This window comes from Manis javanica, chromosome 6 (genome assembly GCF_040802235.1).
Source record: "Manis javanica isolate MJ-LG chromosome 6, MJ_LKY, whole genome shotgun sequence".
NCBI classification, from domain to species: domain Eukaryota; kingdom Metazoa; phylum Chordata; class Mammalia; order Pholidota; family Manidae; genus Manis; species Manis javanica.
Window position 1 is genome coordinate 11,291,261 of NC_133161.1, and position 70,719 is coordinate 11,361,979.

Here is a 70,719-nt window from a genome sequence, read left to right on the forward strand (position 1 = left end):
TTCTCTTCTTACCTCTAGGTCTACCGTCTTTCTTTTTTTTTCAAGCTTTTTTTCCTTCCTTTACTATAAAGTATATGTTCAGCAATTCCTGATTTTGGACCTTTGTTCTTTCCCTTCACTGTTACTTTGGAAAACTCCTCCATTCCAAACATTTCAACTATTATCTCTGTGCAAATAACTCTCGTATCAGAGTCACTAATCCTTATGTCTCAATAAAAATCCATTCTTTCTCCTGTGCTTTTTCCCATTGAATTGGACCACTGTAACCTCAAGATCAGAGCACTAAATTACATGTATTATCCCCCTCTCTTCCAAACCACTCCTAATAATTTTACCAATTTTTGTGGCTAACAAGAGGGAGAAAAATATTATTTTCCTAGTTGCAGGCTTCCCCCTACACAGAGACTTATGTAGTCTACTGCATCCTTTAATGAGTCACTTTTGATGAAGGGAGGCATGAGAAAGGATCAAGCTTATAAAAGAGGTAATCATGGAATTGTTTTCCAAGTGGGGTTGATCCACTATTACCCTTTTGTTTGGCTGGATATACTCTTCAAGAGCTGAATTGTCCGGAACAATAATGAGATGGGAGTGGCCATGGAAAGAAAGAGGAGGAAAAAGGTAGCTGGCATCTGGAATGGAAATTTGGCAAAAAAACAAGCCTGTTGAAGGAGGTTTTGAAGTTTATCACTTGGTATATACAGTGACAGGTTGACCATATTTGTCTCACAGCATCAAATGTTGTCCTCCTAGCTTCCCACCTACATTCTTACCTTGTTCCACTGTACAAAACATATCTTTATTCTCTGACTGCTTTTAAGATCTCTCTAACAAGAGTTTTGAGCGATTTGATTGTTGTACTCTTTAGGGTGTGTGTGTGTTTCTGGGGGTTGTGAAGCTTCTTGGATCTGAAGTTTTATCACATGTGGTGACTTCTCAGTTACGATTCCTTGTAATTTAATTTTCTTCTCATCTCTCTTCTCTTCTTTTAGGACTCCAATTATGAGTATATTAGGCCACTTGAAGTTGTCCTATGACTACTTATTGATGGTCTGTTTACATTTCAAAAATTCTTTTCCTCTCTTTAGTTCATTTTGGTTTGTTTTTAACCCTATACTATCAAGTTCATTAATATTTTCTTCTGCATTGTCTAACCTGCCATTAATCTCATCTATTGTATTTTTTCATCTCAGGCATTGTAGTTTTCCTCCCTAGACATTTGATTTGGGGTATTTAAAATATATCTTTTATGTCTAAACTTAACATGCACCATCCATTGTCTTCCAATTCTAGTACCTGTGTGTTCTGGGTTAGTTTTGATTGACTCCTTTTTCTCCTCATTATGAATTATGTTGTTCTGCTTCTTTGCATGCTTGGTAATCTTTTACTTGCATGTCACACATTGGGTTTTACTTTTGTGTTGGATTTTTTGATGTTCTTATGAATATTCTAGGGTTCTGTTTCAGAGCACAGTTATGTTACTTAGAAGCAATCTGATTCTTTTGGGTATGGCTTTACATATTTTTTAGGTGGGACCAGAGCAGCATTATCTAAGGATAATCAATTCCTGAGTCAAACCACTTTTGTGTTTTCTACCCAGTGGCCCATGAACTTTAAAGTTTTCTAGTCTGGCTGTGAGAATGTGCATCATTCCTGGCCCTATTTGAAATCCAGTTGCTGTTTTCTTTAATCCTTCTGGGTGATCGTTTTCCCTGTCTGAGGTAGTTTCCCCACATCCGTGCTCTGAATGGCACTCCACTAAATACTTACGATATTGCTGTCTTGTTAAATGGATCTTGTTAAGGTGTTCTTCCTACACATGTGCTTGGAGCTCATTGGGACTCTTGGATCTGGGCCTTCCTAGTTTTCATCAAATTTGGAAATGTTTTGCTATTAGTCATTCATTCATTTTCTGTCCCATTTTAGGAACTCTTAGTATTAGGTTGCTTGATGCCCTACAATTCACTGATATTCTGTTTTTTTTCCTAGTCTTTTTCTTCTTTTTTTTTCATAAATATTGTCCTGCTTTCTAGTTGTTTTTTTTTATGATGGAGGCAGAGATTGGAGTTATGCAGCTGCAAACCAAGGAATGTCAAAGATCGCCCACAAATCAGCAGAAATTAGCAATAGTCAGGAAAGAATTCCCCTCTGGGTTTCAGAGGGATTATGGCCCTATTGTCACCTTGATTTTGGACTTCAAGACTCCAAAACTGTGAGGCCATGAATTTCTATTGTAAGCCCATCCAGTTAGTGGTACCTTGTCACAGCAGCTCGAGGAAGCTGACACGGAGGACTAGTTGGGCACTACTGCGGTCAGGAGCAGAAGCCCCCAGATGCTTTGGCATTTACTATCTCAGTGACTTTTCCTCCTCTTACCTTTCTCAGCAGATAATAATTGGAAGGCAAGTATCACAACTTATTTATTTTTGTGTTTTCCATAGCACCTATTTAACCTTGAATTTAACATGCATGTAAATTGGATATGAAATTCATGGCTTTAAATATGGGTGGGTAAAATAATTTTATTTTCTATAATTAAAATCATTTTATGTCTATATCCTCATTCCTCTGGGATACGTGCAGTTAATTCAGGGGTTTCGTAGATGGCTCATGCATTTCCCCTTATCTCTTTCTTCCTGGTGGCACCTAAGTTCTGGGGAGTTTGTAAGTGTCCAGGCATTGTGTGGGATCATACTTGGACTTTGGGCATTACTTACCTTTCCTTCAGAACCTCATTGGTAGTGGTTTTCAGAATTTGTGCCCACTGATACCTGCTGCCTCCTTGGTGTGTCTGTCTGTCCTTCAGTTCCAGCTGGTCCATGCGGGATGCTCTGTGTCTTCCATATCTCAGCCAGGAGGCCTCTTCAGGCTTGATGGAGTCTCTCCGTTTATCTCTTTGGCACGAATGAGAAAATGACTATTCCCGATCTATCCTGAGTTCCTTGGGGATTCTTGGAGTTAACCTTGGATCCCTCTGTCAAGAAACGTGTCAGACCCATGCATTAGTTTTCCATTGCCGCTGTAATAAATACCTGCAAACTTAGTGGCATGAAACAGCATGCATTTACTATCTTATAGTGCTGTAATATAGCTCAGAAGATTGACACAGGTTACACTGAGCTAAAATCAAGGTAGTCCTTTCTGGAGGTTTGAGGAGAGAATCCACGTCCTTGCCTTTTGCAGCTTCTAGAGGCCATCTGCATTCCTGGTTCATGGCCCCTTTCTCTTCAAAGCCAGAAACAGCATCTCTCTGACTGCTGCCACTGCCACATCTTTCTCTGACTCTCTTCTGTATTCTTCTTCCATGTTTAAGGACTCTTATGATTACACTGGGCACCCCTGGATAAGCCAAGATAATGTTCCTATTTTGAACTAAGTTAATTAGAAACTTTAGGTCTGTCTTCAACCTTCATTCCCCTCTGCTGTGTAACCCAACAGTCATAGGTTCTGGGGATTAGGATATCGGCATCTCTGGGGAGCATTATTCTGTTTACTACAGCCATTTCTACTTACTGGTCTCTGGTATGACAATGAGGGACCCAGGACCTTGTTCTCCCCACCCAGGATATTAGCCCAATTCTCCTCTGGCCTCAGAACTTCTGAGCTTCTGATCCTGCCCTCTCCACCAGTCTCTCAGCTCCTCTCATGGTTGGGATGTAGCCAGACAGAGGCCAGGACTCAGAGAAGGCAGAGATCAGGGGAATTCAGGAACATCCCCTTGGCTGACTCTCCTTCCTTTCCATCAGCCCAGGTAATTTTTAACTCTTGTTTAGAGGAACAAATAGACCCTGCAAGTATCTTCCAAATCTATTACTGAGTGATAGATTTCAGTTTTAAAACGAAAAAGAGAAGAGCCGAATGTATTTAGCTTTAACCTGTCAGTAGTGATTCATTAAGAATCTAGCATGGAGAGAGAGAAACCCAACCTGGTAGCAAGAGGACTTGAGGGGGCTTTCCAGAGAGGTGAGCCCCTACTTAAGAAAGTGAGCAGGAGAAGAGCAGGGACATGGCAGGGCATAGCTCGGGCCAGCCTTCAGTTCAGCTTGCCTGGCTGACGCCTCTGCATCTGGGCCAGAGATACGGCCAAGCTCCTCCCTCTTGGAGACCTGCGGCCAGAGAAGAGGGATCATATCCTCATTCACATTTGAATATATGAATGGCTTGAATGAATTAAATGAATAAGCAATATCACAGATGGGGATGGAGAATGAGGAGATTTTTTTTCTAAGGCAGGGGCCATATGGAAGGAGCTCCTAGCTACTGAGTGTGACAATGATCAGAGAGTCAGGAGCCAGCTGGCTACTCTTATCTGACTGATATGTCTCTTCACCCTCCAATCTGCTGAGCCTTCTCTAGGGAGGAAGATTGCATTGCTCTCTGTGCTCGGTGATGACGCTGAGCCCATGCAGCCAATGAGTTACATCAGCTCTTAGGGGCTAGGCAGGACTCACACAGCCTTTGCTGGTGTGAAAGCTTGCCAACCTGCTGAAAGCATGGCACAGTCCCATCAAGGGCAAGAACAATGCCCTCCTCCTGGTATCTGCTGCCGCCTTCTGCACCCTCCCTCCACCTACATCTCCACTCAGGACTAACTCAATAAAAATTCCAGGAGCAGAGACAAAGGACAGAAAGGGAAAGAAAAGGAGAAAAGAGGCTGTGTGTATGCATGTGGGCACATACCCACCTTGGGACCATCCTCTCCAATCCTGACATGCACGAATATTGTATTGAGAGCTATTAACAGATTTATAAAAACTGAGATTGAACAACTGTAGTTGACTATTGCTATTTTTCATCATATGTTCTAACTATTCACAGAATGCCTGCTATGCCTACCATTTGATGTATCATTATTTAAGTAAATGTTATAAGAGGAATTCATTACATTTGGATAGGATAAAAAAACAAAAAACAAAATACCCTGTCCCACAAACATAGCACATTCAAATGCAAACAAAATGTGCTGCAGCTGAAATCCTATTAGAAGCAAGAACCCCAACATTAATTTTGAAGTGTTACTGTAGCATCGCCAACAATAACACATATATTACACCACTAGACCCTGATGAAATGGAGATGTGTCACAAATGCCTGATTCGCTGTGGCTCATTCTCCCTGTTGGCCCCTTCGACTGCTTCCTCCCCCAGGTACTCACCTTGAACCATTCCACCAGATCCCACCCCCTGTAACTGTTTTGAAGGTGCGTCTTTCCGAGGGCAGAACATGGCACAGGGAGAGGGAAGACGAGGATCCTAGGGACGTGCTGGCTCTCCTCCAGGCATTTTGGGGTCCTGTGTCTCATCTCAACAGAATGAGGGTATACCAGCTGCCAGGCAGATCCTCACCCATAGCTGTTATGAATCAATGGCTTGGCACTGCTTCCTGAGAGTCTGCCATCCCCTCAGCCCCCACCCTCTGCCCAGCCCTCTGTAAATCTTCCTCCGTGGCAGGCACAGACCTTCCCTGGAGTCCAGACAGGAGCCATCACTGTAAGAGTGCCTGCAGTGCACCAGGCAGAGTGCACCCCCTCACCCGTTTGTGGGTATTTTGTTCCTTCCTTTAATTTTATAGATGAGAAAATTGAGGACCAGGGTTTTCCAGGGGTTCCTAAACCAGCAAGAAGTAGAGGTGTGATTTGAACCCAGATCTATTCGATTCCAAAGCCCCATGAGGTCGCCTCTCTCTCATGTTGTATTTAGAGCACAAGTGAGATCTAATGAGGCCCTTAGAGGCGCGTGGAACACAGTGTCCGACTTTGATCAGCCCAGCAGGTCTCAGATCCCTGCGGCCAGCCCGAGGGGGGCACAGACCCCTTGGCTGCAGAGCAGGCTCCCTCCCTCAGAGCTGAACTTTTTTTTTTCCGCTTTGAATCTCCTGAAGTCCTAAATCTCTTGAGCCCTGATCTGCTTTTATCTCCTTTCCAGCTGCCCAGGTGACAGGTCCTAGCGCTGCTTTCCAGCTTCAGAGAGACTGAAGTTCCTCATCATCCTGCCCCATCAGTCTCTCTGGTGGTGACAGAGCCTCTCGATGGTCTCCTGGGGGAGCCAGAGAATCACTCCTGTTTACAGGTAAATAATGAGTTATTAAAAATATTTCCATACTGGGACCTCAGGGGGATTTCAATAAAGATAACTGGTGCAGGGAAAAGCCGGTTCCCAGGGAGGAAGGAGATGATTCACTACACACTTGAAAAAAAGACCAGCCTCATTTCCTCCCGAGCTAAAGGGGAAACTATTGCTCTAATGTGTGGCAGCAGATCTGCAAGAGGGTGGGGCCCAGCCGCCTCCTGGCGGGCATGAGGAGGTGTCTGCCACACCGGCAGAACTCAAGGGTGGCTGCAACTATGCCTGGCTGTCTCCTTGCCCTTCTCCTCGGCACTTTTTTAGGTGGGGGCTCCCCTCTCTGGCAAGCCCCCTGCAGTTATCTTCCCAGCCCTCTGAACCCAGAGCCTCAGTTTATGGTTTGACTCTCCTTAGTACATTGCTTTAATTTTCTGCAAGGAATATGGGACTTTATCTGGGTGGTGTGCTGAGGCTTGGTTACCTCTATGTCCTGGGAAGGAGTTTGCATTCACCCTTGCCCCTTTCCCAGATGCTGAGCATCTTTGGTCCTCCCAGTCTGCTGCCTGTAGGGGATCCCATATGCCTGAGAGCCACTGAAGGGCTTGAGTCACCCCCTCTTGGGATGGAAGGCAAGCTTGGCTGCGGTTCTTCACTCTAAATGGCCTTTTACTCTTCCCACAGGTGTCAGAGCTCAGACCATCCATCAGTGGCCACGCTCCAGGGTGCAGCCTGTGGGCAGCCCACTCTCCCTGGAGTGCACGGTGAGGGGGGCATCGAACCCCTACCTATACTGGTACCGGCAGGCCGGAGGAGGGGCCCTGCAGCTGCTCTTCTACTCTGTAGGCGCTGGCCAGGTAGACTCTGAAGCACCCCAGCACTTGGAAGCCTCCAGGCCCCAGGACGGCACATTCGTCCTGAATTCTACGAAGCTCCTCCTCAGTGACTCTGGCTTCTACCTCTGCGCCTGGAGTCCCACACTGAGCTGGGTGGGGCCGACATCTGTGCAAAAACCCCGCCCTCTCCTGAGTCCTCATTCAGGGACTGGGTGGAGGGGTTTGGCCCCTGGATTTCTGACTATCAGCCAATGTGAGAGCAACCAAATGAAGCCAGGTTCTCCAAAAGAACTTTCCTGAGTTCTCAGGGAGGGCAAACAGATTTATGCGTGCCAAACCTGAGACTCACGTACACACAGTCAGGTTCCCAACGTACGATGTCTGGTCCTTAGCCATCACACACTCCAGCCCTTGCAGTGAGCTAGACTGGGCCTAAAACCATTCTCCCAAATTCCTGTCAGTCCACATTGGGCAATGCGTTTGTGTGTAGGTGAGTGAGCAAGGAAGGAAGCACCTGTAGCAGGTGTGCACAAATTTGAGGATGCCACTCAGGTGACTTAACGGGCTCATTTTCATCACCTGGAGAGTCTCCTGTTTTGGATCTTGCTGCAGAGACTACACATCTCGCAGAGGCCTGCGTGAGGCTTTGGGGCAGAGCAGGGGCAAGATACTAAGTAGACTGTTTCTGTGAGGGCCGGAAGTATGGTTCTGTTTGTATCAGAAACATGCACTTAGGGGTTGTGATTATTGATTAGGGTTTTTTATTCCCGTTTTACTGTCTCTCTTCCCTTCCTTTGCAGCTGAAGAGGGAGAAGAGAAGCAGATGGTGATCAAAGAGCTACAAGAGATAGAATAAAGAAGAGGGCATGCTTGTATAATGGAAAAACCCTAAAAAAGACAAATTCTCTGGATGGGAATGAAAGAGAGGAAAGGCTTACGGGGATGGCTGGGAAGATATGCCATGGTTACCTTGGCAACCAGGCTTCCTCAGCCCTCAGTGGCTCAACCCTCCCTCCCGTCCTTGTTCTTAAAAGGGTTTTCTTTTCTAATGTCCCTTCTGCTCCGCGAGGGGGCACACAAAGTCTTAAAATACCCTGCTCCTGGCTTCACTTCATCTAGGACAATCCAGACATGCCTTTATTTTCAGTATCATTTAGTTGGCAGAGGAAAATCTGACACAGAGACACGGAGTGATCAAGTCAGTCTTCTGGAATGACCAAGGCTTCCTAGTGTACATTAAGGATTAACTTCTGTGTCATGTGCTGAGTTCTCCGAGCCATCACAGGGATTAAAAAGAGTAATGGTGCTGGGCTTCATCACAGCATGGTTTGATCAAAGCTCTTGGTTTGCTTTTTCTTCCGCATGCATGAATGTTTAATTCACTGAGGCAGTACAGATGCATTTACAGTGCAAGCTGGGATCACATTCATAGTAAACAACATCTCAAGCTAATGTATGTTAGCTGGTTATTGAACATCAGTGGCAGTAGATCTCTTGCCGTCAGATTATTTTTACCGACTAGACTCTTGTATTTTGAAAAGGTTTAGGTTAACATAAAAATTGAGCAGATAATAAAGTTCTCATATATGCCCCTTTCCTCCTTGACTTTCCCGTTATTAATATCTTACACAGGTGTGGTACCTTTGTTGATGAACCAGTATTGATATACTCTCATAGTCCATGGTTAACATGAAAATTTACTCTCTGTTTTGTACATTTCCATGTTTTTTTTTTACAAATATATCATGTCTTCTATTTACCATTATGGTGCCACACTGAATAGTTTCCTGGCCCTGAGTCCCCTGTGCTATTTCTCTCCTCTTTTCCCTGGAAACCCTAGTAACCACTGATCTTTTTACTGTCTCTGTATTTTTAAGGTACTTGGTTTTTGAGTCCAAATTTACTCTTTGTTATGACTTGGGCCAATCATCTCTCTAGGCCTCATTTTCCCCATCTGTCAAATTTCCCTGATTGGATTAAGTATATTAAATGATGTGGTGTTTACATTACAAGGCCTTATGACAGGGCTAATTTTCAGCTGATTCTATTTCCTTCTTTAAGCTTATAAGATATTGGGATCACAATTACCCAAAACAAAGACTTGTTTCTTTTCAAATTAAAATTTAAACTATGTAGTTCATTAACAATGTTAAATATATTTGGATGGCAAACCCATGAAACTTACATTGTGCTCATTTGATACTGATCATTGTTTTTTTCGGTTGGGGTTTTATGCAGCCTCAGAATCATTCTGAACACAGATGTGCCAAGTAGTTGCTATTAATCAGGTGGAGTTGGTAGGAGAGTCAGAATAGATTTCCCATTCCTGTGAAAGTTCGAAAGTTCAGTAAAGTTATGGAAAACCTCATGTAGGAGGCAGAATTTTAGCAAGGATGAGCTTTATGGGAGGCTCGTGTTTAGATAAGCAGAATGACATTCTCAGCAGGAGAGTCAGTGTGAGCAGAAATGTGGCTCTCAGTGAATTTTGTAAGTTCCAGAAAAGCAGTGAGGGAACAGCCCTGGTCATTGTACCCGTCAACAGAGAGACGGGAGGGGATTCGCAGTTCAGGAGAGGTTAGGTAAGGGGAGGCTTCAAAGCCGTGGAAATTCATCAGAGCCAGTTCACATCATCCATGTCCTCTGCCTTACTTATAAATTAGAGTCGGTTAAGCTTATGAATTAGAGTCTAGTTCCTAACTGCTCCATAGCTCAGGCTTCTGAGCCTGGGAGACAAAGGAAACTAGCTCAGGATGGCAGATGCTGTTCAGATATGCTCCCTTGCCAGAAATTCATCAGTCTCACTTGCTCCTTGGGCCCCAGATGAGTCCATCAGTTTTCTACGAGAGCCTTCAGAAACCTGTTCTGGGCTCTGACCTTGTAGGTGTATCACGATCTACTCTCATTCTGTCATTCCCAGGCCACTGGCATGTGGAGGATCCCAAGCCACATGCCGTGGGTCGGAGGAATTCCCCTCAGGTGGTGCTGGGTCTCTGCCACTCTGGGATTTGTAGGGAGGGAGCCTGGGGCCTCAAGGCTTTGGGCTGAGCCCCCCACAGCCCCTGGGCTTGGCCTGTTAAGTGTTAAGTATCATGTTATTTCCCATTCCCTCCTTCGGAGTATTCTTCTTCCCTGATGTCCAGTTCTGTCTGCATTATGTTCGTCCTCCCCCACTTGGCTAGAGGGGGTAGAAAACAGCCGTCACACAGACCTCGGGGGGCATAGCGATAGGGATGACACTTAGAGACTCCAGTCCGTCGGGAACACACACCAGCCCAGATACCCTGGGAGGCCTGTTTTCAGTCTGTTGCCTGTGTGGGGCTTCCTTTCTTGTGACTCATTGGCCCCTCTTTAGATGAGTGGAAGGAAGTGGGAAGGCATGTGGGGAAGGGAGTTGTTCAGAGGCAGGTGGGAGAGGGGGTAGCCTGAGTGATGTGGGGCCAGAAGGCACCCCGATTAGGTCAGAGCAGTTACGGCAGCTGTTCTGCATTCTCCCCTCTCTCCGAGGTGCCTGCTGCAGCCTCTTATCTGCAGGGTCACCTCCAGCAGGTGGAGAAGTGATGCTGGGGGTGGGGTGGTCTGCATGGGGAGCTGAGGCACCTAGGTCCCCCTCCAGAGAGCCTCTCGCTCCCTTTGTGGTTCTGTTTCCACGGCCCGGGTGCTTGTGGGGGGCCCAGGTGGAAAGGGGACAGGAGGGTGTGGCAGGATGTGGTGAGCCGGTGAGCAGAAGGTGGGGGGGAGGGGCTTTCACGGGAGCCCAGATGCAGGACCTGGTAAATGTCAAGCCACATCCTGTTGTGAGGCCCTGTGGTGGCACTTGGGCGATGAGATGGCTGTGCTGATGTTACCCAGAGATAAACGAGATAAACAGCCCAGCACCCGCACAGGCCTCAGACACCCCAGCCCCAGCCCTTCCACACTTGGCTCCTGAAAGACCCCGACCCGCATCTCTTTACTGCCCGGCATTGCTTCAGGGCCTCTGTCCTGTAAACACCGTGCGACCCTCAGTCCCGACCCTGGAGGAGGCCAGGGAGCCAGGCTCAGGGCTTCCATGGCCCTTGTTGGCTGCAGGGCGCTGGGCTCAGCACAGTGCCACTGCCAGCACAGACAGCCTCTGAGGCTGTGTCATGGATGTGACCAGCTTGAGTCTGGAAAGAGCTTAGATTCCCTGCATCATCTTCCTCAGGGTGGTTTGGGGCCTACAGACTTAGAATCACTGAATATGAACAGCATTTTGAAGATTCTTTAGAGCTCACTACCCAGTATCCTCACTTCACAAAGAGGGCTACAGACACCCAAGAAGAAAATGAGGGGTCCAGTGCCATGCAGCTGTGGACAGAGGAGGACCCTACATTGTAGCAGCTTCTGAATCTCAGACACAGCTTAGGGGAACATGGGCTCTGTACTGAGATGTGCTCTTGCTATGAGTTTTACAAACATCACTTGAGTAAGAATAAGGCGCAGTGATCATTATCTGAGGTGGCATGAGTTTGAAGGCATAAATATGGTGAAACTCAGAATTCTAGAAACTGGACAGGTTGCAGAGATGAGCTGAAGAAATAAGATAGAATTAAACAAGCACTCCTTTCCCTTGCTTCCCTCCCCAACCCACCAAAAAAGAGAAAAGCAGCAATCTGAACACAAGAAGGGGATTACGTGGTTTCCAGCAGGACTGTGAGAAAAACCCAGGATTTTAGTCAGAAGAGAGCTCAGTGGGTCAGTGGGGGTGATGGGGGTGCAGGATGTTGAAAAGTTGCCCTACTAGAACCATGAAGGATTTTGAGACTAAGGAAGTAATTTTCCCCCTTCACTGTATGTAGGTCACAATCCACCTGGTGCTGTGTCCTATTCTGAACACCACACTCTTAGAAAAGTGGGAGGGTAAAAACAACAGCAAGTGTTTTCAGAAGAGAGTGGTAGGGCTGTGGCGGGTAGGACATGCTCAAAACTGTGTCATATGAGAAAAAAAATGGGGAAAACAGGAAACTATTGGCCTGAGAAAAACTCTAGGCTAATAACAGTTAATACACTTGCAGCTATTTATTGATGCCATGATAACAGCTTTGCAACTCGTGTGAATTAATAAGATGAAACCACTTATGAAGTTAGGTTGGTGACTGAGCCCATTTTATAAGAGAGAAAGCTGAGTCTCAATAGTGGTCACATAGCTAAGAAGTGGCAGATCTAAGGTTGAACCTAGGGCTCTTTAAAAGTCCATATTCTTAGTTAGCATAATGTCATCTATCTACTTCATGATTTTTCCAGTCTGCACTCTCCAGTTTTAAAGGTTCTGTCTCTTCTTTCTCTCATAGATCTGTGGACTCTCAGCTAGGAGGTGAACATGCCAGCTGTCTTATATAAACCTCTCATGGAACTTATTCTCTGTGTTTTAGCAGCTTCTGGATCTCAAAGGGTAAGGGAACATATCATTATGACCAATGAGGGGTGGTACAGTGAGATTTATGGATACTTAAACTGCACAAAATTCTTCATTGGGCTGTCCAGTGGTGAAAGGGCCCAGCCAGACAGATTGGGAGGCCAGGCCCAACTGTAGGGGACTCAGCACTCTGCATTGTATGTTTCTTTACCATCCAGAGTGTCAATGAGTCCAAGATCCAGTCAAGGTCAAGATCAAGCCCCACTTTGGGAATGAGGTTTCAGAAGACTGAGTTGTATTTCTGGAGTGGCCTAGAACTTGGGCAGGAGAGGTCATGGCCAGGGTCAGCATCAAGTCACTATTTTAAAAACCACTTCCTTACATCAGCAAGTCTGGTTCGGATGCAATAGTGGGGTTGGGTCCATGGGAATCCCTGCAGGCAGTCTTCCTGTCAAGTCCATCCCTTAGACTCACAGAGGGCAGCTGAGATGAGTGAGAGCAGGCTGATGAAATGTCTGTGGAAATAGTCACAGCTGGGGGCTAGTTTCCAGGTCCTTTTGCTAACCTACAGATCCATTTACTCATCTCTGGGACCCAATCTTCCCAGGAACCCTTTTAGTAGTCCAAGCACAACAGAGTTAAAGGCACTGGTGGAGAAGGGCATGCACGGTGACCGCAGAGGTATGGGGGGCAGAGAACATGTCCTCTGAGGGAGGGCGATGGCTCAGGGCTCAGCCAGGCATTGTCATGGTGAATCCCAGGGAGAGGCAGAGAGGTATGGTGTGTTAAAGAGCCCAGGAACCTCAAATCCACAAACACAGCTCTAGGGAAGAGAGTCTTCAGGATAGGATGGGGGGATATACAACCTAGCCTGAGATACGGAATGCTTAGTACCGAGGCCCAGATGAGGGGATGACATCTCACATTTACAGGGTGTCAAGGCCCAGAAATCACCTTTCTGGGAACTAAGGGACTCTGCCACAAATAATGGGAATGAACTGTATAGGATTGTTGCCCAGCTTGCTGGCCTTCTGTACTGAATCTTCTTATATGGGCATAGGGCCATTTCCACTGACGTGGTAAAAGTGAAATTAATACTGAAAGTTTTTGAAGATGTCAGTGGGTGAGCAGAAGACACATTCACCCAGAGGTCTGTTACAATACTAAGAACCGACCTGGGGATGTTGACCATTCTTGATCTCCATCAGCATCTCCTAACACCTCTCAATGAAAATGTCTGGCTATGAGCATGTTTCTGTTGTACACAAATAGCTTCCAGAGAGATCTGGGGCACCAATCTGCCATCCCTAAGCAGACTGACCTCATGAAGCTTCTCCTGTGTGGGACATTTGGGCCTGTGTGTCACACAGGCTGTTCGGGGCTGAGACCAGTCAGGCTGCCCCTCCCTGGATCACTATGGAAGAAGAAAAAGAGGGAAATGACTGAGGGCAGGAAATGGAGATATCAGTATCTATCAGGAACCATTGCTCTTTCCCCAGCCTCTCTTGTTCTATCACCTTTTTGTTTTTCTTCTCTCTCTCACTCATGCGCCGTGCAGCAGGCAGGGTTGCAGGGCCTTATGGGTACTGGTGCTGATGGAGAATTCTTCCTGGCAAGTGACAGCGGCCTGAGCTGTACTTCCCCCCAGGAATCCCAGTCCTCCACCAGGACATCCCCATTATCGCCTGACAGTTGGAGGCTTCCTTTTCCTCCTGATTTCTGAATGAATCTCTGATGGCTGAAGGGTTGAGGTCCCTCTCCTGGAGCGCCATTCATAGGGAGTCAGCTGTGCCCCATTGGATGGTGAGAGCTTGGGCACCCTGAGCATGCCTCCTGAGATGCTGGGCTCTAAGTCTCTTCAATCAAGATGCATGCTTTGCCCCTGCTCCGGCCTCACCTGTGGAGTTCACAGCTTGACTACATTCTGCCCCCGGATTTCCTCAATGGTATGAGGCTGAGATGAGGCTTGAGATGGGAGTGAGTAGCCAGACCCAGGCCAGTGAAGAATTGCCTTAGGGATCCCCTACCCAAAATAACCCTGAATCCAGAGCCCCTTGAACTGAGTGCCTTATGGCCTGGTTTGCAGGGTGACCCCAGATCACTCCTCTGGCCCCTCCTCCCTGCCCCCTCAATACTATCCCCATTTGTACAATAAACCGTGTGCTTGCCCAGCATCTAACCCATCTTTGCTCAGTTTCACCTGAGGAAGAATGGGTGGGACGCCTGGGACTGGTCCAGAGGATCTGCTTAAACTCAGTGGCAGAGGCAGAGGCCAAAGAGATTAACTACCCAGAGCCTCTTCTAAGAGGGACAACGAAATGGCTGCGTAGACCTGGGAGGAGGGGGCCTTCCCCAGGTCACGTGGGGTGGCGGGCAGGGACCAGATGCTGCGGATGACTTCCTCCATCTCTACCGTGTCCCCTGAGCTAGTGGGGGAAGGGCCCTGACCTGTCTGCCCTCCACAGGACTGCCCTTTGTCCATCACCGTGGAACACCCTCGCCCTGCATCCTCCACCCTCCCATCCCCGGTGCTGACAGAAACGCCTTCCATGTCCCCCCACCTGCAGGTGCCCCTGCTGTCAGGGTCCCCAGGGTGACAACCCCAAGCCCACAGACCCCACTTCCCTCCCCTGAGGGGCTATCCTCTTCCCACCTCCCTTTGATCTTTGCTGTGCTCCTCCTCAGCCCCTGCTCACAGTTTACATGCACGACCTGCCTCCGTGCCTGTCCCTGTGGCTCCACAACCCGTCCTCTCTGAGGCATCGCCTCATCTGCCAGCGGCCCACCTTGTGGAGTCACCACACACACATTCACAGAGCGGGAGGCCCTGCTTCTGTGGGTGCTGGTCTAAGGCCTGAACCCTGTCTCCTTGGTTTTGGGACTTTTGTATCCATTATAAAAACGAGTAATAACAAATAAGAAACTATACTGCAGTTGAAAAATCTAGAGATAATTATCACTGCTGGGAAGCTGCAGGCAGGTGATAAGTTTCCCAGGCCGCCCCTACCCTGTGTGGTATCCTTTTCTGGCCTGGGTGAGCTGGGTCCAGAGAACCCCTCATCTCCAGTTCCTGGAGACTCAGGGAGTGAGCATTATGAGAATGTCCCCCCAAAATTTATGTCCGCCCAGAACGTCAGAATGTAACCTCATTTGTCAGTAAGATCTCTGCAGATGTAAATGTCAAGGATCTCAGGATGAAAACCTTCTGAGTTTGGGATGTGTCCTAAATCAATGACTCACGTCGTGATAAGAAAAAGGAGAGGGAAATTTAGACATGGAGACACCAGAGGAAGGTCACGTGAAGTAGGTATAAGGCTGAAGGGACGCTTCTACAGGCAGAGGAGTGCCAGGGGCACCAGACGTAGGATGAAGCAAGACAGACTGTGCCCGGGGCCTTTGAGGGATTGTGACCCTGCCCACATCTTTATTTTAGGACTTCTGGTCTTTGAAATTGTGAGAGAATAAATTTCTATTGTTTTAAACCTGTCAGATTTGTGGTTCTTTATCACAGCAGTGCCAGGAAACAATTACACTCAGGAACCAGGGCTGTTGGGTCTGTGCTGTGGGTCCTGTGCTGGGGTTTGGGGGCAGCTGCTCCAGTGATGCCCCGTGATGATCACACCCTCCCAGTCACCACTCGGAAAAGCTTCCTGAGTTTTCATCCTCAGATGAACGTGCCACAGTTCCACAGCTTACCAGTCATTTGATATAAGAACTGTGGCTTCTTCACCAATACAGTGGAGGAGCCACATCTGCTTCTGGGGTCACTGAGGAGTTAACTGGAACCATGGTGTACCAGTGCCCAGCCCCAGGTCTGGAGCTAAGCAGGCCCTCAATATGGGACTCCATCTCCACTGTCCATCAGCTCTCAGACTTCGCCCTCACCTCTGACCTCTGCCTCAGCTACCTTACCCACAGCCTCTCTCACTCTCTGGGCCTTCCTTCCTCCAATGGCATCGCTCCCCACTTGGCAACATTTGCTGTGTAGCATGTTTACCTGGGAGAACTGTCTCTGCTCTGGTGCCTGTGGGGTGGCCTGCTCTCCTCCCCTCAAGTGAAAGAGCCTGTTAGAAGGGCTACTTGGGTGTAGACCGCAGCCCCACTGGGCCCTGCTGCCCTCTCCATTCCACTCCCAGGGCCCAACCCCATGTGCCCCGCCTCTGTGAAATCTCCAGGCTTCCCATGCCTATAGTTTCTACTCTGTGGCTTTAGGACCTAGACCAGCAGAGTAGAACTAATCTCATGCCAAAATCCCTAAATGAGATAAGATGGAGGTGTTCAGAACAGACACAGATAAAACCTAAATGCCCAATAAATGAAACTTGACTCTGGAGTTCAGAATGAGAGGCCTTCCAGCCCACAGGCCTGCCCTGGGCTCTGCCCCTGCGGTGGTGGGCGAAGGGCTCTCCCGTGCTCATCCTCATGCAGGTGTTCTAGGGCCCAGAGGTGGGGCCTGCGTATGGACCCAGGGGGTGTCCTCCGCCGGGATGAACAGGGGGAAGCAGCTGTGGTCAGAAAGGAGGTTGGTCACTCTGTGTGCCTGAGGGCTGGGCCTTTCCTTAAACCTTGGAAGGGCAGAACTCCACAGATACTGAGACACAACTAGGCCCACCACGACATGTTTATTGATTTAGTCTATTTCAGATTCAGGGTCGATGAGCTCAAGGGAAGCAGAGAGAAGGGACATACACCCATGTAGGAAGGAGAATGGAGAGGGAGAGAGAATAATTTGTTACGAACACAGAGTGGAAGCATGTGAAGAAAAATCCAGGGTGAGGCTTAGGAATGACTCAGGATGCATTTTTGGAGCTGGTCTCAGGAATCCTTTCTCTTGACCTGAGAAGAGAGGAGGACATTGTCAGCATCCCAGGGGCCGGGACCAGCAGGAGGGAGTCACAGGGGCCAGACCCTGAGGCCTGACTTGGGGTTAGGGCGGGTGGATTCTCCTTGTCCTCCGGTGCTGCGCCCTGTGCTTTCTCCCCAGTTTGGCAGGCAGGGTATAATGTCCTTGAGGTGGGCGGTTCTCAGGGCTTGGAGATCCCTTCTGATCCTGTGAGGCTCTACCCTCTCTCCCCAACCTGCCTGTCCCGTCCCGCCCTGCTCCTCACCATGGCCATCAGCACCAGGGCGCTGACCAGCACAGCGTACAGGGTGGCCTTGCCCAGCAGGATCTCGTAGAGGAGGGTGGCAGACAGGACGCCCTGCTGATAGGACGCTGTTGGCGGGAAGGGAGAGCAGGTAGGCTCCTGTGGAGCAGGTATCTCTGGTCCCCACCACCACCACCTCCCAGCGTCCATGGGCTCTTCATTTGCTGGTTCCAGAAAAAAGGCCATGGGAGACGGAGAGGGAAAGGAGGGGCCACTCACCTGAGCTGAAGCCACAGTCTGCTGGAGAGAGGGGGAGAAAACTGGGTGAGTCTCCATCTTCCACAGCGGATTAAAAGCTAAGCAGCCTCGTGTTAGCTCAGACTCCCAGGCTCAGACCAGCCCCCCACCAGAGTCCCAGCACCGTCTTTCTCCTGTTGTGCCAAAGAAGCCACGTCATCCTTGGACTCCGTGGTACTTGGTGGCATTGAAGGGGAGGGGGGCGTGGCACCCAGACGCTGAGCCGGCCAGGCCGGTGGGAAGGGGGTCCTAGCTGCTGGCTCTGTTGGGCCGCAGGTCGGGGAGGAGTGCCCGAGGGGCCCCGCTCACCGTCAGGGTGGCTGCAGTGTCCCCACGCTGTCCCCAGTTTCCGTGTCTGTGCCGGGGGTCTCCTGCCCGGACCCCCTTTCTCTGCCCCCACGGCTCCTTGCGCAGGCCTCCCGGCCCCGCTCACCTGCTTTGCCCCAGGCACCGGCGCTGATGTTCTGGGTGACGGGTTTGACCCGGCCCTCCGGCCATGGGTCCTCCTCCGTGAGCCCGTAGAACTGGACTTGGCAGCGGAAGTGGTTGCGGGGGCTGCGCCAGAAGGCGGCGGAGACCCGCAGCCGGCTGCTCAGGCAGTAGCTGGAGTCGCTCTGGTCGGGCTGCTCCCTGTAGGGCTGAGGGTCCGTGCTGACCCCACTCTCCACCTCCTTCCCGTTCACCCACCAGCTCAGCTCCACGTGGTCGGGGTAGAAGCCTGTGGCCAGGCACACGAGGGTGGCCTTGTGGGTGCGGGAGATCTCTGCTTCGGAGGGTTCAAACACGGTGACCTTGGGGGGGGTCACCTTGCTCAGGTCATCTGGAAAGGAAGAGGGGTGGGGACCAGGGTGGGCTGAGAACCATTGGGGTTCATAGGGGCTGTGAGTGCATGTGTGTCTAGGGGAGGGAATTCCATAAACAGAATTATGTGGTAGAAGGTCCTGCTGTTTGGGGCTCACCATCCCGTATTCCAGGGCTTGTTCTCCTTGGGCCTTACTTGTCCTTTGTAGTCTCCCTACGAACAGGCACTGTCTACTGTCTCTCCAGCCCCCTAAGGTGCACTATTAATGGCACTGCCTAACATTCTGAGCAACATCCCTTCATTGACATTATTTAGTTTCTTCTCCATTAATAAAAGCTTACCTGTCTACTTCTTACTATACTATGGGGTAGTTACTTAAATGGACCACTGGATTGGAATCCAAATGACAGAACCTAAATCTTAGAACTGACTTTGTGCATTGGTGTGACTTTTAGACAGCCTCTTAATTTCTCTGCATCCCCTTGTGAAGGGGAATCACAGCACTGGCTTTCCAGAATGGCTACAGAGACTCAGCGATGTAAGGGTTCAGAAAGCTCCTGTCCTCGGCCGGGTTATTTCTATCTGAACCTAAGGGGCTGAGGAGTAGAAGGGAACTGGGATCCAGCGTGTCATGTTGGGTGCGGGGTTATTCCTCAGACGGCCATGCTGAGGTGCCCTATTTTTGCGTGCTCATGAGGATGTGAGGTCGGTGGCTTGCGAGGTCATTCTAGCCATTCCTCTCCCTCCAGGTGCCCCTGAATTTCATCAGCTCAGACAGATAGCAATCGCCCCTCATTTCAGTTCAACCTTCTTTGCTCCTTTGCTTCCAAATGTTACACTTTCACCTACCAGCCAACTTCCTAATAAGCATCTGAGATCATTGCAGCATCTTCTTGCTACCAGCTGTCTCCACCCGAGTTTTGTCCTGAGCCTCTGCAGAGTCCCAGGGCCTCCGGTGAAGGTCCTCCCATTCGTGTCCCCGCAGCCTTCTCCCTCAGCTGCCTCGTTTCCTTTGGGCTCATCCTCCATTCAGTTTATCCTGCTCTTTGCTTCCCATTGAGTTTGTTAGTTTGTTTCTGAGCAATTGTGTGAAAATGAAGAAATCTCTTTCTTATGAGAATCTGGTTTAGCCTGGAAGACGGAGAAAATGTTCTTCTGACACTTCACATTTCTGTGGCCGAGACCTAACTCCCAAGTCCAGCTTCATGGGTGTGTCACTGTGCACAGGACCCTCTGCTAAGCAGGGCCCACTCTTGGTTTAATGGTGCCATCACCATTTGGAAATTCTAAATAATTTTTTAACAAGAACCTTGCATTTTCCTTTCGAAAATGAAATGCCTCCTACCATTCAGCTCCCCTCTCTGCAGCTCCAACCTGGCTAATCACTGCTCTGTCCTGGCTGGCCAGGACTGCAACAGGACAGTCATAAGGTCTGCAAGAGTTCCTCGGTGCCATACTGCCCGCAATGCAGCTGGATGCCGGGCGGGACAGACAGAACCAGAACCTTCACTATCTGTCTGAGCTGAGAAAGGCATTGTGCTTAGCTCTGTGGGGAGGGCAGGCCAGTTACCCCTCCATGTAGGCGTGGTGGGCTTCCTATGCCAAGTAAGTGTGTGTATTAGTGAGATTCTGTTTGCATATGCTCTGCTTGAGGGTTGGACTGCCCTCAGGCAGAACTGTGAAGTTTATCCTATGTTTTTCTTATTCCCCATCCATCTCTCATAGTACCCAGCTGTCCACTCCATTATCCACATGCCAAATCCTGTCCCTCCTTTGGCACTGGCCTCAGCCTCTTCCCTCCCTCCCCAGTGACCATCTAGGGGAAGGGTGGGGAAGGGAAGCACAAAATTACAACAGTCCACCATTTGCTGGACACTCTACCTGTAACTTCTCTATAATCCTCATAGCAATATTACGTGGTAGGTTTTGTCGATAACATACGGCAGAAGGAACCAAGGTTCACACAGATTAATTTACCCAAAGCCGGGAGTTGGGACCTGGGTTTATTTGGTCTTTCTCCACCCTGGCTGATCACAGGAATGTAGCATTTCCTCTGGGCATATTTTAGCCTAAGGTCCATTGGCTCCTGCTTAATGACAGTCTAACTACAAACGGTGCTTGTTGTTGTCAAATAACCCAGGTTAGTGTAGCAGTACTGTAAGTTTCTTCCCCTCTATGGCCTCAAGGTTCTCATCACCAGGTGGCATATCCATACCTAAGAGCCTAGGATCCCCTGGGAATGTTCCTCCCCTCCCCAGCAAAATATCTGCATTGTACTACGTTTTTGTGAACTTCCTGCACCATCTGGGCAGGTTAAGTGCGAACACTTCGAGTAAGGAGGGAGACTTCAAGCTGGGGGAGGGGGCAGATGTGGGGGCTGGTGCACCCCAGCGCTGAGGTTCCAGTCCAAGCTCATGGGCAGGAGTGGGTGCTGCACGCACACCCCTGGCCCTCAGGCTGTGAGGCTTAGCAAGGACAGGCAGGGTTTAAAATCTTAAAATCTTACATTTTAAATCCAGGGTTCTAAACATTAAATCAATAACCCGCGGTGTGATTTGATCTTGTTACGTACAGACTCATGCTCATCGCCTGTCTTTCGGGCTTCTGCTTCTCCTCCTGCTCTGTTCACTGCGCCCTCCACCTGCAGCTCCCAGGAGCCCACTCAGCTGGGTGCCTGCCATCCCGGGCTCCTTCCCGCTGTGTCCTGCCCTTGTAGCTACCGCCTCCCCCAGTACAGTAGTTACACCCCCTCCTGCCCTTCCCCCAGCCCAGGCTTTCCCTTCTGCATTTTTCTCCAATCTGGCAGCTCTCAGAGTCCTACAAATAAATCATCTCCTCGGTCGCTCACTTTGTCCCTAATACCTCAGGAAAAATAAAGCAGTGGGGGAGCCCCGGAGCCGCCTCGCCCTCTGCCCTGCTCCACAGAAGTGAGCGCCCATCCCTCGCCTCACTTGCAGAGCTGCCCCCGCTGACGGAGAACGCGCCGCGCGCCCCAGCTGCCGCCACGCACCTCCGGGGACCGAGGGCCGGGCCGGGAGAGAGACGGGCAGACCTCACCTGTGACCGTGAGCCTGGTGCCGGGGCCGAAATGCTGCTCATAGGAGCACGGCGGCCCAGCCCCGCGCCCAAACCCCCGGCACCCCAGCTGCCTCCTCCCTGCGTCCCGGCCGGGCTCCAGCGCCCGGGAGCGGGGCCGGGGCCGGCATGACACCGAGCCCACCCGCTGCCCTTACGCACGACGGTCAGCCGGCTGCCTGGCCCGGAGGTCAGGGCGGCGGCTGTCAAGGAAGGCCACGGAGCTCCCCGCCGGCACCCGCCGCGCCCGCTCACCGAGCACCAGGAGGCGCGTACCGGGCCCGGGCCACGGCCCCCAAGGCGCGCGCAAAAACCCGCGTCCGTCCCCGCTTCCCCTGGCCCGCGCTCACCTAGCACCGACAGCCGGGTGCCCGGGCCGAAGTACTGAGTATTTTGGCACAGCGCCTGGTCGCAACACAAAAACTGACCTGGCCACTCGCTGGCGTCCGAAGAGCCCCACTCCCGCCCCGGCGCCCCGGGGCACCCCTCTTACCCAGCACAGTCAGCCGGGTGCCTCGGCCGAAACTGAGTGTCTGTGCTCACATCCTTGAGCCCCAGGACAAAAACCCGGCGTTGCCGTCGCCTGCTGCCCTGGCCCGGCCCTGGGCGCCCCCAGCCCCGAGCGCTCCATCGCTCACCAGCCCCTGGAACCAGGAGTCCCGGCCAGCGCCCGCCGGCCCCGCGCCCAGCCCCAAACGGAGGGGGGCGCAGCCCACCTCTCCCCTTCCCAACCCCAAGGAGCGCTCCAGGCCCTCCCGCTGTCCTCCTTACCCAGGACGGTCAGCTTTGAACCATCCCCAAAGTACAGCTGCGCGGTGTTTGCACAGTCCTGGGGCCCCAGGCGCAAACTCCACCTTTCGTGGCTGGGGCCCCAGGAGGGTCCAGCACCCACTCCTAGAGGGTTCAGGGGGGCTTGCTGGCCGGGCAGCCGACCCTTCCTCCCTTCTTACCTAGCACTGTGAGCCGGGTCCCTGACCCGAAGTGCTGTTCACTGTAGGAGCACAGTGGTAAGGGGATTGCAGCGAATTCCTCCCCCTTCCCCACCCTCCTGGCACAGGCTGAGGGTGTACCCTTCTCCTTCCTGGGCTTCTCTCTCCCCACCTCCAGAACTAGCTGGGCACAGCAATCTGGACACTGCATGAGGTCACTCCAGTTTGCAGAGGAGAACCACCTTGGCTTGGGGACAGCGCAGTGGATGTGAAATCTGAAGGGGAGGTTGTGCTGGCTGGGCTTGGGGTGGGAAGTGGTCCAGGCTAGACCCTGCTTCTTACTACTTACATGACCTGTAACCTCTCTGGCCTTAGTTTCTTCACCTGAAAAATGGGGTAATACCTTTCCCACTGGGTTGTTGTAAGTCCTTAATAAAGACCCCACATGTAAGTGCTTTGTCCAAGGGCAAGTTTTATGAAAAGTTCTGCATGATAATCCCACTCTCCACGACGACTTGGCCCTTCATGCTCCTGGAAGCTGAGTCTGGAGCAGCGAGATGCAGAAGTAGACGTGGCGTCCAGGCCCCTGCCAGACCACAGCAGGGACCAGCTCCAGAGACCTCCCCCGGCTGCTGTCCCATCTGGGAGCTGTGTTCCCTGGGCTTGGCAGGGACATTTTCTAAGGCAGGGCTTTTTGTAAAGGCACCTCCTCTACCTGAATCATTGTGGACCCCCCCCCAGCTCCCACAATGTTACACAGGGATACAAAAACGTTTCCTTCCCTCTGGTCCCTTCCCCCAACCAGTGGGCAAGGGCAGGAAGCGCAGGTGGCAGAGCCTGGTCTGATTGCGTGGGGCTGGGAAAAGACAAACTCTGAGCACATGTAAACTGGGGAGGGGTTTGGGGAAGGTCCTGGTGCTGCGGGGTGGGGTGCAGGGAGGAGCAGAGAGTCCCCTCCCTGGAACATAAACCACTCTGAGGAGTTCTTCTGTGTCATGAGGTCTCCCTTCTGGGACTCACTGCGCCCACCTGCATAGCCAGGCATTTATAGGGAGGAAGGGTGGGAGGAGCCAGAGGTGTGATTATAGAGCAGGTGATGGCAGCGCATGGTACCAGGACAGACTGCTCAGAAACTTCTGTTATTCCCCACTGCGTCCTGAACAAAGTCCAAGCTACTATGTGCCAGACCCCATGCTGGTTGCAAGGATACAAGTCCATCCTCAGAGTGGGGCCAGGGGGGCACCAACTTACCTTTTCAGCCTTATGTTTTCTTACTCTCACCTCTGACCCTGCACCCATCTAAATGGAAGTACCCAGAAGTACCTGACCCTGTCCTTTGGGCTCCTGTTCATGCCTCTGATTTCAAAGCATCCCTTTGTATTTCAACTGTTTCTATTCATGAATTATCCCCCTCATGAATAAGCAAGCTTTTTGAGGGCTATGACTTGGATATCTGTATTTTCTGGAAGGTTAATAGCAAAACATTGCAATGGTGTGTGCTTAATGAGTGAGTGAGTGCACACATGCATGTATGTAAATACATATACACACATGTATGTGTCTATCCGTGTTGTATATATGTGTGCATACACATGAATGCCTCCCTGTGTTGCAATAGAGAGATAAGGCTGTGGTCTGCAGTCTTCTAAGTGGAAGTGTAGATGGCTGTCTCAAGTAGGCCTTATGGTGATACCTGCTCCTGAGCTGGCTCACTTGGGGTTCATTTATTCATTCATTTATTCAGAGCTGATTTATTGTGTACCAACACTGAACCAAGGTGCTATGCCAAATACAGGATACTCTAATAAAACCCCTCCTTGTCAATATGTTGACAGCCAAAGGGGGGTGTCAGACAAGTGAAGAGGTAGCTTCCATCAAGTTGTGGTAAGTGTCATGAAGGAGGTGTGCACAGGGCACTATGATTGCAAAATACAGAGTGCAATTAAGCCAACCTCAAGGGAGGAAGGGGCAAGGAAGCTTCTGAGCAGGCTCCTTCAGGGGAAGATATTGGAGCTGAATCTTTTAGGGTAAGCAGGAGTCAGAGTACTATGCCTTTCCAGGTAGAGGGGCACAAAATGGCCTGAAGGCGAGTGGCTCAGGGGAACCTGGGAGTGCAGTATGTGTGGGATAAGGAGGTAGAGGACAGTTGCCAGGACATGTATACCACCCTAAGGACTCTGGACCACATCCCCATGGTGCCAGTGAGACAAGAAAGAGCCCTTGAAGGATTTCTAGAAATAGCAGTAAGGCTGCTGCTTTGTTTTAGAGACCTTTATCTTCTATCCTTCCAGGAGTGATCAGGGGACATTTTCACACCCATTTAATACACTAGAGAGAAATCTGTAAGCGCATTTGTAACTTAAACTGGAAGAAACATCTGCCACTGAGAATCAGTTTCCAAGTCAGTGCATTCTTTCTCAGCTGGGAAACCTACTTGGTGACAAATAAGGACCAGTAGTATACTCAGTGAGATAGCCAAAAGGAATGTGGGTGATTTATATGAGACCAAGCTTTGTCAGCTATGGAGACATGATCACTGGGTGGGAGGACATACCTGTATAGGTCAGCTCTTTCTCTGAGCACCTTTGTCCAGGTGGGACGGAATATTCCTATCGGTAGCACTGTTTTTCTAGGCTGTTCCAGATTAAGCCTCTTCACTCTCATTACTACATTTGACATTTACTGAAGTTCCCCGTGACAATAAGGAGCAGTGCCAGCGACAGGCTGGGCCCCTTGCCCTTCGTTCCTGAAGAGATCACACTTTCCTTGAATACCTTTTGTTTTATTCTGACTGGAGTCACGTGGGAGGCCAGAGATGGGCAGAAGAGACATCTACACACTCACGAGGCAGAGTCAAGCCAGAACAGGCCATTTTTATTTGTTCAGTCAATGTGGTCATGCTAGGGTACCCCCCGGGCTAGGGAGATTTGGGACATGAGCATCCAGGCGTGCATGCACGTAGCAGGTGGATGTTGAGATAGGAGGTGAGAACAGCTCTTCTGAAGCACCGGCTAGAATCCATACCGGGAAAACAACTGTCTAGAAGCTCCTGGCTTCACCTCTGAGCTGGCATTACGAATCCTTTCTCTTGACCTGGAAAAGAGAAGGTCTGGGGGTTACCAGGAGCCAGGGGTGGTAGGGATCAACAGAAAGGAGGATGGTCCTCTGCCAGGACAAATAGTAGGGCTCCCCAGATAGCTCATTGGGTTTTAAGAGACCCTGTTTGCTCCTTGGCTTCTCCCCCATGGCTCTTCCACTGCAGGCCCGGAGTGACAAGGTGTTTGCCGGGACAGGTGGGTAAACCTCCCTCTTCCTCTATTGCCCACCTCTGGTCCTGGAAGGGTCCCTATACTCCTGCTTTCAGTTGCTGTGTTTCTGGGGTCACCTCCAACCTGCCTGTCCCGTCCCGCCCTGCTCCTCACCATGGCCATCAGCACCAGGGCGCTGACCAGCACAGCGTACAGGGTGGCCTTGCCCAGCAGGATCTCGTAGAGGAGGGTGGCAGACAGGACGCCCTGCTGATAGGACGCTGTTGGCGGGAAGGGAGAGCAGGTAGGCTCCTGTGGAGCAGGTATCTCTGGTCCCCCCACCACCACCTCCCAGCATCCATGGGCTCTTCATTTGCTGGTTCCAGAGCAAAGGCCATGGGAGACGGAGAGGGAAAGGAGGGGCCACTCACCTGAGCTGAAGCCACAGTCTGCTGGAGAGAGGGGGAGAAAACTGGGTGAGTCTCCATCTTCCACAGCGGATTAAAAGCTAAGCAGCCTCGTGTTAGCTCAGACTCCCAGGCTCAGACCAGCCCCCCACCAGAGTCCCAGCACCGTCTTTCTCCTGTTGTGCCAAAGAAGCCACGTCATCCTTGGACTCCGTGGTACTTGGTGTCATTGAAGGGGAGGGGGGCGTGGCACCCAGACGCTGAGCCGGCCAGGCCGGTGGGAAGGGGGCCCTAGCTGCTGGCTCTGTTGGGCCGCAGGTCGGGGAGGGGTGCCCGAGGGGCCCCGCTCACCGTCAGGGTGGCTGCAGTGTCCCCATGCTGTCCCCAGTTTCCGTGTCTGTGCCGGGGGTCTCCTGCCCGGACCCCCTTTCTCTGCCCCCACGGCTCCTTGCGCAGGCCTCCCGGCCCCGCTCACCTGCTTTGCCCCAGGCACCGGCGCTGATGTTCTGGGTGACGGGTTTGACCCGGCCCTCCGGCCACGGGTCCTCCTCCGTGAGCCCGTAGAACTGGACTTGGCAGCGGAAGTGGTTGCGGGGGCTGCGCCAGAAGGCGGCGGAGACCCGCAGCCGGCTGCTCAGGCAGTAGCTGGAGTCGCTCTGGTCGGGCTGCTCCCTGTAGGGCTGAGGGTCCGTGCTGACCCCACTCTCCACCTCCTTCCCGTTCACCCACCAGCTCAGCTCCACGTGGTCGGGGTAGAAGCCTGTGGCCAGGCACACGAGGGTGGCCTTGTGGGTGCGGGAGATCTCTGCTTCGGAGGGTTCAAACACGGTGACCTTGGGGGGGGTCACCTTGCTCAGGTCGTCTGGAAGGGAAGAGGGGTGGGGAGACCAGGGTGGGCTGAGAGCTGTCCGGGTTAGTAGGGGCTGTGAGAGTGTGTGTGTGTGTGTGTGTGTGTGTGTGTGTGTGTGTGAAAGGGCATGAGCTGGGAAGGAGGCTGTCATAAAGCAAAACTGTGTGGGAGTTTCTGTGTGTTTGGAAATCACCGTCCCATTCTCTGTTCATTCTCGCTCAGCTCTTAAGCTTCTCTCAGTGACCCCTGGATACCCACCGCCGACCACCTCCATGTCACACTACCATAGCATTATGTCCTGAATTTCTTTGCAAAATCTCATACTTAGGGCCTTGTTTGATTATCTCTCCAAAATGTTTTTTCTTCCTCTTTCAAAGCCCTTTTTGGTGCACAACTTTCTAATGTTTTAGACCTAACAGCAATGACAGCAGAGTTGAACGAACCTGGATTTTTAGGCAGAAGATCCTCTTTAAGCATCATGATCCTGGGAACTGAACTGACTCTTTCTAATTATCCTTTTCCTTTTAGTGCAAGGTATATGTGTTTGTCTATTTGGACATATAAGAAGTAGCCTTTCTTGCCTAGAAGAGACACTTTCCTATTGTACCTGGCTATCTGCTTTACCCTTTCACTTAAAAAAGAAAAAAAATGTGTGATCTGCTTCAAGGAGACAAGCAGCCTCTGGCCGTCCTGGAGCCCACTGGGTATGTGGCAGCTTGCCCAGGATGGCTGTAACCCCTAAAGAGACACCGCCCATGAGTTGAACCCTTTCTTCTTTCCAGTGTCTGCCAGCTTTGGAATCCTACTTCACAGCCAAGCTTTGCCTTTTTAAAAGCAGTCCAAGTTTGGTTGCTGTGTGTGAACAAATGCCGAAGCCTGGGACCATTGCGTCAGAAGATTTATGCTGTAAGGCCCTGGGCCCTTTTGCATGCCCGACAGCCAGGAGGGAGTTTCTAGAGTCATTGGAAGGCATGACCTCATGTGAAGACCTGGAAGGACAGAAGAAACCACGTCCATCTTTCTAGCTCCCTCCTTTGTTTTTCCCAGAATGAACTGTGCCCTCGTGTTTTGACCATGGGAATGAGTTTTTGGAGCAGAAATATGGCAAACCCAGATGCTTCCACTTTATCCAAATATGGGAAATGTTTCTGATGGGAAAATGAAACACAGGTTTGGAAAGAGGCAAGCTCCGTGGCACGGTGATGATAAACAATAGAAATGAAAAGGTCATAGTAAGGTGACTCCTTTACACAAGATTTCCATGTAAGTTAGTCCCTTGCAGTAGAAGGACCCCAAGAGGTTGGCATTTTTATTTCTGCTGTGTATGTCTCAGAGAGCCTGAGACAGTTTAAGCTCACTTCCCAAACTGCATGAACCCCATCCCCACCCCTCAAATCCAGGCATTGTGAATCCCAGTGATTCACACTTTCCAGTCCCCATTATGCTCTGTGTCATGTGCCCCTTCTGCAGGGCCCAGCCTGCTCCAGCCAGCCAGTCCGGTAGGACCTATGTGTCTATTCCTCTGGCCTTGCCTTCATCTCCAGCCCAGCCCCACCCCCTCCATGCCCTGCTCCTCCAGCCTGTCTGCCTCCCCCCAAGTATGGTAATGGTGTTCCAGTGTCTCAGAGGCCCCCTTACCCTTGTACCCAGCACAGATTCAGAAGTTTGAGAAAATGGGGCCCCCTGCCTATTTTCTTTATATCTTGTCTGTTGCTAAGTGGGGTAAGTTTCCAGTTGTAATGGCTTATTCGGAGCTCTGTCCCCTGACCCCCACCAAGACAGTGTCCCCCAGAAGCCCCCTGAAGCTCCCCCGGGCCTCAGGCACACTCCTCAAACCTCCCCAGCCTCCACCCTGGTTCCCACCAACTCCTGAGCCCTCAACCATGTCAGGAGGACACATGGGACCTTTGGAGACCAGTTGAGACAGGGAAGGAGGACGTGAAGGCGAGGACAGGGTTCTGAGCAGCAGGTAGGTGTTGGAAAGGATTTTAACAGAGAAGACAAGACTGTTCACCAAGAGCCCACAGTGCAGAGCTGCAGTTAGAATTGGAAGAAAAATGGAGATCAGGATCAGATAAGAAAGGGGAATTAGAACAATACACCCCTAAAAACGCTGCAACGAGAGGAGTTCTGGGGAACAGTGAAATGACAAGAATGCACAAAGCCTGTAGACTGAGCACAGCCCTCTGCGAGGAGCAGCCGCAATGCCAGCAGAGGCGGCTGCAGAGGCTCTGGGTAGGGAGGAGAGGGCATTGGGCTCCAGGGGCCCAGTTGGTTCCGAATCCTGTCCTTGCATCCCACTCCCTTCTCAGAAACTGATCGTGTGGTCCAACAGACACCCCCTGGGCAGGGGGAGGCCACAGTACCTGTCACGGTGAGCCTGGTGCCAGCTCCGAAGTGGAGGGGCGAATTATAGGAGCACAGCTGCAGACAGCTGTGGGGAAACCGCCCCGACCCCCCGCTGGAGGGCGAGACGAATCATCCTGGCAGCGGTGCGTGCCTGCATGCGTGGCTCTAGGCCAAAGGGATTCCAATAGGAGAAAGGCCTACACGGACTATGGGGAAAGGGAGGAAAGTGGGTGAGGCTTAAGAGGGGCAGATCCATGCTCATAAGAAGGAAGGATGATCTGGAAAAGAATGAGGGGGCAGATCATTGACTGAAGACTAGACTCATCCAAGCCCCACTGGGAAGGGACGGTCAAGGCTCCAGAGAAGCCTCCTGGGACCAGGGCTGGAAAGAGACAGACTCCAGTCCAAGGGACACAGGCCCTTCCACCCCAGCCCTGTGCCTTACCTAAGACAGAGAGTCGGGTCCTGTGTCCAAAATGCTGAACCTGGTTGCTCCACAGCACAGCATGAGTGTGGCAAACCCCAGAACCACTGTGGGGGGCGGGGTGCTTTCCTTCCAGAAGCTGGTTTCCACCCAGAGCTTCTAGGTGCTCTGGCACCTACCCCACTCACCACACTCTCTGGGCCTTCTGCCTGCTGCATCCTAGGCCCCTGCCCTCCAGAGCCACAGCCTTACAATACACCATCCCCAGGGAAGCCTCTCACTTACCCAAGACAGAGAGCTTGGTTCCACTGCCAAAGAAGAGTTTTTCATTAGTTACACAGCACTAGAGGCTGGTAGGAAAACTGGCCTGCCGCCAACCATTCCTTCCTCCCCAAGCCTGCCTGCCAGCTTTCCTCTCCCTTTCCTCTGCAGAAATTTAGCTTCAGAATATGGCACTGGGGACAACTGCGCAACTGGAAATGCTGTGGCCAGAGGGCCATTTGGCCCTGTGTGATGTCCCCTTTGTGCCCATCTCCTTCTGTGCAATGGAAGAAAATGGCAGGATCATGACAGCTGTAAGGCCAGGCATTCTCCCATCTACCATGGCCATGCTGGGGTACCCTTCAAGGAGTCAGGAGGTGGATAAGGTGACCCCCTCTTAGGTAAGCATTGGCACAGACAATTATCATGAGACGTGTGAAATTATCAGAGATGGAGGCTGTGCCCTCCTGTCTGCACCAAGAATTCAAATCTCTCCAGTAAACACACACTTTAAGCCAAGCATCCAAAGTGGGGCTGCATCTGGACCCCTGCGCTTCCTTGTTGGTCCCAGCCCTCCAGTCCGGAGCCGCTTACCTATAACAGTGAGCCGGCTTCCCTCCCCAAAACAGAGGATGTCTTCAAAGCACAGCCTCCTGGAATATACTTCAGAACCTCCCCTGTGCGCTGAGCGCAGCTGGGATCCAGGCAGAGGTTGGGGGCTTCTACCCTTTCCTCCCAGAGCCACCAGCCCCACTGCACACACTCTCCATGCCCCCCAGAGCTTTCCCAGGGCCCTGGACAGCTGGAAGAAGGGAGACACAGGGTGGCCTCCTACGAAACCCAGAGCAAGGAGAGATACAAAGCTCCTACCGAGAGTCTCTGTCAGTGAGGGAAGCCAGGCCGATGTTCTGGCTCATGAACCACCTTCCGGCTTTCTCCCGCACACCTTTCCCAGGTCCCATCCCAGAGGGCAGCAGCCTCGTCTGCCCCTTCTCTGCTGTAACATCTGAGCTTGGCTCTGAGCTGCCAGAGGCCCTCCAGGTGGTTGGGTAGCTTTGCCCTTACAGGGACCCCCCCCTACAAACTCCTTCTCAGACATGGAGCTGAAGTCTCTTCAGCCAGGACCCCGGGGCCTGGGTCCTCTCTTCCTTCCCATGTTTCCCAGATAGAGAACCCCTCTTCGTACCCACCCTGGAGACCCCGGCCTCACCTACAACAGTCAGCTTGGTCCCTGGGCCGAAGTTATAGTCATAACACATCAGAATATAGCTACTCTAAAACGGGCACTTCAGACCCGGTTTCCTCTGTGAGAAGCCTGGGAGGACCTGCAGCTTGTCTTACCTACAACCGTGAGCCTGGTGCCTTCTCCAAAGAAGACTTCAGTGTTCACACAGTGATGTGGGGAAGGAGGAAAACAAAGGTGAGGCGTGAAGAGGGGAGAGGGCCCTGGTGGCATCTGGAGGCCTCAGGGTAAAGAACCCTCTCCTGTGCGTCAGACATATTGCACAGAACAGTATTTTTGACTTCTGACTCTTGGGCCCACAGAGCATGGCTGGAGTCCATCTAGAGGGCCCTGTGCCCCTTTCTCCAATCTTTCTGAGGGTCCACCTAAAGGATATAGGCTTGGACAAGTGGGCAGGCTCCCAGAACCCATGACTGCATCCCCAGAGAATGGGGGCACCTCTGGCATCTCCCTTTATAGAGCAGGTTGCCCCCAGGCTCCTTCCCACCGGCCTTGTGCCGGTTCTGTGGGGGCTGGGATGAAGGGGTCTCCCTGCATCCTTTACCTGGAAGGCCACTGAGGCATTCTTCCACAACTGGCCTCCCTGCCTGGAGGCTTCGGTTCTGGCCCACCTGTCCTTATCCATGGCCTTTGCTTGACAGGTGGGCTGGGGTGAGGCGGAGGCATTCTGGCCCAACTGCCTGTGGGCTTGTGACCCCGGGGAGAAGTAGAGGGACCCTGGGCGCTGGGATGGGCAGCAAGGTTTTTGTAAAGGTTTCCCATAGAGTTGAATCACCGTGGCCCCTGTCCCCACAATGTTACAGCTTTGTACAAAAACGGCCCCTCCCATGGGCCTGCCCCTCAGAGCCTGGAAGGAACCACCATAGCAGCTGCTCCCTTGTGGGCATTGGCGGGCAGGCATTGCAGTGACGTCACTCCCATAGTACAAGGCAGGGGCGGGGTTTGGACCAGGCCAGGGGCTCCCACCTCACCCCCAGGCCCTGTCTTCAGGAGTTCAGAGCTCCTCAGTGCTGTGTGTCTTTGTGAGGCTGGCTGCTGCAGGGGCTGGTTTTCCCCACAGCTGCCCCTTTGCCAGCTGTCGTCACAGCGGGGTACCACCCTCCCAAGAAGCCGCAGCCCCCTTTCTGCCCTGGGCCTGCCCCTGGGGCTGTGTCACTCAGAGGTCACATTACCCAGACTCTGTCCCTTTGACCCAACTTTGACCTCCTAAGATAGTCTGGAGTCTGAAAAATGGCCAGAGGCAGGGCTTTCCTGTGTACAGACAGAATGGCAGCTGAGAGTCCCGTGCATTCCCACCTGGGAGTGCCTGAGGGGGGCTCACCTGTGTGTCAGTTCCCCGTGAGGACTTCAGCCACCAGAGTTAGGGAAAGGATGTGGAGAACTGGATCCCTGGAGTCTAGGGAACACTCAGGTACAAGTGCATGGCCACGTGATCACCGTCCCAGCCCTCCTTTCTTTTCCCTGAAGGGTAGACACATTTTAAGTTGCTGCTAGATCTTTTATTTTCCTGCACGATGTGTCCTTGAAACTTAGCCTCCAGCAGAGGGACCTAAATCTCACTTCACTGGATGGCTCTTCCTTTATTACCTTTCAAACTATGACTCAAAATCTAGAGGAGAAAAAAGACAAACTTGACTATATATTGATGACCCACTTATACAGAAAAAATATACACAGAATTAAAAGGTAACCAACTATATAAGAGTATCTTTTGCAATTCTCATCATAGGGGTTAATCTCCCCAATATATGATGAGCTCCTAGAAATCAATAAGAAAATAATTCAGCAGCCCAATAAAAAGGGCAAAGAACAAGAAATTCAAATTGTGCTAACCATAAGAAAAAAAATCTTGCAGTGATAAATGCAAACTAAACCTGTATTGAAGTGTCACTTTCCATCAGTTTGATAGACAAACTTAAATTATATAAGATCATTCTATTGGTTAGTGTGTGGTGAAATATGCACTTACACACAGATTAATGGTAGGAGTGCAAAATGGTATTAACCTTATGGGGAGCAATTTGGAAACATCTATAAAAATTATAGACACATTTACTTCTTCACCCATAAATCCCACATACAGCAATGTATCCTGTGATTATTCTTGCATACAAATAAAAAATGTTTGAAGACATTTACATTATTTGGGATAGCAAAAAGATTGGGAGAATCTCAAGTGCCCACTGGTAAGGGACTGGATAAATAAACTGTGACACATTCAGAAAATAGAGTACTATTCAGTGCTAAGAAAAAAATGAAAATATCTCATATTGTTATGGAAACTTCTTTAAGATACATTAAAATTGGGAAAAATATGCTAGCATAGTAGGCTAGCATGTACTACCTGATGTCTATAAGACGTTGGACAAATTTCTAAGCCTCTTTAAATTCTAGTCTCCTTATCTGTAAAATTGGAATAATAATAATAATAATAAAGTGGGAAAATAAAAATTATAATTTTGTTTGCTGAGTCTGCATAAATTAACATTTTAAAGATACAAAAGGGGGATAAAGGTGATTACTTATTAAGAATGAGTCAAGTAGACAGAGAGTGAAAATAAAAGTAACCACTCAATGTCAACTTCATTGTATTGTTTCAATTTTTGAGCTATATAGCTTTATTATCTACTTAAAACAAATTTATATTAATAAAATTTAAAAGAAAACTAAAACAACAAAATAATACTTTAAGTAATATTTTGAAATCTGCTATTTAAAAAACACTACTTGTTTAATTTACAAAGTCATTATTTTTTCCAAAGAAGATCAGTTTATGTTAAGAAGCTGTTTCATGGTCCTAGGGTTGCTTAATGAGTCTCTGATCACCTAGGGAGTTTGTGTAAAAGGCATATTTCTGAGTAGTCCCCATGATCTTCTGAGTTAAAAATCTCTAGGATTGAGTTTATTAATTTGTATTTAGATAAACCATCAAGCACAAAGTTACCCTGGGTATATCCATTTTGGTGGCAGGGACTGCTTCTCATCCCCTGGCAAGGAAAAGGTCAGGTGTCAGTCGTGGAGAATGTCAGAGTGCTATCTGGTGGTGCCCCAAGTTGGGTGCAACAGCATGGCTCTTAGAATTTAGGCGAAAAAGAAAAAGGGGGAGATTGTTTAACTCAGGAACAGGGACAGATCTCACAGCACTACCATATACCTGAATAAAAGATCATGGATTGCTTTTCTCAGTCGGAACGTGGCGAGGACTCTTCTTTACTCCCTTTCCACGCTCATCAGTGCAGTGATGTACTTTGATCTACTTCCGTATGTGTTTCTGTCTTACCCCTTTTGCCTATCTGTAATCTATCCTCTAAGTAAATTTCCTTTTGACTGTCTTGCTGAGGGCCTTTATTCTGTCTGGTCATACAGAGAATAGTACCACTCTGTCCTGGCACCACAGCTTTTAATCCCGATGGATTTGTCCCAGCTTTGCCACTGTCACACTGTCGGTATGCCCAGTTTTGTTTGGTAAACGGAGTTTAGAGGCAGGTATTGGGCGGGGTCATTCACCTACTTTGGCAGCAGGGGGCAGCCTTTCCTTATTTAATTAAAAAAAAAATTTTTTTTTTAGACCTAAGTAGCTGTAGTCTCCACGTGGCCACTTGAGGGGGTTAGAAGGACGTGGCTAGTGTACCCGGGGACAGGAGGGAACCCGGGTTACCTATGTGCCTTCCTCTAGGGGTGTGTTGTGATATGGGAGGAGATATGCAAATAACATCTTACATATGTGTAATTCTTGAAACCTTTCAGGCACATTAACAGACTCATTTCAACCCAAAATCTGTCCTAATTCTCCCAGATGAAGCTGAAATCTGAAGAGCTGGCATGGATCTCCCCGAGTCATGCATGACTGGAACCAGTGCCCAGGCCTCCTTCTCTCTTGGGTTCTGGGCTCTGGTAGCTTCCTTGGCACCTGAATCTGCTGAGGGAAGCCCACCTCTTGGAGCCTGGCTGCCACCCAGGCCCTTTGCTTATGTCTGTAAGACCTTGGGCAAGTTACTGAGACTCTTTAAATTCCAGTCTCCTTATCTGTAAAATGGAAATAACACAACATCTACCTTGGAGCTCTTGTGAGAAGTAGGTAAGATAGTGTGTGTAAAGGTTTATCATGGTGCCTGAATACAGTTAGTGAAGATGTTAGCTGAGGTGTTTTCGCAGAGTCCTGGCCTAGGCACCCCTTTCCCGCACTGGTCCTCAACTTTAGCATGCCTCTGGGGACGTGCAGGTTTGCTAGAATGCAAGTTGCTGGACTCCATCTCTGAATCTCTGACTCTGTAGGTCTGGAGTGGGACCCCCAAATTTGCATTCCTCCTAAATCCCCAGGTGCCCTTGTCCCGGGACTGGACCACATTTGGAGAACATTCTTCTGGAAGGCTCTTTCTTCCATACATACATTTCCTTTCACTCCTGGCTCACACTTTATTCATTCAGTCACTGGGGGCTTATTTACTCCAGACATGGCTTAATCACTAGATACACTGGGATGAGTAAAGCAAGATTTCTTCCCTAAGGAGCTCCCATCGACTGCCAAGGCAGATGCCTCCATGCTTACAAAGCAGCAGGAGCAGGAATGTGATGGAGGTAAGGACAGAACAGGAGGACTCCTCTCCCAGACCAGCGGGGGCCCCGGGGCCAGGGCAGGGGTGGGGGCCGGGGGACTGGGAGAAGGAAGAGGCAGGAAAGGATTTCCTGAGGCGAGTGAAGGGGTGGGTGAGGCCGGCATCAAGCCAGACAGACTGGGGGTGTCCAGAGCTAGAGGCCAGAGGCGCACAGCTTGCTGGAGGGGCCACCAGGACTTCTGAGCCGTGGGGCACTTAGGGGAGGAGAGGGGAGGAGAGGAGAGGCGCAGACGGAGCCGCGGTGGGGCCGGAATAGCACGGGGCCTGCATCCCCAAGGGGAGGAGCTCAGGCTCTGTTTTGAAAGCTATGGGAAGTCAGGAGAGGTATTGGTCAGCAACTGATGTGATGCAAGGCACAGCGCTCAAAGGTGGGCAGGAGACCAGAGCCCTCGTGAAGCACAGGAGGCAGAGAAAGGGCTGGAAAGTCCCTGAAGGGCCAGGTCGACAGGCCCGTCAGCATCTCAGACAGTGGTCGCAGCAGGAGAGATGGCGAGGAGGGGCAGAGAGAGCCTGGGCCTTGGGGCCAGGCTGAGGAGGAGCGCACCCCGGGTCCACCACCCTCTGGCTGAGGGGCGTGGTGAACTAACAAGCTTCTCTGAATCTGTTTTCTTGTCTGCGTCACTGGAAGAATATCCAGTCCAGAGAGGAGAAGGAATTAAATGGCCAAGCGTTCACACCGCACGCAGTATGGCAGCACCATCGCGAGGGATAAACAAAGGCAGATTTCCCAGGAGCCTGAGGGCTGGAGACCCAGAGAGCTCTCGTGTCCCTCAGCCGTGTGAGCAGGTGGCTGGGAAAGGGGGCCCCTGGGACCTCCTGTGGCTGGAGGGAGAACGAGCTGGGCTGGAGAGAGCACGTGCGGATGGGGCCTCGGAAGAGGCCAAGGTGGCCCGGGCAGGTGTCTCCCCAGCGTGCGTGCTCCAGGCACAAGGGGAAGGAGGTAGTGGGCTCCCCACGCGGGCACACGTCAGCCCTGCACTTGAGACCTGGAGAGGCGCCAATGAGGAGTCCAGCCCCAGGGTCACCACCTGCTGGCCGAGGAACTCGGTAAACTAACAAGCTTCTCTGAATCTGTTTCCTTGTCTGCACCACTGGAAGGGGCCCCTTTAACGTGGCCTTTCTGCCATGGGTTTTCCTCTAGGAAATAGTCCCCCTCACCCCTGCTTATTATTTTTTGGCTTCCATCTCATCCACGGAACACATTTTGGGAAGTGGGGTGCGCAGTTCATCTCTAAGAGATAGACCATGTCTGAGCTCAGAGCACGGGGGCGGGAGGGAGCAGGAACGGATATTGGCATTTGTGGCAAACCCACTTTATTAGCATAGGAACGTCAGAAGGCTGGGGCTTAGCTATTGGCAGCTATCGTCTCAGTAATCCAGTCCACAAAGTTGCACACCTTGGTGTAAACCCCAGGCTTGTTCTTCTGGGCACAGCCATAGCCCCAGGAGACAATTCCTTGGAGCTGACCATTGCAGACCACAGGGCCGCCAGAGTCACCCTTGGGGGAAGAAGATGGGACAAGTTTATAAAAAGAAGAGATGGGGAACAAAACCATACGTGATCTGGACCTTAAAAGACCCCGCTGGGTCAGCTCTGTGCTCCATCGCTCTGTCCTGGGTGGCCCGTTCTCTGTTGTTATCAAGCAGACAACATGCAAACTAGCCACCCTCACTTCTCACAGGACCACCGCACAGAGTCCGCCTCTAGCAGCCCCATGGCTTGGGTGTTCAAATCCCGCTCCCACTGGCCATGTGGGTCTCGGCATGCAAAGGGTCCAATCACCTGGCAGGAATCCTTGCCTCCCTCGAGGAAGCCAGCACAGACCATGTTGTCGGTGATCTGCCCAGGGTAGGAGGCCTCGCACTGGGCCTGACTCAGGAGCGGGGCGTCCAGGCACTGCAGCAGCTCCGGGTAGTTGGCTTTGAGGAGCAGGAGGAGATCAGGGAAAGAGAAACAGGGGTCAGGCCAGGAAGGGGATGGCAATCCAGTGCTGACCCTGAGGGCAGCTAGGAGAGGACCCCAGCAATGGATCTTGGTCCCAGAATGACCATTGCAAACCCTTCCCTAGAAGTGACAATAACAAGTGCTACATTTGTCCTATCTTCCGATGCTAGGTGCCAGCTCCTTGAGACTGCATCTCTCTGGTCCCCAGCAGAGTGCTGTGTGTAGTGAGGTTTAAGCTTGGGGGCATGCTTGGTTCTGGGAAATGTGGAAGAGTCGAGGGTGAATTCATGAGGGTCCCACTCACTGCCAGAGCTCAGGGTGTTGCCCCAGCCAGAGATGAGGCAGTGGGTGCCGGCGGGTGCGCAGGCGGTGGGTAGAGCTATGGTGGACACCCGGCTGCTGATGACCGCGGGCGAGGAGAGCTTGATGAGCATGATGTCATTGTCCAGGGTCCAGCTACTGAATTTGCTGTGGCGGATGACCTTGGCCGAGTCGATGAACTGCTCACCACCCTCCAGGACATCAATGTTGTGCTCTCCCAATCTCACCTGGATCCGGCTGTTAGGAAGGGAAGCACCGTGAAGGCTTTTCTCCACATCCCCACTTCCCCAGGGCTCTGGAGCTCCCCACTCAGGGGTGGGGGTGTGGGCACCAGAGGGCTGGTAGGTCAGTGCAGATGTGAGACCAAGAAGCTTCCTGCTTCAGATCAGGTGGTAGTGGAGAAGGCGGAGTGAAGGGCTCCGTGGGGAGGGCACTCAGCCTGCCTTCCCACCTGGTGCCTGGGCAGAAACAAGCTACCTGAAGTCCCTGATGTGCTGTTTGCCCACTGTACCTTTGCTAACTATGCGCAGTGACTTCCACCCTATCCCTTCTGGTCTGGTAAGGACCTTCATTCTGTCTGCTCTAACCCAGGGTTTCTCCAGGTGTGCTCCAGGACAGGCAGCCTCAGTATCACCCGGGAACTTGTTAGAACTATCAAGTCTGCATCCCCACCCCAGTCCTGCCATATCAGAAGGAAGTGGACCCCAGCAATCTGTGTTTTAGCAAGCCCCCCAGGGGTTCCGCTGCACACTCCTGTTGATTGAGAGCCCTTTGGTCTAGACAGTAATTCTCAGCTCTGCTGTCGAATTGCCAGAGGTAGAGAGTATTAAAAATTCACCAATATTTGGTATCCTCTCCCTGAAAATTGTGACGTAGTTGCCCTAGGATAGGACCCAGGCATCAGTGTTTTCTGAATATTTCTTCATTGGTTTCAGTGTGTAATCAACTAGCAAAGGTTACTCATCCGAGGCCCTTGCCTGTCTTCCCATTGGGTCTTGCCACCCCAAAATAGCCCCTTCTTGCTTTTCTGATCCAAAGATTGCTGTTTTATCTATTCGTTTTGGGCATGAGAGACCTTCTTTCATGTGCCTTCTTCACACACACACATGAGCAGAGCTCCCGTGACAGCTGCTATCAGTAACTTCTCCCCTCCATCACTGCCCTCCCAACCCCTCACCTTGCCCAGCCTCAGCACCCTCCCCCTGACTGACCCAAGCCCTCTGAGAAGTCCCTGGGAGGTGGGCTTTGCAGTGAGGGGTCCAGCACTTACGACTTGTAACAGTGAGCAGCAGACACCACCCACTCGTCATTGATGAGGGAGCCTCCGCAGAAGTGGTAGCCAGAGTTGAGGGACACCTGGTAGGGGATGGAATTCTCCGAACAGGTGTAGCCCCCGACGATCTTGTCATCGTCATCAGCGGGGAAAGCGACTTGAGCAAAGACAGGGAGAAGCCGGCTCAGCAGGCTGTTGGAGGGTGTAGCCTGAGCCCTGTGGCTGCATCATGCTATTTGGGGTCCTTCATAAGCACAGTGATGGGAGATCAGCCTGGGAGTGCTCCCTCCCGACAAGGGATCACAGGACTTAGTTCTCTCTGTGTGCTTGCAGGGCAGTAGCTGGGAACCCTGCATGGGCTGAGGCCCTAGGAAAATCTGCAAAGCCAGGAAAATCTGGCTAAGTAGCCCCGGCTGTACGCAGGTTCCCTCAAAGCTCAAATCTTCACAGTGAGTCTAGGGAGAGCAGTCCCAGGCCCACTAGGTAGAACAAAGGTAGACACTGCTACTAGCCAATAAAACAGTAATTCTCAACCCAGGCTGCACACCTGGGAATCTTAAAATCATCTGCGAAGTGTACAAATTCAGTGCACAGGCCACACCCCAGGCCAATTAGGTCAGAACTTCTAGGGGCAGGATCCTGGCACGAGCATTCTTTATGGGTATACTCCTATATACCTGAGCTGCATCTGGGGTTAAGAACAGCTAAGGTGGGGTTATCCCAGAGCCGTCGGCACGAAGCCTCAGGACCCCTGGTTCATTTTCTGGACCAGTTCACCTGGTTTCCCTTTCTGGCCTCTCCAAATAAAGCTCTGAAATGGATGGATGATGGGGCAGGGAGCAGAGTCAGGCAGCAGGTGAGAGAGGCGGGGCTTAAAGAGAGCCCAGGAGAGGGAAGGGGAGCTGGAGCATCAGGGTCGGCAGGGGCGGGCAGGCCTGGCTGCAGGGCCGGCGGAGCCTGCGGATGGAACTCACCAGCAGCTCCCACGAAGGTGAGGATCAGCAGTGGATGCATGGTGGCAGAGGTGTAACCGAGTGGGTGGTAGCGAGCCTTTATAGCTGTCTGGGCGAGGGGAGGGCGACGTGAGGGGCGGCCACCGCCCCTCCCCGCGCACGCACAGGGCAGCTTGCCCCTTCCCAGGGTCTTGCATCAGCTCTAGGCTGGCTGTTCCGTGGCTCCATGACCTGCAGGTGATAAGGAAACTACCTTCTGAGGACAGAGAGGAAGACCAGCTGATTCCTGCCAGGCTTCCAGGGCGGGCAGAAGAAGCCAAGCCCCCAGGTGCCACAGCTGGACCTACTTAAATCGAGGAGACAAGGGGAGGAGGAAAAATGACCCGGGCCGCTAGAAGGCCTCTGACCTCGGGGAGACTTACTGAACTTCCCTGCAGGAAGGGCTGATGCCGGGCTGGGCTGTCCCGCAGCCCCCATGACAGGGACGAGGTCTTGTCTAGGTCTGTGTCTGTAAGCATGCGGCCCCTTCTCTTAAGTCTAAAGCTAAACCACTGGTTCTAATTCGAGACTTTGGGGAATCAGGTTCCCAACTTCAGGAGGGGACCAGAAAGGACGGGCAGCGCTTCCTGGGAGCCTGGGCTTTCCTCTGCCTTCTTCCCCCCAGGGCGTTTGCAAGGAGGAGGCGTGGCACCTGGGGGACAGGAGACCAGTACTGTGTGCTGCCTCCTCCTCTCCCCCACCCCCCGGACCCTGCTCTTGCTCATCTCTCACGCCGTCCAGGATCTCCTTAAGCAGCCTCACGGTCGCCCTGGGGATCCGAACCAATGGTGATGCAAACCGGCCCACCTGCTGGGAGCTGCCAGCCTGAGCGAGGGCTCTGTGCTCCAGGTCCGGCATTAACATGGGGTCGGACTGTGGTAAATTTGGGTTCTGATCAGAGAAGCAGCAGTAGGCGAGAGATTAGCATGTGGTGAGAGGGTCGAGTGTTAGGTGATTGATGACAAAGATGGAAGGGGGAAAATTCTGGAATATTCTACCTTAGAGGCAGTGGGACTATAGTGCTGGGCTCAGTGCAGAGTTACTCTTCCTAGAAATGTTCTCAATTTGGGACCTGCCATGGCCACCAAGACACAGCCTTAGGATTTATTGAGGCACACCCGGCGAGAGGGGCATGCACGGAGCTAGAGTCTGTCTAATGGTGTGAGCCAGCCAGAAGAGCCCTCTGAGGAAGCGACTCCTCCTGAGCTCCTCTGAGCTCAGGGGTAGTGAGGGGCAGGGGTGGGCAGGGTTCACGGTTGAATTCTCTGAAGGTAGAAATGAGCAAATATTTTTGGAAGTAGTGAGCAAGTAAGGAAATCTCAGAAGTCTGGTGGTGAGATGGGAATAAATGGAAACTAGCCAAGGTTGGGGGAAAGAGCAAAGCGGGGTCTGTGGGGTTGGGAGGGGGCCCTAGGACGTCTCCGGGTCCAGTGGGAAGCCAGCTCGTCCTCAGCAGGAGGCCGTTGCTCAGAGCTCCCACGTCTGCTTACTGTACCCCCACGGGTCCTCATGGGCTCATACCTACGTGGGAAAGTGGTGTATTTGTACAGTGCCTGACAGCTTTTGAAGAGCTTTCACACACAGTGAAATGCTGCTTTTTGTGTTGAGTTTCCAGTTTGATCTTTCACAAATGTTTTAATTGTGAGAAGTGCAAAACATTTCCATTTATGGAGGAAGAGACTAAGAATCAGAGAAGTTCTGTTCTTGCCCAAGAACGCTGATCTAAAAATGGCATAGCTGACCTCAAGGCTACAGGAGGACGTGGAAAGTGTGGTGAAGTTTGGGAACTGGTGCAGGTGGCACCTAAGAGAGGGCTTACTGGGACCGAGCCAGGAGTTCCCAGGGGACCCACTGGGATTCCTCCTGACCCTTGTTTCCCTGACAGAAATAATGATTGAATGAGTCTTTCACTGGGACCTGACCTCGAGCCTTACCTTGCCATGAGCCTGGATCCCTGTATGTCACATCTAAGGCGTGAATGACATGCTTCTCTGTGCTCCCAGGTAACTGGCCCAGGTTGTGCTTTGATAATAGGGGCTTTTCCCGTAATGTCACCACATAAGCTGTTTAGTTTTGTCCCCTTGTTGTGTGGGGTCCTCATAGGATATCTTGCTTCACGGGGAAGGAGAGATTCTTGCTACAGACCCTGGACAGGGACACCATGGAGAGGTGATTCTTGGTAGCACAAAGAAATGGGGAAAAGGGAGAAAATGTTTGGATAGGTGTTTGTGGCTTTGACTGTCTAAAGGGAACACCCAGGAGCTGGAGAATTTTCTGTGTCTGAAGCCTTAAGACTCGATGAGCCTTCTCCTGATATTTTGTGCTCCTCCTCAGCATAAACGATCACACCCACAACATAATATGAAGTCGCTTTTCTTGAAAGTAGCAGGACTCACCTGACAGGCAGAGAAGATAGTTACAGGGGAGACTGTCACCTCATACTCCAGGCTCAGATGTGTAGGACGGATGCGGGCCCACTTTTGCCCCCATTATATTTGGATAAGTGTAGGCAGCTCCTGGCACTCTGCATCCTGGACTATTCCTCTAAGACATTCTCCTAGTTCACATTGGGTGCTTAGCATGTCAAACCACTGTCATTTAGTTACAATTATGATAACAGTGAATGGTTTCTGTGTGTTTACTGTACCAAACATTGTGTAAGTTTTCCATGGGCGTTTCTTCCCTTGGTTATCATAACCACCGATGGGGCTGCCCATTTTACAGATGACAAATGAGCCTGCTAGAGGTGAAGGGACTCACCCAAGTTTGCCCAGCCTTTAAGCGGTAGAAATGGGCTTTAGGTCCGGTAATTCTGACTCCAGAGCTGCAGGCTCTGCCATAGAGCCATGGGCTTCCCTTCTCACTGGATTCTCAGGGCAGTCTCATGAGGTAGGTGGCAGACACCGTTTCCCCCTTTCTACCAATGAGGAATCTAAAACCCAGAGATGAAGTGACTTCTCCAGGATCGCCTGGCTCATGAATGTGACATGTCACCAGAGGCTTTCCCTATTAAGCAGTTATTTTCCCATAGTCTTGCTACACACTGCAGCATTTCGGACCTCCCAGTGGTCTGAAAAGTAGATTTTGGTCAGTTTCCAAATTACTAGTTTATTTGTTTTATATGTTTTAACACTTTTCTCCCCAGGCCTCCCAGCTCAGGTTTGTCTCCTCCACTTCTGGTAAACTCCTTCTGGAGCCCCAGTGCCCTTCCCCAGTGTCCAGCCACGTTGTCAAATTCCAGGCTGTTGTCCCTCTAATCTCGCAGCTCCTTTCTTCCCCCATGATTTTTCCTAAACTATGTATTTTCCCTATGGCACAATTTCTTTTTATCCAATGAGAACTTTTTGTTGAATACCCAAGCCTGGGAATCACTGAGTCCCAGTAGTGAAGGGGTGCTCTGTGTGTTCTAGAAGAATCCAAAGAGTGAGTCCCAGGGGAAGAGGCACAGCCTGGCCATGGTGAGTGACTGAATGGACTAACTCACCCCTCCTCCCCTCTTCCCTCCTGTTCCCCACTTTGACGCCAAAGAAGATGTTTTTTAAATGCAAGTTTTATGCCCAGAGGGAAGCCATTTGCATATTTTATCTATTTTCCAGGTTTCTATAGAGGGGTGAATGGGGGAGTGTCTAACAGTTGAGGCTTTAGCACTATCTAAGATAGACTGGATCCTGCAATGCGAGGTCTTTCTGTTCACATTTCCAGCACTCCTTGTCCCATGCCAGGCCTACCAGAGCTGCTTAGGACCAGAGTCTACTGAAGAGCAAACAGAAGAGAACCAGGCGGGGGTCCACGGGGAATACGCAGGCAGGCTGTTACTGCTGTAGGAGCCGTGACTTACTCCATGACACTCAGGGCTTGAGGAATGACATGTGTACTCAGTTTTCTAAATCATGTTAGATCCAGATTGGGCACCACAAGCCATGCTCAGTGATAAGTGCAATCAGTTGATTGAGTCCCCTCCACTCATTTGCCTTAAAAAAATTCTAGTCTGTGTTGCCCGTTTGGATGGCAGCCACCTGGTCAGTACACTTCCTGTCCAGACGGGTCTCCAAAAGGCTCCTAAGTGTCAGACCTTGAGTTCTGAGGGCTTGGTCCGCACACGCACCAATGCAGCTCCAAAATGAGGACCATCCAGTACGTGTGACCAGGTTCAGGGCTCCCATCTCTGGAACACAGAGCATCTGTTCCCTCTGCCAGCCTTGGGCTCACCTTGTTGGGCCACCTTTCCATTCAGATATAAAGGTTGAGGTGTCCTTTCCGGCCCTGTTAGAACAACCTTGTTCATTTCCAGGTGGGCTTATATTGTCTGAACTCAAATGCTCTTGTGGGGTTTCCTTCCAGGGAAATCTTTCCTGCATAGCAAATCCTCCTCTTTTCTTCAGAATCGTATTTATTAATTCAGTGTATTAGCTGGGCTCTCATGACCAAATACCACAGATGGGGTGTCTTAAACAACAGAAATTATTTTCTCACAGTTCTGGGAGCTAGATGTCCAAGGTCAAGGTGCAGTCGGCAGGGTGTTTCTCCTGAGGCCTCTCCCCTTGGTGGCAGGTGGTCATCTTCTCACTGTGTCCTCACACGGCCTGCCTTTCCTCTGTGGGCACAACCCTGCTGTCTCTTCTTGTATGTCCTAATCTCTCTATTGATAAGGATGCCAGCCAGATTGGATTAGGGCCCACTTTCATGGCCTCATCTAACTTAATTAGCTCTTTGAAGACCCTATTGAGACAGGGACCATGGGCTTAGACAGAACAGGGTGAGGGCCTCCAAAAAAGGCAAGGAAGGATATTTGCAGTCAGAGCAATGTAACTACATGCAAGGAAAGCCCCTACCAAAACTCTGTGTTAAATATTAAACTCTAGAGTCAGTCTTCAGTGAGATCAGTTAATAGTCCCCAGATAAAGAAGAGTAGCACATGTTTTCATTATGCTAATCGTTTATAACCATGTGTAAGATTCACTTTATCATGCTAAAAGGCCCAGGCCTATGCGGTGTTTTTCCTCCTTCAGACCTGATAGGTGACTTGAAATCTGTACAATTAATAATGGCAAGCAAGTCCTGCCATAAACAACATAGTAAACGGGCAGGAAGGATTCCACCTTAAAGATAAGGTTGCATTTAACACCCAGGAAGTTAAGAAGATTCTTAACTTACTCTTTAGCAAATAATACCTCAGCCCACCTTGGGGGCTGAGCAGGTGGCCTTATTTGATATGCCCCCAGACCAAGATGCTGGTATCTCAGGGAGAAATCATCAGAGCAGGAAGTTGCTTGTGTTAAGTTAATTCTAAATATTCAGGAACCACTTAACACGTCCACATCCCTAAGCCCTTATTCGGTTCCCCAAAATCCTCAACTGCCTATAAAACCCCTATACAATGCACCACTACTGGCTCTCTTGTCCTCTTCTGGCATAAGCCAGGAGCTCTGTCCTTTCACTGTATCTCTAAGTAAAAGCCTCTTCCTGGCTCTCCTACCCTAAGTGTTTGCTAAATTCATTCTTCGACTCTGCAAACAAGAACCTCATCAGCATCACTATGTCTCAATACAGTCACATTCTAAAATACTGGGAGTTAGGACTGCAACATATGAATTTCAGAGGAACATGGTTCAATTCATAACGCTCAGGAAATATTTGCTGAATCTCTGTAACACTGCTGGAGTTTCTCTGAGCTGTAAGGGAACTGCAGTGAAGGTAGAAAGGGTCCTTGCTTTCACGCAGTTCTGTCATTTGTGTGTGTGTTCACACACATGTGAGGAGCTACAGCAATGGGGACAGACAATAAAGAGTATATATTATGTATGTGTGGCATATAGATTTATATCAGACTATGGTGATAAGGTGTTGAAATAGGATAAAGTGATAATAGATGTGAGTGGCTGGGGGCTGGCTGACAAGTGCTGTTTTAGGTTATGTGGTCAGGAAAGACCTCTCTGGGGAGATGGTATTGAGACCCGAATGAGAAGAAGCCAGCCACGGGAAGGTGGGCCTCAGAGGGCTTTCATGATTTCCTGGTGAATCTATAATGAAATGAATTAGCACACACAACTATTGCTTTTTGTCATTTAGCATATGGATATTTACCTTGACTTTGATTTTGATTGTAGAAACAGATATATAAAGGATGGTCATCAATACATTGAAATATTCTTATAAAAGTGAATGAAAGTATATTTTTTGGCATGAGATGACATTTAGGAAATAGGGTTGGGTTAAAATAAGAAATTATAAAATAGGATGTATCCTATGATCTGATTTTAACAATCTCTGTAGTTTATATAATATGCATTTATCTTTAATTACAATAGCTAAAAGAAGATAAAAAACGTTAATAAAAGAAAAAATTTTCCCAGAGAAGGCAATGCCTGAGGAAGGAATTGCTAATGATAAGATTTCACGTGTTACAGTGAGAAACAAATTTAGGCAGGAACTAAATTCTAATGGCATGTTTGTCACTACCAGGCACAGTGTTTTAGGCTTTACATGGGTGATTTCACCTCATTCATATAACAAACTCTCATTCCTGATGTTTTTGCATCATTATTATCCTCAGTTTAAACATGAAGAGAGAGAGAACCTGTGGAGCTCGTTCAAGGTCACACCTAGTGATAAAGCAGAACTAAGCTTTAAACTCCGGCCAGGGTGGTGATGGAGGTGAGGCTCCTACCACTGTGCTAGACCGCTTCTAAGGAGAACATTCTGCTGTCATACAGAAAGGTCCTCCATAGTCTAAGGCATGCCTGTAGGAGAATCTGCCAATGTCCTAGGGAAACGGGAGCCTGAGCAAGGACGATGAGCTAGCTCTGGGCCCCTTAGGTCAAACCAGTATACATGTGGGTCCCCAAGGCCCGGAGAATCAGTGTGCATGGAAACTGGGAAAGACCCACTGGACCTTGTGTAGGGGGAGGAGCAGGATGGGAAGACCTGCTCCACGATGCGAGGATACAGGAAGAGCTACACATTTGGTGAAAGCACAAACTAAAATAATAACCCCACAGGCAGCTAACAAGCAATATTCTTTTACTTGGTGTTGACTTTGGGCAAAGGATTAAAAAACTTTCCTCTGAGTATCTATGGCACTGAGTAGTCAGCCTTTTGGGGTTTGGGGTAGGCTGGTACTGGCCTAGAAGATACATGCTGGCCAAGTAGATACATGCTGAGAATTAAAAAAAACAAACTGACTGGCCAAGAAGATATATACTGAGAATTAAAAAAAAAAAAAAAGACATCAGGTCATTTTTTTATGCTTGACAGAGGCAAAATTAAATATTTCTTTGAAAACCCACCTTTAGTCCAGGATTTAAGGAATTCCCAAACATGAATACCAATTTTATTAACAATGTAAAATTATAGAATGCATGAGGAAATAAGCTCCACACTATGAATCTGCAGAAACTACAAGAAAACCATACCTAAGAAGTCATCAGATGCTGGCAATCACTGATAAAAATTCCAAATAGAGGGTTAATAGCCTTAAAGAAACTAAATGATTCAAAAACATACAAGGAACAAAATGCTTTAAAAAATGATCACTCCTATTTGTAAAGTTTAAGAAACCTGTTTATTGCTTACAAGCAGTTGTTCTGCGTTTCTGTTGACCTGGCTGCGGCAGCAGAGCAAAAAACTCCACCCTGTGTCCCCGGTCCCTCACTGGCCCTGGTAATTACCTATTGATATGGAGATGGCTACTTCTCTCCTCCTCTGGAAACACCTGTTGATATGGAGATGTACTAACGCCTGGCCAGAGATTCTGGAAACACTGCAATTTTACCCACACCACACAACCTTGGGTATGGATTGATGGTAAAGGAAGTAGAAAACGAGTGGGTATCATGAGCCCGACCTTATCTTGAAACTTGAGTCTGCTCTTCACTATGCACTTTCTAGTCAATAAGAGAATACTCTGTGCATGTCCAGCTTTACAGATTTGAAGGTCAGATAGCAGAGATTTCTGAATGCCACGATGAGGCAGTAAGTAAAGGGTCACGAGCAGCTTTTCAAAGGAAGAACCATTGTCAGCAGGTAGAAAAGAGCATGGTTTCACCCCCAAACTCTTTGCATCTGCTTTGTGATTCTCTTACTGGGGGATGGCAGTGGCTCCCCAGAGCACCCCTATCTGCCACAGGCACTTCCAGAATGCCCGGGCCTGCCTGGGGCAGCTTTCCTCGTGCTTGTTGGGCTACAGAAGCCTGTCCTGCCCTGGGCCAGTCTTACAGATGACACAGTAGATGGCCAGAGCAGCAGCTCACCTGCAGTGTATGCTACTCTAAAGTCCAGAGAGGTCTGCTAAGCACTGCACCCCTTTCTCCAGGGCAGGTGATATGAGGTGAAACACCTTATCCCTCACTGTAGGGGGGATAACCCAACATACTCCAGGCCTCTTGACCACTCAGAAGCTCACCAGTGTGGCAGGTCCTGGAATGTTTGCAGATTTCATGCTGGTCTGGCATGTGTGTGTCATACTGGGGCATCTAGGGTGTTTTATAATTCCTATTCATCAAAAATGACCAGTGTAAAGCCATCAGTGAAACTGAACCACTGTGATATCCAGATGATAAGGCCTTTCTGAGCTACACTGATAGAGAACAAGCTAGATATAGCCCTGAGATAGAATAGTTCAAGGGTATTTCTGACCCTGCCATTTAAAGACAAACTGTATCTGATTATCTTTACTGAGTATTTGTAAACAGTCTTCTGGAAGAAATTTCATCCTCAGCCTCGCAATAGCCACTCTCCCTGTCTGTGGCTGGAGCCGTCTAGTTATCCCCACGATGCGCTCTCCATCCCTAGCCGGCTGTTCACTCCCACGCCCCTGACAAGCACAAGAACAGCTGTGCGCCTTACAGCAGTGGTTTCCCCCTCCAGCCAGCCTTGGCAGGGTCCACGGCTCATCTGGATGGGAGCTGGGTAGGAGGCAGCTGCGGTTCTTGCTCAGGTCTCTGATGGGTGCCCAGCGCTGTGCGTCAGAGCTGCAGAAGTACAAGCTGCTGTCCTCCAGGCTCACGTTGCTCACAGTCAGAACTGAGAATGTTAGGTTTGGGCGGCTGATGGGAAACTTGTCCTTGGCAAATCCACTTTCATAAGTGGCCTCGGAGCCCTGATTCGCAGTGGCCATCAGCATCAAGCCCTGTCCTGGGCGCTGGCGGTACCAGAACATGAGGCTGACTTGGCTGTCGACCTGACACTGGATGCCCGTGGAGGTCCCGCGTTGGCAGATGGCCCTGCTTGGCTTTTGAGAGAGGAGAACACCGAACACAGAGCCTGGTTTCAGAGAGGGAGAGAAATCCCTAAGGCTGACAGCTTGTCCTCGGGCAGGAAGGTCCCTTTACTATTTGCTTCAATGTCACTTCAGCTCCCAAAGAATCTGGAGAGCTGCCTCCATTTGGTTCTGCTAACTCTTATTGTATCAGAACCGTCTCCCCCAGCATCGCCCCCACATCCTCTGGCTGGTGGCCTCAGATGCCCTACCTGGCTACTTGGCATTGTTAGCATTAGCCCACTTCCCCACGGGCTAAGGCTCATACCTTGTGCCAGGAGAAGCAGCAGGCTAGTCAGCATCATCAGGTGATAGCCTCTCACCTTCCTGTGGAAAAGGCACTAAGAAGTCAAACTCAAGATCGTCTTTCCTCTGCCATGTGCAGTTCCCTCCCTACTGTGTCTCTGTTCCCTTCCGGGAGTAGGTGAGCTTCTGCAGAACAGGGAGAAAAGTAGTCTGCCCCCTAGTGGAGCTGTGTGGCTCTTCACTTAGGATGGCTCTTTAATTCATACGCGTGCAACTGCCTTCCAACCACCTCCCCAGCTACCATCGCTGAGCACCACGTATGCCGTATATGTGCTAACCTTTGGGTAGTTACCAGTGGTCAGGCCTGGAAAGTCACACAGCGCCTTCGTGGATAAAATTGGAATATTTCCAGAATATCTTGCCTGGCTTTAGTTCATCTGCATATCCAAAGGCGTTCCCAAGAGGTGGAGAGTAGTAGTTCATCCCCATATCAATGGGTAATTATCTGGGCTACGGAGGGCTTATCTGAACCTGAGAGGCTGAGGGGGCGCCTTGCTTGCCTCTGCAGGAGCAGAAAAGAGACGGCCCCAGGCCGCAGTTTGTAAGCAATAAACGGGTCTTAAAACTTTATTTCTCCTTTTGACTAATTTCGGTTTTAGAGGTATTTTGCCCCGGGATTTCCTCTCCCTGGAGTTACAGCCTGTTAACCAGAATCCCGCCTCCCCAGAGAACCTATACATTTACATATACATTTCAGAATAAGCTTTCCTTTTTTAAAAAAATTTGGTTGTGATGATAATTGAGATTTTATTGAACCTATAGATCAATTTGGGAAGAATACTCACTTTTAACAACATTTAGTCTTCCAACCCTGAGTTTGCCAGCTGTTTGGCTTTGGGAAAGTTATTTAAATTTAGGTTCTATTTGTAATTAGTGGAAAACAGTGTTTGTATATCACGGTTGTTGTATGTTAAAGTAAACTACTTGAGACATCCCAGTTCTCCCTTGAGAAGAAAAAATCACTTCCTTCCCCATTACTGTCCCTATTTCTTGTAGGAAGGGCCACACCCTCTTCTCCATCCTGTCCAAGTGAGGACTGTTCATATTCCCATTCAACACAGAAGAAATCGTTATATTTACCCAAGTCACATAATTTAAAGCCCTGCTTTTTTGAGATTTAGTATAGCATTTTTTTCTTTCTATGAATTTTTCAGTATCCTTAATGTGATATATCTTTATTCAGTAATGGTTTAGATTTTCTGAATCCTTCCCTGTGCCCTTATGGTAGACATCAATGATATTTTATGTGCTTTTGAGAGTCTATTTTGTGACCTCTCCTTATGTTGTCAGGCAGCTGCATCTGGGAGGTCTCTCCCTGTGCACCAGGTGAAACCTCAACCTGGACGGTGGGGAGGTTCTTAACTCGGAATGAGAAAGAATTTTCAAGTAAGCTGGAAGAGTGTAGGTAAAGAAATAATTCATTAGAGCAGGAGTGGTGATGAAAGGCAGCGCCTTGCAGGCAGCTGAGGGCAGAAAAATGCAGAGGGACAGAGCAGGAGCTTGCTGACCTTCCGGCATGGGGAAGTCTCTCTCGCCAGCTCCTGAAGCTGGGGTCACCTGGCACCTCGTGTCCACTTGTATCTGCATGGTGTGGGGGCTAGCCCCTACCACCCCAGGATCTCGGGGAGCTGCCGAGCATGGGATGGAGTGAGATCATGTTCTGAGAACGTCCCACAGAAGGGAGGTTTTCAGGCGGGCTGCTGCAGCTGCAGTTCCCTCTGGGTCACCCAGGCGACAGGAACTTGCAGGCCCAAATCTGAGCTCTCAGCAGCCCCTTCCTACCTATCAGGAGTAAATCAGAGAGTGAAGACTTAGAAATAGAATGAAATATTAAAGAAACAAAGACACCACTGGAATAGCTTAGAGACAAAACACAATTTAGTTGAGCAGTGAGAACGCTTTGTTTAAAGTCACACAAAGAAGAGGAAACACACACAAAGCTGGGGCTTCCTTCTTTTAAGGGTTTTTTTTCAGGAATGTGACAAAGGGCCGGGGGTATAGACTTCTAAGGTGGCCTCAGGATGCTTATCTCTGGTGAGGGACACTATGTCTCCTGTCTTCTATTATCAGTCCCCTGGCCAATTCTGTAAAATAAACTTAACACAAGAAATTTATTGATCTGGTTCCTTCCCAGGATAGTGGCTTCTTTCTATCAGTTAAGACGGGTCGCCTTGTTTTAAGGTGGATTAAGTTATTGTCTGTTTACCAGAGAATGTTAGGAATCTTACCTCCTCACTTCTGGCTTTTAAAATGAAATCTTTGTCTTAAGATGGAATCCTTCCTGTCATACTGTCTATATGTCAGCTTGTTTGGGAAACCAATCATGGTGCTTATCTCCTGTCTCCACCCTATCTCACTTAGAACACTTTTTCAATTTATTTCTAATCTCTAACCTCCTGTCCTAATGTACAATTCTTTTGACCTCTTTATATGTCTTAAGCACTCTGCTGTACGATATTCAATCTCTGCACAGTTTCCATTCAACTACTGTATTCTATCTCCCTCCTTGAGTGGCAGGTCCTTAGCGTGGTGAGAGGTGTTAGAAGGAGCAGGTGGCACCGTGTTAGGACAGGAAGTGGGTCTGGTGTGGTGTTTTTTTTTACCAGGGTCTCAACTGAGCTGAGGAAGCTGTGATGGGGGTGGTGCCACATAGCACTGGAAATGGGACAGCAGTGCTCCATCCACAGTGAAATGTCCCCTCTCCTGAGGTTGATCCTTTGAGTCTGTGCAATGCTTGCTGCAGCAAATAAAATAATTTATGGGACATTCTAGGACTCCCAGATGCCCTGACAATCCACTGAAGAAAAATGTTTATAGATGTGTTCTGTTATTTAATATGACTCTGTGAAGTTGTGTTTTCTCTGTTCTGGATGTTGACCTCAGCCAGGAGACCTGTGATTCTGTTAGGCCAGAAAACAGATCTGAGAGGGGTGGAAAGAGAATAAGGCCAATAAAGCCCACTAGAAGGGACTCATAGAGTTAACCAGTTAAAAATAGAAAGCACAGAAGGCCAGGAGCAACTTGGCCTGGAACTTTGAGTACTCCCCAGATAAAGAAAAGTATCTCAGCATAGCCTATGCTTTCACTGTGTCAATTAGAACATACCATTGTAAGATTTACTTTAGTACCTGCTAAAAGGCCCCGCTTATTCAGGAAGAATTCTATCTTTGAGCTAAGATTGCATTTTAATCAAACAGGCAGTGGCTCAGCCCACACTGGAGGCAGGGCAGACAGTCTTGATATGCTTCCAGACAGTAGCTGGTATTCTGGAAAGGAATCAAAGCAGTATATTTCTTGTGTTAAGTTAAGGAAAAAAAAAAAAAGAAACTTAATGTCTTAACAAAGACGAACATCCTGGGACAATTTGTCTGGTCTGCACCTGGCCCTTTGTCGCATTCCTGAAAATCCTCAGCCGCCTATAAAACCCCAGGCCCTACACCTCTCAGTGCACTCCTCTGTCTGAGGTCCCCCCCACTTTCTAAGTGTGTAGCCTTACAACTTTATCTCAACCTTTCAGTGCGCCTCTTCTCTGAGGTGCTCACACTCCCCTTTCTCCAAGTGTGCACTTGCTCTCTTTAAATAAAACTTAAACTTTTCAGGGCACCTCTCTTCCCTGAGGTCGCCTGCACTTTTTCTCTTCAACTTTAAATAAAACTTTTACTACGCTTCACTACTATGTCTCTGCCCTTCAATTCTTTGTTGCGGCTGGAAAAAGAACTGAAAAAAATACACAACACTCCCTAACAATTCTTGCCTTTTCTCAGAGAAAGAATTCACCCTTTTATTCCAGTAGGATTTCTCACAAAAAACATCACAGGACAGCTCTTTCTTTTGATATTTCCTATTGCCTTTATTTTGACCTAAACTCAGCTCAAATCATGTCTCTCATAGGAACTTAATCCTGAATGTTTAATATGCATTGATTTAATTTACTCTTTTCTCTAAAGTCTCCTATATAAAATCTTAGCCCTGAATCAAAACATCTTTTCATATCTTGCTTTGTTTCAGTAATTTTTTTGCAAATTCCCCTCAGTCTGGGATTTCTAATACCAAAGCAGGAGAGGCCCAATTAATATTTACTGACAGGATGGAATATATTTCATTCTGAAAATAAACAGATACTTCTCCAGATGACTGAGAATGCAGACACAGCCTGACTAATTCCTATCACCCTCTGTATCGTCGTGTATCCCTTTCCTGATCAGAATTTTCCAATAAAGCATTATTGACCATTTAGAGAATCTGGAAAAAGATTTATCTTTTTATCTTGAAAGTTTTTCTCTTTTTAAGTTGAATGAACAGAAGTCAAATTTCCAAACTGTCTGTTGATCAGCACATGATTTACCTGAAGTTTATTTAAGGAGTTTAGAGTGTGTGACTGCCCTCGAGTGAAATCCCAGTCAAGGTTACCAGTCAAGAACAAAGACCTGAAGCTAAGCAGCGAAGCTATCGTAACGGGGTCTAGGATAGGATGGGAAGGACCCGGCGGTGAAAAGTGGTCGAGTGGGACTTCTTCCCTGTGAATATGTGAGAGGACTTCTGGTTGGGGCAGAGTCCCATAGATTTAGGGCGGGGACAATGTATAAGGTTGGGCAGGTTAACTTCATAAAGGCGCCTGTCTTGGAAAAGGGTGGTGAGCGCAGCCTGAAAAACACCAAGAAGTGTGCCTGTGGGCTTGGTTCTTCCTCGGGGCCACCTTTCTTCCAACGGGCATAAATGTGTCATGGAGCCAGCGCAGCTCAGCCCCGAGTCCGGGCTACTTCCCTCTGACATCTGCCCTTTTTGTGTGAGAGGATGTGGCTCTGCAGCACTGTGGATTCACTGCTGGCGCAGAGGTACACAGCCGTCTGGTTGGTGCCGGCTGACTCCATGGTCAGGGAGAAGGCCTCCTTCTTCTCCCTGGAGACACTGTATCCTTCGGGGACGTCATCTCCTTTCTCAGTACTGCCAGTGCCATATGAGAAATAGAGTTGCTGCAGCCCCAGAGCTGGGTCTTGCCGATACCAGGTCATTCTTTCATGGTCCATATCCTGTAAACATTCTATGAAAACTTTTTCTCCCTTTCTTTTAACCAGGTATCTTGGGGTTTGGGTTACTTCCGCATCTGTGAGCCCTGTGGGAGAAGGATAGATAAGGTGGAAAAAGAGGCCACAAGGAGCCTGATGAAGGAAAAGTCTCATATTCAGAGTCTAGAAAAATAGGACAGGGGTTTGCCTCCTACTGCCCGGACTTACCTGCCCCCAGGAAGCAAAAGGCCACACCACAGAGGAGTCTGATTCCCATGGCAGGTTCAAGGTGAGAGGGGGTCTTCTGTCAGGCGAGGCTATAGGTTGATTGTCTGTGATGTCACTGCCCCTGCCCAGGCTCATGATCCCACAGCCATCCTCTAGATTCTAGAGAGTTAAGAGGTTCTAGAGTGAAAGCCATCCCTTTTCCTCATGGGAGTGTCATTGTGTGCGTAGAAGAAAGTTAACACAGTAGCATGCGATGGCTACCTTTAGAAGGACCTGCTGGGAAGGCAGGCTCTCAGCTTGCATTGGGAGCTAGTTCATGAGTATTCCCATCATTCAGTAACTGGTACGTGTCGGTCATCTTGCCTAGATTGCTTGCACAACAGTGTAGTTTCTGAAGAATACTTGCTTTGTTTCTTTGAGTCTGGAATTTTGGTATCGCTGTGCAGAGGGTGTTCATGTGACCAGCTGTGTTAGTTTCCTGGGACTGCTTTAAGAGAGTACCACAAACTGGGTGACTGAAGCAACAGAAATCTATTTTTTCACTGTTCTGGAAGCTACAAGTCCAAATCAAGGTGTTGGTAAGGTCAGTTTCTTTGGAGACCTGTCTCCCTGTCTTGTATATAGCTGTCTTCTCCCTGTGTCTTCACACAGTCTCCCATCTGCATGTGACTGTGTCCTAATTTCCTCTTCTTATAAGGACACCAGTCAGATTAGGAAGGGTCCACCCTGGTGACCTCATTTAACATTAATCACCTCTTTAAAGACCTTATCTGCAAATACATTCACGTTCTGAGGCACTGTGGGGCTAGGACCTTAACATGTGAATTTTGAGGGGACACAATTCAGTCTGTAACATCAGCCACCAAAACTATCTGGGCTGCTGAGTCCCTGGTGGGCCTCCCTGGGCAGCACCATTGCATACAGGTTGCTGCATTTTCATTGCTGGCCGAAGTATAAGGCCACTCCACAGGTCCCTTCCCAACTCTGCCTGTGTCTTTTCCCCTTATGATCTGGCTGTGTATCCTTTCTAGGTTTGTGTCATGAATCTTAGCCATGACTACAGTAATATGCTAAGTTCTATGAATCCTTCTAATGATGAGTCTCAATATCTGAAAGTGGAGGGTATTTTTTGTTTTAGAAAACTACTGTTCTCTCTCTCTCAATATATGTCCTTTGCAGTCATTTTAGTTTTTAGCACAATTTTATATAATAACAACAATTACCACAATAGTGTGTTGGTTCGAAGGGCAGGCTTTGGAGTTAGACTGCCTGGGTTTGAAACCTGGCTGTTACTTCTGTTACTTATGGGCCGTGACTGAAAATTCTGGGCCTCAGTGTTCTTATATGTAAAATGGGACTAATTAAAGTAGCAGCCTCACAGGGTTATGATGAGAAGGCAACAAGTTGACCAGCAATAAATACACACGTTGGTTATAACCATGCATGGCATCAGCCACTGAATACTAACTTTGCATCAGGCAGTATGTCAAAATTCTTCATGGACATGGAATTTCTTTTACTCAGCATCCTTATGTTAGACTTTGAGGTGAGTCTCTGTGTTTTTAGATTTGCCTTCCAAAATATTTCTGTAAGGAGTGTTTTTCAACAAATTCTAACCTATAAAACTGAAACTGTACTTAATATGCCCTCTTCAGCCACCAAGGACATTAAGCCATCATTCATCACCAAGGGTCCTCCTACCATGTCAATCGTTGCTTCTCCAAGCTTCGCCATACCTTTGTAATCGGTCCCTCACCCAAGCAGCATTGGGCCTTGCTTTCCTGCTAGGAAGGAAAAGCTACAAACTCTAGCGCAATTTGGACATTACCATCCATTCCTTCCCCCTGAATTTCTGGTGAATCTGTTACCCCAAGGTGGTCAGAAGAAATACGTCTGCCTTTGCATTCTGGCTCCAATTCTGTCTTCCTCTTGTGCTGCTCTCTGTTTCTGAAATGACTGGCTTTAGCATTTAGGAAATTTGATCCAATTTCTGGTAGCTTCCTGAGACATCTTTGTATCCAGGTTGGCATCTTGTCTTGCAAAGTATCACCAACCCATCTGTCTTCATTTCCTACCTGTCTGTCCTTAGGTGTGCATTTAGTGTGCTGACAATATTTAGGTCCAGATGTTTCTATTCTGCTATTGATTTGCTTCCATAGATGTAGGTACATAGAGAGAGGTGGTTCTTCACATGGGCCATGTGCTAATTTCTTTTATTAAACGCCTTTTTTTTTTTTCTGTCTTCTGCATGGGTGATGGAGACAATGGTGCCTGTGCCTGCATGTGCAGGTGTACCTGGTGATGTGGTGGGGACAGTGGTGGGTCACAAGTGGGGCTCTGGGTATGGCCAGCCCCAGGTCCAAGCAATAGGGCACATTGTCTGCAGAGAGAAGAAGAACAAGAGGAGGAGGAGGAAGAAGTTCAGAGACATCATGATTAAATGTACAACCAAACTGAAAAGGGCATTTTCAAGGTAATAGGAGAAATTTGAATATAATTTTGGCAGTATATCATATTAAGGAATTACAAAGAATTTTGTTAGGCAAGGTGTATTATGGTTATCTAAGAAAATGTTATTGTTTTTTCAAGCTTATTAAAATCTGCAGTAAAACATTATGATGTCCAGAAATTGTTTCAAAATGTATCAACTACCAAAAAGGCTGAGGAAATGGGAGAAGGGTGGCAACATTTTAATTATTGAATCTGGGTAACAGGGCTCATTTTATTATTCCCTCTGCTCTTGTGATTAGAATTTTTTGTACTAAAAAGCTTAAAAACATTATACCAAGAGAAACATGGAAAGGAAAAATTCTTTTCACCTAATCCTTCACCTTCAACATGCTAGTGTTTAGGGGGAGGGGATCTGAGTTAACAGGTATAAAGCTCCAGTTATACAGGGTCCTAGAGGCCTGCTCTGAGACCTGGTGCCTAGAGTTAACAGTACTGGTTGAATGCTTAAAATTTTGTCTAGAGGGATCTCACATTAAGTGTCCTTATCACTAGAAAAAAGAAACAAACAAACAAACAAAACAAAGAGCCCCAACTCACCAGGCAATGTTGGTGTGCATTGAGAACTACTAATCAAAACAGAAATCAGCAACAAATCTAAAATCAAAAATCAAAACTAAGCAGCAACAGATACCACCATGAGACTTACATATTCCAGTAAAGTTCTACCTGTAGTTATTCCACATACTTCATCTATTAAAATTTCCTCACGGTATATACTTTTTTGAGAAATTGCCTATGCACAATACAACCAGTCGTGGTTATACAGTAGTTTCTATGCTTTTCGTACTTACATAAAATAGTCAATCATAAACATTCAGATTAAATTTCATAGTTTTGGTATTACTATACACATTGAATATCTAATCCAACAGACTGAATCCTACTTCAAGTCAAGCATAGTGCACAGTCACCCAACATGGAGACCCTTTGAACCTCAGTTTTCCCTGGTCTCTTTGCTATGCGAAGGGTTTAAAACCCTAAGTCAGTCTTATTCTATTAGGATGGTTTTCTTTTTGATTTTTGCATTTTGCAAGACATGCAAAGTCTGAAACCATCTATTTTGGTAAAATCTGTAAACACACAATGCGATCTGACATGCTTCAATGAAAGGTATTAGACTAAGATTTAAATTGCTCCCTGTACATAGAAGTCAATAAAAGGATTTTTCCCCATTCAAAAACAGTAAGACTCCTTCCAGAAAAAAGCCTTTTGTTGGCCTAAGTTATGAACAACTTCTGTTTTTCTCTATATATAAACATTTATATGTATAAACCGCACACAGATAGGTATATGTGTTTGTATGTGTGCATACATATATGGGTGTGTGTGTGTGTATCATTTATCACTTAACAAACATCGTTTCTACATGGAAGTTAATTTGGAGAACTCCTGGTTATGCAGTATCCTGTCACAGCCTGGCTCAGCGACAAGTAATATTTCAAGAATAAGTTTCTTGAAGTTTGGAACCATTCATTCTCCCTTCAGGCATAGTTGCTGTCCCAGCACCTTCAGTGCTATCCATTTCTCTATTTAAACAGTTAATTAAAATGAGCCTTGTATTTATCAAGATGAAGAAACAGAACTTGGATTCTTATATTTTGTCCTTCTATGGATTCTCTCCTACTGTGGACCTTGGGTTCTGTCCTACTATGTGACCAACTAGAGATTAACATTTAAAACAGTGAAACAGAGTGTTTACTGCAGAGTGTAATATTTTTGTTTGGTAAATACAAATTTTGGTTCACACATGAGATATATTTTTTTTTTTGAGAGGGCATCTCTCATATTTATTGATCATATGGTTGTTAACAACAATAAAATTCTGTATAGGGGACTCAATGCACAATCATTAATCAACCCCAAGCCTAATTCTTAACAGTCTCCAATCTTCTGAAGCATAGCGAACAAGTTCTTACATAGTGAATAAGTTCTTACACGGTGAACAGTGCAAGGGCAGTCATCACAGAAACTTTCAGTTTTGATCCCACATCATGAACTATAAACAATCAAGTTAGATATGATTATTCATTTGATTTTTATACTTGATTTATATGTGAATCCCACATTTCTCCCTTATTATCATTATTATTATTATTTTTTAATAAAATGCTGAAGTGGTAGGTAGATGCAAGATAAAGGTAGAAAACATAATTTAGTGCTGTAAGAGGGCAAATGTAGATGATCAGGTCTGTGCCTATAGACTAAGTATTAATCCAAGCTAGACAAAGGCAATAAAACATCCACGGATGCAGATTTCTCTCAAAACAGGGGGGGTGAGGTTCTAAGCCTCCCCTCTGTGGATCCCCAATTTCTCACCTGATGGCCCCCCTGCAACTGTGCCTGTCTTAGGTTGTTCCTCCCTTGAGGAATCTTACCCATCTCTGGCTAACCAGTCATCTTCTGGGGCCATACAGGGAAATGTAAAGTTGGTGAGAGAGAGAAGCAATATTCTTTGAAAAGGTTCGCTTTTTACTTCTTTGCAGATTTATGCCCTGTGGCTTCTATGCCCAGCATTTGTTTTGAGGTATCTTTACCACTTGGAAGAATTATGATACTCGGTAATTTTCGATATGAGGCACAAATTCTACTAAAGGGTTCTAATTAGGAAGGAAGAAGAAAAGCTGTAGAAGTAGCAGACGGAAGAAAACATGGGAAGATTGATTATTTCTTTGACATATCTTCTTGTAGAGTAACATAAGCATGTATAGGTTTTAACAAACTACTAATTAAATTGCATACACACATTAACATAATAGGAATACAGCTACATAACAAAAGCAGACCTGCAATTACCAACCATCTCCAGTGAAGCCAAGAAAATCAGTTAGGTACCCTAGGCATTTGTGAAAACTTATCAATGATATGATGGATATTGTCTAACTGAATTTGAATAGTTTGAGAAAAATCAGACAAATTAAAACAACACATTCCTGGGAACTGTTCACATCCCATATGTTCTTTTAACAGTAGATAGTCTATAGTCACACAATTTTGGAGCACTGCATCTTGCACTTCTCCTAATTCTTGGTTGAGTTCCAACAGTATAGATCCAGTCAAATTTGTTGTTTTACTGTATGCACAGGCCAGCTTAGATATCTCCTTCTTCATTCCAATGGCAAGTCCAGGAACTGGTGGGATGAATGCCGCTGCAACTGCAACAGTGCCAGGATCTTTGTTGAAGTTTTTTGATGATCATCTTCTGGAATGACTCTTTCAGAGGATGTTGATATTGGAAGTTCTTCATATCGTATCTTAATTCGTTTTCTGGGTAGCCAAATTAGGCTTTGATCCTCTGTATAAATACAAACAGACCCTTTGCCCACACTTTGATATGACCTTTATACCATTGTGAAGAACCTATTGGAGATCACCACACAGGAACAGCTTTTTTTTTTTCTTAAGAGAAAGGAATATTATCAGAACACACATGAGATATTTTACTGAATTTGAATAGGATCTTCAACATTGACACATATTAATACATTCTTATTTTGTAATTGTTGCATTTTTTTAAAACCTAAAGAACTAATGAAGAAGATGCTGATTATTTGTGATGACCACTTGACTGCAATGAAAACAGTGTGGCTGCCCTGAGGAGGGGGTGCTGAGCTGCTACTTGCTCTGGTAGTCACATGGGCTAGATGTGCCACAGGAAGGGGGCAAAGGGTTCTGGACCCCCAGGAGGACACTCCACCACCAGAGCTCCTCTCTGGGGCTGAAGTCGATTGTGGAGTCTGTGACTAGAAAATTCTGTCCCCGAACCTGTGATGGTGAGGCTTTTATAGAAATGGGGCACGTCTAGAGCAGAAATTGGCAGCCTCTATGCTCATGGCATCACCCAAGTAAAAACCTTGTCTCTTCGAGACTTTTTCATTGGCTTTGTTGTCTAAAAGGGCTCTTAGCTTGGAAAGAGAGATAAAGAGGACAAATCTGTAAAATTCTTGAAGGCGCCATAGAATCCTTGCATTGCTGTTTATCGAACACTCGCTCTGTGGCCAGCTCTGGGCTAGCCGTGGACCCCAGAGGAATGCTCCCTGCCTTGCGGAACTTCCGTTCAACACACCCTCCAGTTTATATGGCACAATGGTGGTTTGGTGATGCAGCTGTGGAAAGCTTTCCTTAAATCAAAGAACAACAGCCCAAGGGAGTTTTATGTCAAACGGCAGCAATCCAGTAAGACTATTGTAAATCTAAGTTGCGTCAACAACGCGTTGTGTTCAGGGATGGATCAGAGACTATCTGGATTCCCTGGGATGTAATCAGAGGTCTGGAGAGGAACAGGGTTTGCCACGTGGGCTGGACCGGGAATGCTGGGTGCAGCTGGCTGTCCACTTGGTAGACAGGTGGTGGCGGCAAGTGAAATGCAGTCCTAAAATAACTCTGAATGCCATGTTGAGTTCCAGGCAGGTGGAGTTCAGGGGCTGAGATCTGAAATTAGAAAGGAGTTTGGAGATGGTGCAGCTCTGGATAAGCCCATGCTGGGCGGTGAGGGTGGAGGGACAGGCAGAGGCACTGGGTGGGGCAGGCCTGGGGGAGGCTCCCTGGAGACCTCAGTGCGTCTGGGGAGGAAGGAAGCTCCCTCTGGTCTGCGGTGGAGAGCCTGGGCCGGAAGCCCAGGGAAGTCGCAGAGGCTAGGGGAGGGGCAGTGACAGCTTATTCTGGGAGTGTCCGCGAGCTGGGGGCGCACGGCCCTGTCTCCAGCATAGGAGTGGGGAGAGGCCTCTGGTGCCTCCGTGGGGGCAGTGGCTTCCCCTGGTAGGGACAGGGCTCAGCAGGGCTCAGGTGCTCCTTTGTGCAGAGATGACGTGGCTGCGCAGGTTGAGGGTTACCTGCTGACAGGAGTGTCTGAGCAGGGCAGGACCGCTGCAGGCTGGGACAAAGGCTCAGTCTTAGTGGACAAGACGCCACATCTCTTAGAGACGTCCCCTTGTTGGCACCCCGGGCACCACCTGAGTAGTAGACTGATGGTAGCCTCATTGCTGGCTCTTGTGTGGATCAGTGCATATAGTACATATTTTGGTCACATCACAGAATCACCTCTTTTCTGACCCTAAAAACCTGATAAACTGGGATTTCAGTGACACCAGCACCAACGGACATTGTAGATGAAAAGAGGTAGGACATCAAGAGAGAGCTTAGAAGGGACACCAATGTACAACCACCGGAGAAAGGCTGAATGTAGGGGTCTGGCAAACCAAGTTCAAGGGCACACCTACTGGTGCCCATGAGCCACCATGCCAAGGAGACAAAGGGCTACACAACAGAGAAGGCGCAGTGCTCATGGCAGATGAGTTTACGGCGGGACGTCAGTATTAGCTCTGGTGTTTGTGTTTGTGAAATAACACCTGGGCACTAGTGAGTCAGCCTGTGTGACCATCGTGTTTACCTACTGCCTGAGCTCAGAACCGCCTCGGCAGACCAGGAGGCGTGCCCATTTTCTCCAGAGGGCCTAATGGTCAACTCAGAATGAAAAGTAGCTGGCGGCCTCTGTTTACACAAGGCCTGTGGAGGTACATTCTTATCTTTGTTCTCTTCTTAAACTTCTTATATCTCTATGCACATTATTGTTTCAGCATCACACAGATTTTTATTTTCATACAGCAATTACATTTTCTGATTATTTCCGCAGCTCGGATCCTTAGAGTGAATCTGTATCATTTCTAGTGTCTCCCTAAACTCCTCCTCAAAACTGCTTTCACCAGTTTACCCAAATCTCCAAATCTATATTCGTTCCACTGGCTCCTGTGACAAAGCTTTCCATCTCCCATGCTTCTCTGTAGTGAGGGGCACGCCAGAGCTCCGCACCCTGAGCCCACGTTCCTTGCACTCTGTCCCACTTTGGTGGTGACTAAAGTCAGTTATCGAGGACTAACATATAGACGGGAGATGACTGTAGCATCCCATGCCTTTCCTTTTTAGTCCTTTCTCCGGATACACACCACCAGCCTCCACCCATTCTGCTGGGCGGCCTTTGTGTTCTCTCTTTACCTTCCTTAATTGAGCCCACACACTGAGATACCTTCGTTCTACAAATGTTTTCTGATCCCTACTTTCTGCTTTTACTCTTGGACATCCTCTTTCCCTCCTTTTGATACTTGTTCAAATAAGAACATATCTCACATCTGTTTTGCATGTCCAAGGAACTTGTCAGCAATCCCAAACAAGAAACTGAAAGTTATGGCCTCTCCTTCTGAAAGGAGAGGGACCTGGATTCTGGGTTGGCCAGAAAAAAATCTAACATTTCACATATATGTTTGTATGTGTGTGTCTGTGTGATTGTGAGTCACTCTAGGTACATGTATCTTCCTCTCTTTTTAGTTTTGCATGCAATTTGGTTATATTTACTTTCTAATTCTGGTAAAATACACATAATCAAACTCAGTTATATTCAGTTTTGAGGATTTGTGCTAAACTGGGCTTCTTGGTTTGTCCTTGAAAAGTTCATGGTTGCTGATGTGGGAGAGTGGATGAATAGAAATAGTAGTCTACTGAGGATATTGACAATCACTGAGTCAAAAATTAATATTAAGAAGTTTTCAAACGTAAAAATTCACCAAATTCACTAAATTTTGTAGCTGTTCTGTTAGCATGTATGAGATTGGTTGAGGTGTGAGTTAGGAGTTGGAAGTAGATTCTATAAAGAAGGCTGAACTGGATTCCTCTAAGGAACGATTTAGAGCCAGAATGCTTCTCATCTTAGGAAACAAGGGGCTTAAAAAAACAGAGTAATCTGGTGCCCAGGGCAGACCCAAGTTAAGAATAAGGTATGATCTCTGATCTCTAAGCCCTGAAAGAATAGAGGGCAAGGGTGCTGGGATTCTACGTAAGTAAGAAGGAGTCTGTCTACATCATTGTCCCATCATCTCCAATGGGACAGGGGTCACTTATGATGACTTCCGGGAACTAAGAATAAGTCATTCGACTGTGGATCCATTCCACAATCTTATATCTTATATCTGCTACTACATCTCTGATTCAATTAGTAATAATTCCATTTATATTGAGGATGTGATAAAAAGGTGCAGTGAAATATCAACTCAGACCTAAGAAGTGGCAACTTTTGTAGTCCAGCAATATCTGGGCAAGTCTTTTGAAAAGGAGGGACTGGTCCACTGGAAGCCTGTGTGTATGACAGTGGGAGATGCTCCCTGGAAAAGAGCTCATCCTAAAGTAAGGGCAGGGGTTGGCAGGGGAGACCGACCCAGTACCAAAGCTGGAGTTCTTGGAGGGAGGATGGATTCTGAATTCGGCTGGGTTTTTGGTGCCAGTATTTGTGTCCTGGATGAGGTTCTCTGCATTCTTTAATACAGGATATAACTGCTATTTTAGTGGTTGGTGAGGAATGATTGTACCTGTATTAGCCTTTGTGCTAAAAGTCTCTGTAAGACATCAAGGACCACGATACAGAACTGCAGTGTTGCTCCTCCAACAGAGAAGGAAAAGGAAATACTTGAGCAAGAGGCTTCCTCTCGCACCTCATTCATAGAGGTGCCGCTCTGCAGGAAACTGTGCCTGGGAGTGATGACGGGACCCTGGGAGCGGCCGTCAGGTCTGCCGCATTGTACTGTTTGGTGGATGAGACAGGACAGAGCAGAAGCAGCAGTGGCTGGCAGGTATTTAAGGGGGCCCATCAGAAAAAGGAATGGATCTCACGGATACTGTGGAATCCAGAAAAGGCACCATCCTTGGCAGGGTGACATATTGCATAGAGTAAACCGCGGCTGGAGTAGAAGAAGAAAACTACTGGAGTACATGGCCTGTCTGTACACACACATGCAAACCCCTGAGGTCTTCCCGAACTATGCCTGGGAGAGGACTTTGCAGGAGGTTTAGATCTTGGACTAAGTTCATGGGATGTTGGGGACATGATCGAAGAGAAGACCATTCACTCATTCATTTAACACTGCTGTCTTTAGACACTCTGGTAAGTACGGAGATAAAAATGCAAACAATATAAGCATTGTCCCTGCCCTCATTAATCTCATCTCTAATTAGTGTAAATTTTCAACACCAAACAATCGTGTGTGCTGACCGCCATGAGGATAGAAGTTCAGGCTGTGATAATGGCATGTAACAGAGGAATTAACCCTGTGGGATTAGCCAGAGATTCAAGGAAATCTTCCTTGAGGAATTGACTTGTGAATTAATATGCAGTGAAATCATTAGCTAGGTATCCAGGTAGAGAGGGAAGGGAAGGGTGAAGACCCAGGAGCAAGTCAGCACAGGACATATTTGGGGACCTGAGAGAGGTGGTTTATGTCTGAAAGAAGGAAGGGCAGTTGTAGTAGCTGAAGGAAAGAGAACACGCACGTTAGGAAGGTAGACAGGTATGTAAAGACCACATCACAACGGTGTTGAGAGGTTTGTAGAGTGACATAAACTTGAGGCTTTAGTTAGGGTAGTGGAAGACACTGATGGGTTTTAAGCTCAAGAGAGTGGTTTGTGGGTGGGGGCAGGGAGCAAACTGGAAAGGAGGGTGGGTGCTGCTTGGAAGGTGGCTAAGGAATCCAGTGAGAGACCAATGTTTGCTGGGCCATAGTGCTGTCAGTGGGGTTAGAAAAATGAGTAAGTTTGCAGGAATTCATTATGTAGAAATATGCAGGGGGCAGTGACGGATAAGGTGTGAAAGGAGAGTGTCTGAGAGCTGGTGAGCATGACTCCCGTATTCTGGCTTGGGCATCTGGGTGAATGGAAACCGTTTGCTGAGATGAGAAAAACGGGGGATGTCAGGTTTAGCAAACAAGTCGGAACGTGCTAGTCCCTCAAATGACAAAACATTCAGAAATAGGACCTGGAATAAGGGATGAAATTTTGTTGAGTGATTGGATTGCAAATGGAATATTCAGTGGGGGGCAACAGTGAAGCTCAGTAAGGAGAAAGGATTGCAGTGTGTAAAAGTCCTTTTCTGGGAAAGGAATTCTTTACCCTGGCACAGGACTTACTGCATCTGGCCTTGCCTAAACTTTGACAAGCTCACGGGTGCAGCACGTGAGCAGAGGACTCACTGCAGAGGGGCCGCACTGCTCAGAGTCCTCTGAGCCGGGGCATCAGGAGGGCGCTGGTGGTGCCGGGACTTTTCCCTCCCGGTGGGTGGGCCTCCTGAGGGCGGAGCCTGCTTGCTCTCTGGCTGCCCTTTTTGTGCCAAGAGCAGCTGGCTGTGCAGTGCTGTGGTTAGACTGCTGGCACATAGGTACACAGCGGTCTGGTTGGTGCTGCTCCACTCCAGGGTCAGGGGGAACTTCCCCTTCTCTTTGCGAGTGACACTGTACCCATCAGGGACATCTCCCGTTTCAAACAACTCAACGCTCCTTGAAAAGTAGATCAGCCTTAGACCCAGCCCTGGGTCTTGTCGGTACCAGTACATAGCTTCATGGTTCATATTCTGAGAACAATTTATCGTCAACCTCTTTTGGGTCTTCGCGATGAGGTGTCTCGGGGTCTGGGTCACCTCAGCTTCCGCGGGGCCTGTGAGGGAAGGAGAGGGAAATATGAGAGCATGAAACTCATCATCAGAATTGCCCTTTCATACTTTGGAGGCAGCCGAGGAGGCCACTTGATGCTGTAACCTCCTGGAGACGCTTGGGGCCAAGGCGGCCTGTGTGACCCGCAGCCCACCTGCTCCCAGGAGACAAAGCAGGACGCAGTTCAGGAGCTGGGGGCCCATGGCCGTGGCACACAGTGGCTGCCAGTCCTGGGGGCACCAGTTGTTTATGCAATGTCTCCATCTCTGCAGCTACTGGGCCCCCGTTTTCAGGAGGAAGCCACTCCCCTTTCCTCAGAGGACTGAAGCGGAAGCCGGGCATCCACAGCGGCTGATGCGGGCGGGCAAGGCCGGCCATCGCTGCCATTTTCCTTGCCCACCTGTGAGGCTGCTGTGCATTAGACAATGTCTTCTTATACTCCTGTCAGACTTGGCAAACATTTCTGTATTTTGGATCTTTACCATGAAAATCAGTATGCCATATTGGACTGTCACTTAGAAATATGAGAACATGAAACTCATCATCAGAATTGCCCTTTCATACTTTGGAAGTCTTCCTTTCTACTCTGCAGAAAAAATTCCAGGTTTCATGCTGTCTTTGTCTATCTGCTATGTATTTGTTAGCTGCTACGTTTGAAAGGAGTTTTGTGTGTAAAATCGAGTCAAATCCACATCATGGATTATTTTATTGGTCAGTATCCTGTTCAAGATCCTAGATGCGGGGCTCTCTCCTCCCTAGCAGGCTAGGCTTGGGCGTGGGTGCTGGCAGCCGCCCGCCTGGAGTCCTTCTTTCTCCTCCCCTCCTTCCCCTGGAGGGTCTGGGAAAGGCAGAGGGGACGTCTGCTTGTTTCAGGTGCCTCCCGTTTCCACCGGCCGTCTCGGTTTCTTGCCTGCCTTGGGCGCTCAGCGTGGCTCTCAGCCCACGTTGCTCCACACGGAAGGTTCTGCCCCTGGAGGCGGTGTGCAGCCAGCCTGGGGTGTTTCCTCAGCTCCTGCCCCTTCGGCTGCTCTGGGTCACTCGTCTTTCCTGCACCGAGGTGACTTTTCTGGGCTTGCCCAGGATTTCTCCCCAGGACACCTTTGGGCCTTCTGTGCCTTGTTGGAACCAGATTATGTTTGGACGGGGAGAGGGGCGAGAAGGAGACTGCCCCGGCCTCCCAGTCTCTCCCGGCCGCAGTCAGGGCTTCACAGGGCCCTTCGGGTTGTGCCAGACCGTTATTCTCTCCAGGCAAGAGGTGGGCCCTCCTCCTAGGTGCTGGGCGCCCTCAAGTCTCAGGGATGGCTTTTCACCCCCAGCCCTCTGCGTGGTGGAGACGCAGCTCCAACAGTCCCTACGCTGTGCAAGGGAGGGAGACGTGGCTGCTGTCGTGACCCCGACTCTGCTCCAAACAGGGCCGTTCTCTCCCTTTGTGTTTTGGTACCACTCCTTCCTGCACAAGACTGCTGGAGGGCGAACGTGGCTGCACTTCAGCCCTGATGTTTGTGCCACCCCAGCACGCCCTCTGTAGCCGAGCTGTAGGTGCAGCTGTTCTTTTTTCCCAGTTTAATTAAATTTATTTATTTTTTTCCTCTTTAAAAAATTGAAGTATTGTTGGTATACGATCTTATGTTGGTTTCAAGTATACAACACAGTGGTTCAACAGTTACCCATATTATTAAATCCTCACCCCCATTAGTGCAGTTACAACCTGTCAACATTTGAAGATGTTATAGAATCATTGGCTGTGTTCTCCATGCTGTACTACTGTCCCCGTGACCAACTTATATTATGATTGAGAATTTTGTGTCTCTTTATCTCTCTTACCCAGCCATCCACCCATCCTACACCCACCTCCATGGTAACCACCAGTCACTTCTCAGTGTTTCTGAGTCTACTGCTATTTTGTTTATTTTGTTTTGTTTTTACATTCTATGAATAAGAGAAATCATATGGTATTTGTCTTTCTTTGCCTGACTTCTTTCACTTAGCATAATACCCTCTAGGTATAGCATGTTGTAGCAAATGAAAGGATTTCTTTCTTTTTTATGGCTGAATAATATTCCATTGTGTATATGCACCACATCTTCTTTATTCATTCATCTATTGATGGCCCAGGTGTTCTTGAGGGAAGGACAGTGGTTTACATCTTCAGAATGCAAATAACTTTATATTACTTAGTAAACCTCATCACCCCAAATTTCCTCTTTAGAAATCTTTCATAGTTTACCCACATCCAGAAAACCAAACTCACTATCTATTTACACTCCTGTCCATTGGATTTTTCCATGTTCCATGGTGCTTCCAACATCATAGTGGTGGATAATTACCCCTCAATGATCTGTAGTTTATCTCAAGCACTTTCCATATTAGATTAATCCCAGGTTGAGGAGGCAGAGATTCTACGTTCCTGTCCCCACCAGCTGATTCACTGTCCTCAGACACACACCTCTCCCTCCTCCCCACACCACTGCTGTCTTCTTTCTTTTTCTGCATCAACAAGACTCTGAAGTGATGCAGTTAACATGAGCCCCAAATACCCTTATGTTAGGACCCAGGTGCTGTAGCTTCCCTTTCCTCCTTTCTAGAACCTCCCCTCTGATCTCTCCTTCCCAAGGCTACCACATTCAAGAGTTCTGGAAATTTTACTTGTCAATGTGGGAAAGGCTCTTCTGTCCCTAACAGAGGGACTGGGAAGAAAGGAGAATCTTCTAGATGGTCAGGAGTGCTGAAACATCTCCCTTCATCTTTTGTACCTTAATGTAATGCATTTCATTCTATGCTCTCCATCTCTGCAGGCTTTTCCTTGTACTCCTTCAGCATTTGTTCTCAGTGTCCTCCTCTGAGGCACAACCTTCAATCTGCTGCATCTCTCAGCCATCCTTCCTATGTAAACAGTCTCTTGACAACAATAATTATGTCTTCCGCTACCCAACTGGGAGTTATTTCTTTAAAACTCCTCTAGGAAAGCACATGTTTATCCCTTTGACTATATACCAATACTTATTCTGTGGGTGATCCTGAGCCCAGATATAGATTATAGAATTGTCACTACACTGTAACCCCTATTTTACACATGCTCAGGCCATACCCTATATATTTTCCTATACTGTATGATTAACCTTCTAAAGACCTCATTATTTGTATATTGAGTTTTCTTTTAATTAGTGATATAGTGTGCAATTTTATCAAACTTTTTCTTTTGTCATTATCTGAGATGTGAGGCTTATATTCAGGACTATGTTAGTGCCCTCTAGTGGAATATGCTGCAGTAAAGAGATTAATGGCCTCTTAAAAATGTTCGAGTCCTAATCCACAACCTGTGAATGTTTAGATTGCCAAAGGGAATTAAGGTTGGTAATCAGCTGATTCTGATAGGAAGACTATCCTGGATCATCTAGGTGGGCCCCAGCTAATCACATAGACCCACCTGGAAAAGTGGAGTACCTGCCCCAGCTACATGTAGAGGGGGCCAGAGTATGGAAGAAAGGTCAGAGAGATGGAACGTTGATGGCTTTGAAGACAGAAGAAGGTAGTCACAGGGCAAGGACAACTGATTCTCTCCC

The 70,719-nt window shown here is 48.7% G+C and overlaps 1 protein-coding gene and 3 gene segments (V, D, J or C); all 4 read right to left on the reverse strand.

The window, feature by feature from the left end:
• Positions 1-16,872: 16,872 nt before the first annotated feature.
• LOC108403386 (T cell receptor beta constant 1-like) lies at positions 16,873-55,248 on the reverse strand. The segment is given in 8 exon segments: positions 16,873-17,105; positions 17,378-17,484; positions 17,636-17,656; positions 18,087-18,473; positions 21,881-21,924; positions 22,628-22,643; positions 54,773-55,063; positions 55,185-55,248. Coding segments are annotated over 8 exon segments (936 nt in total).
• On the reverse strand, positions 25,308-31,310 carry LOC108400760 (T cell receptor beta constant 1-like). The segment is given in 5 exon segments: positions 25,308-25,552; positions 25,882-25,988; positions 26,139-26,156; positions 26,590-26,976; positions 31,209-31,310. Coding segments are annotated over 5 exon segments (582 nt in total).
• LOC108403392 (anionic trypsin) lies at positions 37,166-40,410 on the reverse strand. The gene is made up of 5 exons (XM_017670529.3): positions 40,371-40,410; positions 39,394-39,553; positions 38,107-38,360; positions 37,641-37,777; positions 37,166-37,356 (listed from the first exon to the last, which is right to left on the reverse strand). The coding sequence occupies exons 1-5, from the start codon at positions 40,408-40,410 to the stop codon at positions 37,204-37,206; spliced, it is 744 nt and encodes a 247-aa protein (XP_017526018.1). The 3' UTR covers positions 37,166-37,203.
• Positions 46,207-50,064, reverse strand: LOC140850041 (T cell receptor beta variable 29-1-like). The segment is given in 3 exon segments: positions 46,207-46,386; positions 49,311-49,649; positions 49,913-50,064. Coding segments are annotated over 3 exon segments (556 nt in total).
• Positions 55,249-70,719: the final 15,471 nt, after the last annotated feature.

What these genes read in the sequence shown, in the direction of transcription:
- LOC108403392 (XM_017670529.3), bottom strand. Translation starts at nt 40,410, where the DNA reads ATGCATCCACTGCTGATCCTCACCTTCGTGGGAGCTGCTG. An exon ending in CACCTTCGTGGGAGCTGCTG is followed by an intron (nt 39,554 to 40,370) that starts GTGAGTTCCATC and finishes TCTTTGCTCAAG; the next exon opens with TCGCTTTCCCCGCTGATGAC. An exon ending in CAACACCCTGAGCTCTGGCA is followed by an intron (nt 37,778 to 38,106) that starts GTGAGTGGGACC and finishes TGCTCCTCAAAG; the next exon opens with CCAACTACCCGGAGCTGCTG.